Consider the following 72089-nt stretch of genomic DNA (forward strand, 5'->3'; position numbering starts at 1 on the left):
TTTGTGAAGGTGTTGACATCTACTTGGAATTTAGGAGTTGTTGGATATGAATAATTGGTGATGACTCAATGATGAATAATAAGTACCAAACCGATACTAAGAGGGGGGGTGAATCAGTACAGTCACAAAACTTTTCCTGAACCGATTTGACTACAAACACTGCAAATATCTGATAGACAGTAACACTGGTCTGAAATAGAGTGTGACCAGTAAAGCTAAGAATGACTGTGACAAGCATTAACTGGTCAATCACTTAGCTTTCCACTTAAATTAATACTACACTTCCATTTCACCCTTATGCATGAATAGGTAATCTATCATCAAAAATATAATAACAGCTAGCTCGACATGATTTACCTTCAGACACAAATCACTTAAATCATCACATGAAAAATACTAAACATGACACACAGAATTTTCACGTGGAAACCCAACTGGGAAAAACCACGGTGGGGATGAATACCCACAAGTTTCTTTTGAACTCTTTAGAAGTCCGCTCTGTTAGGAGCCTAGTCCGGTTAGAGACTGTTACAACAGGTTCTACTAGGAACCGATCTTGTTAGAGATCACCCAGTTAAAGGATGGCTAAATACCCGGTTAAGGGTTAAACCCTGTTAGAGGTTACCTTGTTAGAGGATTTCAAGAACTCAATGAGTTTGAGTCACCCTGTTAAAGGATTTACAGCAAGTTGGTTAAAGCTAATTGGTTAAGGTATTTTCCAACTTTTGAAGTGGTTAAAGATCAACAGGTATTACAATGATCTGATAATAGCTCCCAATGCCTAATGCAGATCTGCTTAAGTTCCTTCCTTCTGCACACACACTATGCAGGAATCAATCCTCTTATCTCATCTGGTCTAGCAAGAACCGCGTATCTTTGTACTTAGATACACACACACAATTTGCCAACAACTATAGTATGAAACACAACATCGACCTTATAGGAAACAGGTAGGTCGATAGCATAAACCCTAAACCCTAAACATTTAGGTTAAGTAATTTAGGCGGTTCAATCCTGGCCATTGAACACTTTCCATTTAAATACAATGGTCTTGAACAGATCTCAAGATATTCTCCATCATTTGTTCTTCACCATTTCATGGAGGTGATAACCCAGCACACGTTCTCCACCATTTATAGGGGCTTTGCACATTCCCGAGGTAGATAGGATCAATCTCCTTCATGCAAGATCCTTCACGCGTACAAGGTTGATGTGGCAACATGATCTAATATTGATTACAATGCTATCTCATCACACAATGTCATCGGTTGAATCACATAAGCTTGGAACACTTCAACTGGAAACCCTTAAGCTATGACTACCAACCGGTAGTCATACCATATTAAGCCTTACTAGAAAACATGCCATATGTCGGTTCACATTCCATCATACCGGTTCACTTGGACAAACATATCGCTTCACCTATTGCTCATATACCGGTTTATACCACTATACCAATTCTCTTTGCCAACTGCTTATCTTCAATATACCTATACACTCCTTTGCACATATACCAGTTCACCACATTATATCGGTTCACTTTTCAGCATATTGTCGGTTCACTCTCCTGTATATTGACATCAATGACAACATAATATCATCATGTCAACATACTCTGCACAAATGCCAACAATCTCTCGCTTTGGCATTGATGGCAATATACAAAGATATTACCTAGCATCACATCTGCTGCTATAGATATCTTCTCTACTTCACATGTTCTCCCCCTTTGACAACAATGCCAAAGTGGAGGCACAAGTTTTCCTACTCCACTATGTTGCTCCCCCTAAGGAGTAGCATCCCTCAACACATCAATCCTGAAAAATATTGGACACTGCAATACCCGACTGATGTGGAGCACATACTTTTAGTTCACCTCTTGAAGGGGCATCACCCCTAATTCACCTCTCAAATAGGTAAATATAGCCTTTGGTAGAGGCTTGGTGAATATGTTTGCTAACTGCTCCTTGCTAGAAACATGTTCCAACAACCACCTCCTTGTTCTGAACCTTCTCCCTCAAGAAATGATACTTGAGCTCAAAGTGCTTGGTTCTAGCATGCAAAACTATATTCTTGGAAATGTTAATTGCACTTGTATTGTCACAAAATATGCTTACCGATTTAGATACAAGAACGTTGAAGCCATTTAATACATGCTTCATCCAAATGGTCTGGGTGCAGTTCATAAAAGCTGCAACATACTCCACTTCTGTTGTAGACTGAGAGATACAACTCTGCTTTTTACTCATCCATGAGACCAGTCTACCACCAAGGAAGAATGCACCACCAGTTGTGCTCTTCTAGTGATCTACACTACCAGCCCAATCAGCATTTGTGAACACTTTCAGGTTGAAATCATTATTGTATGGATACCATAACCCATAGTCAATTGTTCCCTTTAGATATCTAAGAATCCGCTTGACTGCTACCAAGTGGGATTCTTTTGGGCTTTGCTGAAACTGAGCTGTAATACCCACTACATGTGCAATGTCCGATCTGCTATGCACTACATAATGCAACTTACTAATCATTGATCGGTAATTCTTCTCATTTACCAATGCTGAGTCATCCTCTTTTGATAATTTACAACCGGTCACCATTGGTGTACCAACCAGTTTACTGTCTTCCATGCCAAAGGTCTTCAACACCTCTTTGACATACTTGGACTGAGTAATAAAGATTCCTTCTTTCATTTGCTGAATCTGCAATCCAATGAAGAACTTAATTTCCCCTATGAGTGAAATCTCAAACTCTTTTTTCATCTCATCTGCAAAATCATGACTCATCTTTTCATCTCCTCCAAAGATGATATCATCAACAAATACTTCACAGATTAGAATCTGATCTCCTTCTGATTTCAAATAGATATTTCTATCTTCACTTGTTCTTTCAAATCCAGTCTTCACAAGATGGGAATGCAAGCATTCATACCATGCTCTAGGTGCTTTCTTTAGTCCATACAAGGCTTTATGTAGCCTATACACCATGTCACTGTCTTCTGATAGGGCAAACCCATCTGGTTGCTCTATGTACACCTCCTCTTCAATTATTTCATTTAGGAATGCAGATTTTACATCCATTTGGTATACCTTGAATCCTTTAAAAGTTGCATATGCAAGAAGTACACGCACTCATTCCAATCTTGCTACTGGAGCAAAGGTTTCTCCATAGTCTTCTCCTTCTTCTTGGGCGTATCCTTTACGCACTAGTCTGGCTTTGTTCCTTACCTTTGTGCCATCCTCATTCAGCTTGTTTCTGAAAAACCCATTTGGTTCCAATAACATTTTTATGCTTCAGTCTAGGTACCAAAGACCATGTACCATTCTTCTCTATCTGGTCAAGTTCCTCCTCCATTTCCTTGATCCATTCTTCATCTTTATGTGCCTCTTTGAATGATTTAGGCTCAAGTTTAGAGATCATACATGAGCTTTCTCTGACCTTTCTTCTTGTAAGAATTCCTGCATCTTTATCTCCTATGATCTACTTTGGATCATGATTGAGTTTGACATATCTAGGTATGTTCTTAAAAGATTCCTCTTTCTTTTCTTCTTCATCCTTATCTTCATCAGCATTAGCATCCACCGGTGTAGGAACACAATTACTGGTACTGGGCTGATTTGCAACCGGTTCCCAGAAGGTTACTACTGGTTCATCTCCTACTTGCTCACTGTCAGTTTCCTCAGGTTTCCTAGAGTTTTCATCAACCCTAACATTGATTCTTTCAACAATTCTCTGAGTCCTATTGTTGAAATGTTTGAGAGCTTTACTCTTGGTGGAATATCTTAGGAATATTCCTTCATCACATTTTGCATCGAACTTTCTCTGATGTTCACTCCTCTTGATATAACATTTGCTACCAAACATTCTAAAGTAGCTTACCACTGGTGTCTTATCAGTCCAGTACTCATAAGGAGTCTTATCCTTTCCCTTTTTGATGAGTACCTGGTTCATTATGTAGACTGCAGTGCTCACCGCTTCTCTCCAAAACGTGTGAGCAACTTTTCCTTGGATCAACATCGTTCTAGCCGCTTCAACCATAGTCTTATTGTTTCTCTCTGCTAAGCCATTCTACTGTGGAGTCCGGGGGATAGACAATTGCCTCTCGATGTCGTTCTCTTCACAGTATTTGTTGAATTCACCAGAAGTGAATTCCCCTCCTTGATCAGTTCTAAGGCATTTGATTCTTCTACCACTTTCGTTTTCCACCAGTGCTCTGAAATCTTTGAACTTTCCAAAAGCTTCAGACTTGTCCTTCAAGAATGTGACCCACATCATTCTTGAGCAATCATCTGTAAGAATCATAAATACCTATCTCCCTGCACACTCCTAGTTTTCATAGGACCACACAAATCAGTATGCACAAGATCAAGTAAGTTGTCAGTTGTGAAAGATTTACCTTTGAAGGTTGAGGAAGACATTTTCCCCAGTTGACATTCTCTGCACAAAGGATTTTCCGGTTTGCTCAGCATCGGCAGTCCTCTAACTGCCTTGATCTTATTGGCCTTCACAATGTTATCAAAGTTTACATGGCAGAGTCTCCTATACCATATCCAGCTATCATCAAACTTGGCCATAAGACATGTACTTATATTTGCATTTAGCTGAAATAAGTTACCTTTGGTCTACATACCGGTGGCCATCAAATCACCATTCTTTCCTTTGATTTTGCACACTCCATTTTTGAATTCCAGAGTGAGTCCACTATCATTCACTTGGGCAACACTCAATAGATTATGTTTGAGACCTCCCACCCAATACACATTGTTGACACTACTCTTTCCATTTAGAGATATGGGCCCTCTTCCTCTGACCATACATGGTGCATCATTACCAAAGCGAACCACACCACCATCATATTCTTCCAAAGATAAAAACTTGCTTCGGTCGCTAGTCATATGATGAGAACAACCACTGTCAATAATCCACTCATTTGAATTATTAAAGTGGGAGACAAGAGCCTTCTTGTCTAACACATCTTCCTTTACTGCAACAAACACAATATCTTCATTCTCTTCATCTTCTGATTCCTCATCTATGACACCTTCATCAACTGCAACAAAATAGTTTCTCCGATTTCCTCCTTTGAATTTCTTGAACCTTTCCAGTTTGTCCTTGTTGTCACCATTAGGACAGTTTATAGCAATATGTCCTATCCAGTTACAAGAAAAGAATTTCAAAGGGAGCTTACCTCTGTATTTATCGGTTCCTTTAGGAAGCTTCTTGGCAAGAAGAGCTTCAAATTCCATCAGAATCTCCTCATCATCCATTTCTCTACTCTATCTTGGTTCACCACTGGTGCTTGCTCTTTTCCTTTTCTAGATGGTACAACAGAAGCTCTAAAAGCTAATTCAGTCTTTTGAACACTACCATCAAAACTATTTAGCTCATAGGTTGTCAACTTTACAATGATGGAGTCTAGTGATACCTTAGTCTTGTCTATTGATCTCAACTCTTGAATAGCAGCAACCCTTATTGCATAGACTGGTAATAAGGATCTCAAAACTTTGCTTACCACAGTGGAATCTTCCATTTTACCACCTGCACTCTTGATATCTCCAACAATAGTTTTGATTCTTATTCCATACAGTTGAATGGTCTCACCTTCAACCATCTACATGTCTTCAAACTTCCCTCTAAGGCTTTCTTCCTTAGCTTGTTTTACATGCTCATCACCGCCATAGATATTCTCAAGAGTGTCCCATACTTCTTTGGGATTATCTTTATCCTGGACATCAATAAACTCAATGTCAAATAAGCTTCTGATTAGGGCTTCCATGACTTTCCCATTCTCCTATATTTCTCTCTTTTGATCATTGGTGAGAGTACCGGTATGAATAACAAAAACATTCTCAACATAGCTCTAGTGTTGAGCACCCATGCTTCTGATGTAAATCTTCATTTTGTCCTTCCATATTTTGAAGTTATCTCTATTGAACTTTGGACCTTCCCTCTTCATCATTACAATAGGATCTTTTCCTCAAGCAGTTAAGGTTACACCACAGAGGACCTAGAGGATGCTCTGATACCAATTGCCGAATCAAAGATGAACAATAAGTACCAAACCGGTACTGAGGGGGGGGGTAAATCAGTATAGTCACAAAACTTTTTCCGAACCAGTTTGACTACAAACATTGGAAATGTCTGATAGACAGTAACACTGGTCTGAAATATAGTGTGACCGATAAAGCTAAGAATGACTATGACAAGCATTAACGAGTCAATCACTTAGCTTTCCACTTAACTTAATATTACACTTCCATTTCACCCTTATGCATGAATAGGTAATCTATCATCAGAAATATAATAACAGCTAGCTTGGCATGATTTACCTTCACACACAAATCACTTAAATCATCACATGAAAAATACTAAACATGACACACAGATTTTTCATGTGGAAACCCAACTGGGAAAAACCACGGTGGGATGAATACCCACAAGCTACTTTTGAAATCTTTAGAAGTTTTCTCTGTTAGGAGCCTAATCCGGTTAAAGACTGTTACAACAGGTTCTGCTAAGAACCGATCTTGTTAGAGATCACCCAGTTAAGGGATGGCTAAATACCCAGTTAAGGGTTAAACCCTGTTAGAGGTTACCTTGTTAGAGGATTTCAAGAACTCAATGAGTTTGAGTCACCCTATTAAAGGATTTACAGCAAGCTGGTTAAAGCCACCCGGTTAAGGGATTTTCCAACTATTGAAGTGGTTAAAGATCAATAGATATTACAATGATCTGATAATAGCTCTGAATGCCTAATGTAGATCTGCTTAAGTTCCTTCCTTCTGCACACACACTATGTAGGAATCAATCCTCTTATCTCATCTGGTCTGGCAAGAATCACGTATCTCTACACTTAGATACACACACAAAATTTGCCAACAACCTCAGTATGAAACACAACATCGATTTTATAGGAAACAGGTAGGTAGGTAGCATAAACCCTAAACCCTAAACATTTAGGTTAAGTAATTTAGGTGGTTCAATCCTGGCCATTGAACACTTTCCATTTGAATACAACAGTCTTGAACAGATCTCAAGATATTCTCCAATATTTGTTCTTCACCGTTCCATGGAGGCTATAACCCATCACGCGTTCTCCATCATTTATAGGGGCTTTGCACATTCCTGAGGCAAATAGGATCAATCTCCTTCATGCAAGATCCTTCACGTGCACAAGGCTGATGTGGAAACATGATTTGATCTTGATTACAATGCTATCTCATCACACAATATCATCGGTTGAATCACACAGGCTTGGAACACTTCAATCGAAAACCCTTAAGCTAAGACTACCAACCGGTAGTCATACCATATTAGGCCTTACTAGAAAACATGCCATATGCCGGTTCACATTCCATCATACCGGTTCACTTGGACAAACATATCGCTTCACCTATTGCTGATATACCGGTTTATACCACTATACCGATTCTCTTTGCCAACTGCTTAGCTTCAATATACCTGTACAATCCTTTGCACATATACCGGTTCACCACATTATACCGGTTCACTTTTCAGCATATTGCCAGTTCACTCTCCTGTATATTGACATCAATGACAACATAATATCAGCATGTCAACATACTCTGCACAAATGCCACCAATTGGTCTGTGAATAAGCTCTTGATTCTAGTGAATGTGAACCTCTATGTGACTGGTGCTATGAAATTTTTATGGTACTAGAGTTTTTATAGAATATGATAAATGGTCATTCGAGCTAGATACCAAACTTGGGGAGAATATGTTGAAGGCAAATGGATTTTTCTACTAAGATAGAGTTGTACCATTCCCATTAGGTTGATAACCTAAAATGGAAACCTGATGGGGGGTAATGTTGAAAACATGCAAGGGAGTCAAAGGCTAAAAGCCTAAGAAAAACATCCAAAGTAGGTTTCAAGTAGAAAAAGTCATTGCAAACCAAATGTGACTCATACAACTAGCTTATGAAAAGAACAAAGAAGAACAAGAACAACTAACTTAGATATATTAGATAAAGTCATTTCATCTCTCTGATTGGGTTCTCCCTTCCTTTTCCAGAAAATTGGCTTTAAAGTCTCTTGTATTTGGGTTATCTAATTCCCTATCAGCACCAGAGTTTCTCCCTTTGATCCCATTTTTAATAGGTTTACCAGTACTCAGTGGTTCATATAGTCCTCTTAAGAGTTGGACCATCTCAACCATGGTGCGCCTCATATTAGCTTAAAACCAGTGCCCCTCATATTAGCTTGAAACCTATACCCCCTATTGGTAGCTAATGGGGATAGAGTATCATTCATTATACATATCAATGAGGTGTGCTTTATGTCTAGATAAGGAGAACTAGTCACAATACGGAATAATCAATTTTTTTTTTTTAACAAAATAAATTGACCTCGGAATTCTGATGGGAACTAAACTTTGCACCGACGGTCGAACCGTCAGACCAACATCATTCTCATTGGTGCAAAGTTTCTGGTATCCGTCGGACGTCTGACGCCAACTAAAGAAACATCCAACAAGGATTTTGTATCTCTGATGGCACTTCCTTGTCGGATGGTCATTGATGCATAGTAGTGGGGGCGCATCGGCATTCCGACATCCATTCGATGACATTTTTGGCTAGAGGAGCGATCATGGCCACCATCAAAAGAGTTCACGGTGTCATCGAAATGTCAACCTTCAATGGTATCATCAGGAAGTCTGACGATGAGTTTTCAACAGCTTTATTTGTCGGTAGTACGATGAAAAGAGGTTGGAATTCCAACGATAGGCCATCAGAAATTAGCACCGAATGCACTAGTGATTGGGTCTATTAGTGAAAAATCATGACTTCTTAGGAAGTCATGTAACAACATATTTTAATATGATTCATTTCCTTTGAAGCAAGAAAATATTAATGTAGCAAGAGATTGATAATATATATACAGTGATACAACAAGGATTTGAAATACAATAGTTCATGAAAAATGCTATACGTAATAAAAAGTCAAATATATACTACGATTCATAATTACAATTGAGCAAGGCGTATTCAGAGTGCGTAAATATTAAACTGTAGAGGTTGCATTACAATCAGAGGTTAGATATATATCTACATATATTTGTAGATCTATGCAGATCTATAGTTACACTTAGAAGTCGGTGGCAATCAGATTAACATCAACAATTACATATACTGATAGTAGATCAATATATATGCATAGCATATTGTGAGGGCATATCATAAAAGACTAAATACATTAGCAGACTAGAGGTAACCAATAGCATATAATATATATCCTATATATTGGATCAAATACAACCAATTAGACAGTCAATATACTCAAGTTGACTGGATAATATAATCTCAGATTGCCATTCAAAAGTTAGGAGACCAATATTCATTGGTGATTGTGATCAAAACATAAATCAAATTTTAAATTTACCTGCCTATGATAATCTGATCAAAACTCAACATAGTATCAGAGAAGGCCTAAGAAAAGATCAGATCATATTTATAGAGGTGGGGTTATCTTCTACTATTGTCTTCAAGTTCGACTACTTCTATCAACATCAAGATGGTGAATGGAATTAGAGTTGAAGACATACTTGAGGGAGCATCAAACTTTGTATCTTGGAAGTTTAGAATTATGCTTGCCTTGGGGGAAAATCAATTAGACAAATTCGTGAAGAAATCCATACTAGAACCAACCAAAGAGGATGAGAAGCTTGAATGGAAGAGAAAGAACCATAAAGCAATGAAAATGTTGGTTGACTCGGTGAAATATCACATTGTGCCAATCATCTCCAAGATGACGAAGGCATGTGACATGTTCAAAATATTAGAGGAGATGTATGAGATCAACAACACGAGTTGAGCTCTCGCATTGAAGTAACAACTTCACCACATCAAGATGACGAAAGGAGAATCCATCATGTCTTTCTTAATGAGGATTACCAAATTCAGAGATCAACTCTCTACCATTGGACACACCATAAATAGCAAAGAATTAACCATGTTGGCTCTTAATGGTCTTCCTTCATCATGTGAGTCATTTATTCAAGGGACAAGTGCAAGATCAAAACTCCCTAAGTTTGATCGATTGAAGACAAATTGCATTCAAGAAAAGTTAAGATTGGATACAAGAGGTATTGGCCAAATCTCCACAAATGAACATATTCATGTTCTTGTTGCGCACTCCTCAAAGAAGAAGGGTAAGAAAGTACACTCCAAAAGAAAGAAAGAAAGATGAGGAATCAAATGGTGCTCCTACACATAAAAGAAGGAAGGACATTTTAGAAATCCAATTCTTTAGATGTGACAAATATGGTCGCTATGCAATGAAATGCCCAACCACGACTATGCCTCAAGTTTCCACTGCGGATATTGGTGAGACTATTCCACAAAAGGATTCAGATGGATTCATATTCTGATTTGAAAGAGATAAGTTTTCTTTTTGGTTGAATAATGTTCATGAATTTAATATGTATTTTTTTTTTTAATTCATGCAACTGCATTATGCATGTTATTAGTGAAACAACTTTGTCAGTAGATGTTCACTTACGACAAGCTACATTTGGATATCTTGTGTTTTAAATTTCTTCAATTTATTATGAGAAATTCGTCACTTACATTTAAGACATCTTTATAATCATAGTTTCTTTTTAGGATATAGAGTTTTTAAGTTCTATTTGTGATGAAGAGATTGAAATTCAGGAGGAATATGCAAAGGACTTTAGTGGAGATTATGAGATTTTGCATTTCATTTTTTTATAAAACAAATATCTACCTACAGAGGTGCAACAGTTCACTTGTGAAATCCATAGAGGCACTTGTGCTGGTAATGATAACATATAGGGTTACAAAGCCAAGTTGATACAAGAGGGCTCTCTCAATAAGTTACAAAGGCAACTAAGCACACAAGCATACTAGGAGGTCAAAAGTCATAATAGGAGCAATTTTATTGTATTTGAGTCATTCATAATGTATTAAGGTTATTTGAGTCCATTGAATCATAATATGTAAGGATAAATGAGCCATTTTGTCCAAATATATCATATTTAGTCCATCTTGAAGTGTTAAAAGTGTCCATGTAAGGGTTAGAGTCATTTATGTCAAAAATGCAAAAATTGTAAAAATTGCAAAGTTACAACATTGCCAAAAAGTGCAACAAAAGTGTAAGATTGAAATCCATTGGTCATGAGGTGATTAGAATATTTAGGAAGGAGTTGGGAATGGTTTATAAAACCATGTTTGGTCAAAATCAAGATGGTAGAGTAGTTTGGAGGGGATTTCACAAAGATTATCCATCAAACCTTCAAACTGTCATAAGGTTTTAAGGAATTTGTGGCTGTCATAGATCCATGGAGGATCACATTTGGTGTAATTTTTATATGTAGATGTTTTTGAATGATATAGTTATTAAATATCTTTCAGATAAATGCTTTCTTATGCATTTTTGTTGAGTATTTGGCAAGATATGTTTGTTTTACAAAAATTGTCAAAACCCTACCAAGGGTTACCTATTTTGGAAAAATCCGCATAAATTTTGATTTAATCATTGGATCTGGCTATAAATTTGAGAGAAGTGTTTTAACTTAGCAATCTAAAGGTAGAACAAGGAGATTTTATTTATGATAAATATTTAAAAAGTTATTGATGATTGTTTGCTAAAGTTCATGGTGAAAAGCATATTGGTGAAGGCAACAGTAGTCTAGTTGCATCATTTGGTGTGGTCACATGAGGAATAATAATGAAGAAAAGCTATATGTTTTGAAAATTTCTTTCAATCCTCTTTCCAGTGTTTTTTATCTGACTTAATTTGGTTAATGATTGAATAATTTATTATTATTTGGGTGAAAGCAGTTTTTAAAGGATGAGACCCTGAACTAGGGTATTCCATGGCAACAAATAATTTATTCTCTCATGTTATGGTGAATGTTATGATCTAAAATATTGAATGAAGGTCTGTAGGGATGGAATATAACCTTTGAAAGTGGTTTGGAGCTGAGAAGAGTGGTTGATCTTTTTATATGCCTCTTGATTCAAGTTTAAGGTCTTGTATTAGTTTTGGGTCAGTAATACCCTTGAATGAAGGTTTTATGGTTTGTGATAGATGCTCTGCATCAAATTGGTATCAAATCGTAGCAAAAGATCTAGGTTGAGAGATATTTTGTTGTTTTGTGTTACGGATTATTTTTGGTTGCAGGTACTTGTCCATCTAGCTGCAAGAGGAAGTTGGTGTTGTGTGTGGGAAGGCAAGGAAGGTCTGTCAAGGGCCAAAGGGATGGTCCATTGGTTTCCAAAAGACTAGGGAGAGAGGCAAAGAGGAGAACTCCTAGGTGAGGCATATAGGTTGTTGGTGAGGTGATGCAACATGGAGAGGTGGACTTATGGTTGGTAAAAGCACTTGGATGGTAGCTACTACAAACTCCATTGGTAGGAGTCACAAAGCGATTGTTTGAGAAGGAAGTAGCAGCATAAAGAGGTAATGATGAAGACAAAGGTGAAAATTTCACTCAAAATTTTTCTCGCAGGTCATTGTACCCACATTTTCAAGGGACTTGGAAAATTTTCAAGGTTGGGAGTATGGTGCAGAGGCACCTAAGCACACAAGCATACTAGGAGATCAAAAGTCATAATGTCAGCAATTTTATTGTATTTGAGTCATTCATAATGTATTAAGGTTATTTGAGTCCATTGAATCATAATATGTAAGGATAAATGAGAATTTTGGTCCAGAGATATCATATTTGGTACATCTTCAAGTGTTAAAAGTGTCTATATAAGGGTTAGAGTCATTTATGTCAAAAATGCAAAAATTGTAAAAATTGCAAAGTTGCAACATTGCCAAAAAGTGCAACAAAAGTGTAAGAATGAAATCCATTGGTCATGAGGTGGTTAGATTAGTTAGGAAGGAGTTGGAAATGTTTTATAAAACCATGTTTGGTCGAAATCAAGGGGGTAGAGCAGTTTGAAGGGGATTTGACAAAGATTATCTATCAAACCCTCAAACTATCATAAGGTTTTAAGGAATCTGTGGCTGTCATAGATCCATGGAGGATCACATTTGGTGTAAGTTTTATATGTAGATATTTTTGAATGATATATTTATGAAATATCTTTCAGATGAATCCTTTTTTATGCATTTTTGTTGAGTATTTGGCAAGATATGTTTGTTTTTACAAAAATTGTCAAAACTCTACCAAGGGTTACCCATTTTGGAAAAATCCTCATAACTTTTTATTTAACTGTTGGATCTAGCTATAAATTTGAGAGAAGTTTTCTAACTCAGTAATCTAAAGTTTGAACAGAGAGATTTTCTTTATGACCAATATTTAAAAAGTTATTGATGACTGGTTTCTAGAGTTCATGGTGAAAAGTATATTGGTGAAGGCAGCAGCAGGCCGGTTGCAGCATTTGGTGTGGTCAAATGAGGAATAAACATGAAGAAAGGCTATATGTGTTGGAAAGTTCTCAGAATCCTCTTTCCATTTTTTTTTTGTTTGACTTAATTTGGTTAATAATTGAATAATTTGTGATTATTTTGGTGAAAATAGTTTTTAAAGCATGAAACCCTGAATTAGGGTATTCCATGTCAATAAATAATTTTTCTCTCATGTTATGGTGAATGTTATAATCTGAAATATTGAATGAAGGTATGTAGGGATGGAATATAACCTTTGAAAGTGGTTTGGAATTGAGAAGAGTGGTTGATATTCTTATATGCCTCTTGATTCAGTTTAAGGTCTTGTATTAGTTTTGGGTCAGTAATACCCTTGAATGAAGGTTTTATGGTTTGTGATAGATGCTCTGCATCAAATTGGTATTAGAGCCCAGCAAAAGATTTGGGTTCTGAAAGATCTTATTTTTTTGTGTTACGGGTGAGTTTTGGTTGTAGGTGCTTGTCCATCTAGCTGCAAGAGGAATTTGGTGTTCTGTGTGGGCAAGCAAGGAAGGTATGTCAAGGGCCAAAGGGATGGTCCATTGGTTGCCAAAAGACTAGGGAGAGAGGCAAAGAGGAGAACTCCTAGGTGAGGCATGGAGGTTGTTGTTGAGGTGATGAAGCATGGAGAAGTGGACTTATGATTGGTAAAAGCACTTGGATGGTAGCTACTACAAACTCCATTGGTAGGAGTCACAAAGTGATTGTTTGAGAAGGAAGTAGCAGCATAAAGAGGCATAAAGAGGTAAAGATGAAGACAAAGGTGAAAATTTCACTCAAAATTTTTCTTGCAGGTCATTGTACCCATGTTTCCAGGGGGCTTGGAAAACTTTCAAGGTTGGGCGTATGGTGCAGAGGTACCTAAGCACATAAGCATACCAGGAGGTCAAAAGTCATAATATGAGCAGTTTTATTGTATTTGAGTCATTCATAATGTATTAAGATTATTTGACTCCATTGAATCATAATATTTAAGGCTAAATGAGCCATTTTGTCCATAGATATTATATTTGGTACATCTTGAAGTGTTAAAAGTGTCCATCAAAAATTGTAAAAATTGCAAAGTTGCAACATTGCCAAAAAGTGCAATAAAAGTGTAAGAATGAAATCTATTGGTCATGAGGTGGTTAGATTAGTTAGGAAAGAGTTGTAAATGGTTTATAAAATCATGTTTGGTCGAAATCAAGGGGGTAGCACAGTTTGAAGTGGATTTGACAAAGATTATCCATCAAACCCTCAAACTGTCATAAGGTTTTAAGGAATTTGTGGCTGCCATAGATCCATGGAGGATCACATTTGGTGTAATTTTTATATGTAGATTTTGTTGAATGATATAGTTATGAGATATATTTCAGATGAATCCTTTCTTATGCATTTTTGTTGAGTATTTGGCAAGATATGTTTGTTTTTACAAAAATTGTCAAAACTCTTCTAAGGGTTACCCATTTTGGAAAAATCCTCATAACTTTTTATTTAACAGTTGGATCTGACTATAAATTTGAGAGAAGTTTTTTAACTCAGTTTTCTAATGTCTGAACAGAGATATTTTCTTTATGATCAAATATTTAAAAGTTATTGATGACTTGTTTTTTACAGTTCATGGTGAAAAGCAGATTGGTGAAGGCAATAATAGTCATGTTGCAGCATTTGGTGTGGTCACATGAGGAATAATAATGAAGAAAGGATATATGTGTTGGAAAGGTCTCTGAATCTTGTTTCCAGATTTTTTTGTTTGACTTAATTTGGTTAGGAATTGAATAATTTGTGATTATTTTGGTGAAAATAGTTTTTAAAGGATGAAACCCTGAATTAGGGTATTCCATGGCAATAAATAATTTGTACTCTCATGTTATGGTGAATGTTATGATCTGAAATATTGAATGAAGGTCTGTAGGGATGGAATATAACCTTTGAAAGTGGTTTGGAGTTGAGAAGATTGGTTGATCTTTTTATATGCCTCTTGATTCAAATTTAAGGTCTTGTATTAGTTTTGGGTCAATAATACCCTTGAATGAAGGTTTTATGGTTTGTGATAGATGCTCTACATCAAATTGGTATTAGAGCCAAGCAAAAGATCTGGTTTGAGAAAGAAGTCTTTTTGTGTTACAGATGAGTTTTGGTTGCAGGTGCTTGTCCATCTAGCTGCAAGAGGAAGTTGGTGTTGTGTGTGGGCAGGAAAGGAAGGTTTGTTAAGGGTCAAAGGGATGGTCCATTGGTTGCCAAAAGACTAGGGAGAGAGGCAAAGATGAGAACTCCTAGGTGAGGAAAAGAGGTTGTTGGTGAGGTGATGCAGTATGGAGAGGTGGACTTATGGTTCGTAAAAGAACTTGGATGGTAGCTACTACAAACTTCATTTGTAGGAGTCACAAAGTGATTGTTTGAGAAGGAAGTAGCAGCATAAAGATGCATAAAGAGGTAAAGATGAAGACAAAGGTGAAAATTTCACTCAAAATTTTTCTTGCAGATCATTGTACCCACGTTTCCAAGGGACTTGGAAAATTTTCAAGGTTGGGAGTATGGTGCAGAGGCACCTAAGCACACAAGCATACCAGGAGGTCAAAAGTCATAATATGAGCAATTTTATTGTATTTGAGTCATTCATAATGTATTAAGGTTATTTGAGTCCATTGAATCATAATATGTAAGGCTAAATGGGTCATTTTGTCCAAAGATATCATATTTGGTACATCTTGAAGTGTTAAAAGTGTCCATGTAAGGGTTAGAGTCATTTATGTCAAAAATGCAAAAATTGTAAAAATTGCAAAGTTGCAACATTGCCAAAAAGTGCAACAAAAGTGTAAGAATGAAATCCATTGGTCATGAGGTGGTTAGATTAGTTAGGAAGGAGTTGGAAATTTTTTATAAAACCATGTTTGGTCTAAATCAAGGGGGTAGAGCAATTTGAAGGGGATTTGACAAAGATTATCCATCAAACCCTCAAACTGTCATAAGGTTTTAAAGAAGCTGTGGTTGTCATAGATCCATGGAGGATCACATTTGGTGTAATTTTTATATGTAGATGTTTTTGAATGATATAGTTATGAAATATCTTTCAGGTGAATTCTTTGTTATGCATTTTTGTTGAGTATTTGGCAAGATATGTTTGTTTTTATAGAAATTGTCAAAATTCTGTCAAGGGTTATCCATTTTGGAAAAATCCTCATAACGTTTTATTTAACCGTTGGATCAGGATATAAATTTGAGATAATTTTTTTAACTCAGTAATCTAAAGTCTGAATGGAGAGATTTTGTTTATGATCAATATTTAAAAAGTTATTGATGACTGGTTTCTACAGTTCATAGTGAAAAGCAGATTGGTGAAGGCAGCAACAATCCAGTTGTAGCATTTGGTGTGGTCACATGAGGAATAATAATGAAGAAAGTCTATATATGTTGGAAAGGTCTCTGAATTCTCTTTCCAGTGTTTTTTGTTTGATGTAATTTGGTTAAGAATTGAATAATTTGTGATTATTTTGGTGAAAACAAATTTTAAAGGATGAAACCCTGAATTAGGGTATTCCATGGCAATAAATAATTTGTTCTCTCATGTTATGGTGAATGTTATGATCTGAAATCTTGAATGGAGGTCTGTACGGATGGAATATAACCTTTGAAAGTGGTTTGGAGTTGAGAAGAGTGGTTGATCTTTTTATATGCCTCTTGATTCAATTTTAAGGTCTTGTATTAGTTTCAGGTCAGTAATACCCTTGAATGAAGGTTTTATGGTTTGTGATAGATGCTCTACATCAGAGAGGGAGCATACTGAAAGGGGATTTTATTCTAAATCTCAGGATGATCGTATTCATGTCTAGGGCTTGATCTTATGATAGTAGATCCATGGTGGTTTTGGACATAGCACTTCCAACCATATGAGGATCATACCACATGATGAGAGTCTCCTAAAGAAAGATATCTTCCATGATTGGGACCATGTGAGTAGGGGATGCTTCTATGACAAAGGGAGAAGCTAAGAGGGTGTGCTTCAATTTATATTCCTAGATAGAAGAATACTTTGTGAGCTTGGAATATACCAAGAGTGATGCAAAATCCAACCTTTTATTACATGAGAGATCAAAACATGTGGAGATAAAGTATCACTATGTTAGAGACATGATGGAAAAGTATGCTATTCAGTTAAGATACATTAGTACTGATGAGAAAATAGAAGACATTCTCACCAAGCCTCTCTTCGGTATAAAGTTTGTATACTTTTGAGGTAAGCTTGGTATGGTGGAGAATGAAGCCCTAGCTAAGATTGAGTCTTGGCATCATTGATTTGGTTATATGTCATACTAATGTATTCTTATATTTGAGAAAAGATATTTAAAGCGTAAACTCTTTATTAATGCATTTCTCTTTTAGAGAGGCTTGAGGTGTAAGACCTTTTGTCACCCTCTGATATGGTTCATGGTGAATGTTATCTGTGTGACTGCATGACAAACATCACGTGAGAGAGTCCATGATGATTTTCTTGTACTTGTGTGTTTATCCTTTGGATGAGCCATGGTGAATGTCATTGTGAGGTGACGATCTCACAATGATGAACACTTGTACATATCACCATTATTGTAAGGTGACAATCTCACAATAATGCTTGTATATGTAGACACCTAGAATTGTCCTGTCTAAGTAAATAAATATTTTTATTTATTTAATTATTTTATCCTAATTCTTCTATTAATTAAATAAATATTTATTTATTTAATTAATTCATTAATCCTCTTCTAAGCCTTTCCTCATTTAAATAAATAATTTTATTTATTTAAATTGTTCTTCCCCTAAATTAAATAAATATTTTATTTATTTAATTGATCCCACTTCCTCTATTAATTAAATGAATTTTTATTTATTTAATTCATTCATTAGCCTTTTCTACCCATGACACATGTCATTCGTCTCTTAATTCCCACACTACCTACCCTCTCATTATTTTCTTATTTCCTCTACCTACCCTTTAATCATAGCCGACCATCTATCTTTTACACCTCTTAATCTCATCCCTCCATTTCTTACAGTGTCTTCTATATAATAGGATGCTTCCTTCATTATCAACCCTAAGCATTCTAAGCATTCTAATTTTCTTATGCAATCAAGTCTTTTTGCGATCAAGTTATCAACCACGTTTTTGGTCTTTGTTGAACTCTTATGCACAAATAAAATCTGAGAGTAAATATATCAAGCAAGATCAATGTAGATAGGAAGAATGAAGATTCAAACCCTAGTGGACATGTGATGGTATAATGTTTTTGATTTTGTTGATTTGCATTGTCTTAGGTAATCTTCATATGTTATGGTGGATCTTTGTTGTTGTTAGGCTAAGATTTTGTGGTTGAATTCATTTAGTCTTTCAATATTGTTGTTTCCATTATTCACTTTTCACCATACACAATATATATTATTATGGTGGATATCACATGAAGTGATATCTATGGATATGCCATAATGATTGATATCTCATGAGGTGATATCTATGGATATGTCATAATGGTGGATATCATGTAAAGTGATATCTATAGATAAGCCATAATGGTGGATATTACTTGAGGAGATCTCTATGGTTGATATCACGTGAGGTGATATTCGTGTATAAACCATAATGGTGGATGTCACGTGAGGTGATGGATATGCCATAATGGTTGATATCACGTGAGGTGATATATATGGATAATGTAATGCCCTGCCAGGAAACCCTAAAGGAAACAGATATGAACACTCGAAAAGAATGCAAAATATTATTTTTTAATTAATTAGAATACATTAACGTAAAGGATAAATATTGCAATGGAAGTAGCACATGCAGAAGACTTACACAAACTCCTAAAGGGTTTCCCAACATCAATTACTTAATTAAACTAATATTTTCTTAAGGTCAATTAATCCATTTAAGATATACATTTAACCATTAAGAACTTAGCTATACAAATCAATGATTATTTATACTTCGAATGAGATAATAATAACTTTACTATACTTCATTCAAGATAACACATTCAATTACATTACAACAATGAATTAATTAAATATAGAATTCCTAACATCTAACTTACACCATAGCACATTTATTTTACATTGCAACGATAACTTAGTATTACAATTGCACTTATACATCAAGTCACATATAAATTACATAATGATTACATCAAATTACAACTGCCACGAAGACATACTTATAACATATGATATAACCGTCCACATAAGGGTCCAAGAGATACAACAATGATCCGAGGAAACAAAAAGGATCCAACTGGAAAAATGGAATGAAATGAATCCAAGAGAAACATCTAGAGCACTTGCGAAGCTAATCTATTTTAAGAATGCATGAAAAAATTACCCAATGAAAAGTGGCACTACCACCCAACCATGTGGCCCAAAAGGGAACCACCCCTCCATGCTAGGAGATAGTACTAAGGCCCTCAAGCAAGCCACAACAAATCATCACATGGTCTAACATGAACATCAAGTACTCATCCAAAGCATACACACACAAATAAGACTCCCACAAGAGTGCTCCAAGTAAAGCCAACACATGACTACACAGTAGTGAACATAAGGGAATACTATCATCGCATAGCTGGTATGGGTTATCCTGGTAGGCCTCCATAGGCCCTGACCCCCATCCTGGGTTATCCTGGTAGGATCTCCCGAACTCCCGGCCTCCATCCATGACTCATGTGGACCCAACAAACCTTTCGTGAGGACAAGGTAGTTGGTTTGCCATTCCAGGCCTTCCCACTGCATCCTGAGTTTGTACTAGCACTCAACCATGAGTAGGGCACAATTAATCTTGATTACTATTTGAAACCTGAACCTAGTTAATTAATTAAGTTATCACTTATTACACAACTTCCAAGGGGTTATCCTGGCAACCACTTTGGGCCCCAGGCCCCACTTAGAAACCACTCTTCCTTATGACACTACACAACCTCCAAAGAACCCCAAGGCAAAACACAAAAGTCGACTAACATAAGGAGTTCAAAAACAACACTGAAGAACAATTTGATTTAACAAACCTTCTACCAAGGTTAAACCACTAGAGGTGTGAAACGAACAACTAGTCTAACCACAAGACAAGACCAAAACCCAGAATAAAGCAATTACAACCATACTTAACACTTAACCACTTAATTGCACAATCAACTTGCATTCAACAATATACCAACATAGACACGAAAATATTATTTCAAATCAACACCATAATCCACTAGCCAGAGTACTTACTCAACAGGAAACACTTGCACTCTAAACACATCCATGTTAAGGAATCATAACGATTACTCAAAATAGAATTAAAAACTAACATTCTCTAATTGTAGCTCTTTCAATAACTGACTCTTTCACTTAAAAAATCCAAAAAATAGAAAATAACAAATAAAAAGGGTCCAAGTAAACATACACCCAAATAAACTCGCCCAATACTTGATTTCAAACCATACACCTAAAAAAAATAACAGCAACTCGTAGCCTAAAATAACCATCATATAAAAACAAATATATAATCATTTCAATTTAAGCCAATTTGGCTATAACAAATACCATTTGAATTTGAATTGCAAGTTAATGAAAATAATATTTAAAATACAATTGAACACTAAATTGAATATTTAAATCAAAATAATCATTTTCAATTAAAAATCATATCTACTAAACTTAATTGTTAGCTAATCATATAGCTTTTATTTTCACAAAACAATTTATGATTGTATCCAATCAATCTTTGACAATTAATTTCTCAAAGCTGATTCCAAACATACATACTATATATACACACACAAATAAATATATATACACATATCAAAATATATATATATGTGTGTGTGTGTGTGTGTAAATACATATGTACTTCTTTTTTTATTCTTTTCGAAATCTAAAAAAAAATCCTTTTAACAAATGGAAACCTACTTATTCCCAAATTCCATTAAAAATCATATACAAATGTACACACACACACACACACACACACACACACACACACACACACACACACATATATATATATATGTATGTATTAATATATATACATATGTATATATACACACACACACACATATACACATGTACACACACACACACACACACACACACACACACACACACACACACACACACACACACACACACACATATATCGAAATAACCAAAACCAAATTACCAAACCACTACTGAAAAAAAATGTTTAACAACCGATTTCTTTTAAACCACGAAATGCAAATACATTGGAGTAGGCGGAAGTGTGGGGAGGGTTTATTCCCCCACTACCACCCCCCCCCCAAACCATAGATGTGGTGGGAGGCTTTCGTGGGGTTTGGGCTCCACAACCCCCCCATTTTATTATATATATTTTTAAAAAACCAATCTCCCCTCCAAAATAAAAACAAAATTTCAAATGAACTTTCAGAATGGAGTTTTCTCAGCAGCAAAATAAATAAAATACCAATCCTCTGCCCAATAACTAGGTATGAGTTTTTAGTAACCCAATAAAAGGGTAAAGCATAAACAGTCTGAAACAAAGATTTAGATACTAAAACTGTCCAATTCTTTTCTTTCCAAAAAAAAAATTGGGGAAATCTCATACCCCAAGAATCCAATTTTGCCTCAACAGAAATGAACAAATAATTGCACAATAACAGACAATTTAAAAATAGAAGAACAAGCAAAGGAATTTAGGCAGCCAACTTGCAAAGCTTTCTTGGAGGAGAATTTGAGAAGAGTCATCCCAATCCTCCCCAAAATACCAGGGTTCACACCAAACCCCCATAACCAACAAAGAGGAGAAATTTTCTCCAGCATGAGAAGAAGAATCCCCTTTTCCAAAAAAAATCCCAATTATAAAGCCCTTTTTCTCCAAAATCTCATTTAGGGCATAAATTCACTTTTAAATAAATAATAGAAAATCTAATTTCATTTTAAAACATTTGCATGATTATTTTAAATAAACAATTCTATTATTCTTTTATTTTTTCTTTTCAACACAAAAGTCAATAAATAATTTAATAACTAATAAATAAAAATCAACTTTCTTTGTCTTTTGTTTTTTTTAAAAACAATTACTCAAGCCATAATATAGTTTTTCACTAATAATTCAACATTCACTGTAACTAGAAATTAAGAATAATCGATTATCTAATTAACCACAAAAATGATCTTAATTTAATTTATCCTTAATTCCATTCCAAAAAAACACAACACACATTAATTACTCATTAACTTCTCAAGAAGAGAATAATTAAATACACAAAACGCATAACATGCAACACTCAACTTAAACCAAAATAAAGACATTACCCACATACCAAAGTCGGAAAAGTGGCCTACCTGGCGAACCGACAGGGTAGACAAAAGACTGACGACGCTCATAATCAAGCAAGGCTAGAGATGACATTAGGGCCTTAGAACTACCTCCTCCACTTCTATCGGGTTAATTAGGTACACTCCGACTTGTGGAGCCAGGTGGATTCGATACCTTGTACTTGCAATTTCCTGCATACTGAACCATGCATACATATATATACACAAATACGGTAAACACACCGGTGAAGGAGAATCATGACTTTCTGTGTCTCACTGAAATGAGTGACGAAAAATCATCTCCTCACACCCCATACACTTCCACACAACACAATGACATATACATAAAGTAACTTGCACTTGAAGCAAATGTGTTAGTCCATCATTAGTAACACATAAATAAACTTAACATTTCATCATTTATAAAATACAATGCAGAAGTAGAGTTTACAACTACTCATCAATAAGCAATAATGCATAATCAAATTCACCAATCACATTCCAAAGCATAATACTAGAATAAAGCATCAAATTCACAATAAATCAACCATCCACATAAGCCATTGAAAAGTCAACCTTGGTCAACGAGGTCAAAAAGGGTTTGAACAGGGTAGGGGTACTACAGATAAGCCATAATGATTGATATCATGTGAAGTAATATATATGAAGGAGCCATGATGGTTGACATCACAGTAAGGTGATATCTTTCCTTTCTGCATATGGATGTAGCCATTGTGGTCAATCAACATGATGAGGTGATGTAACTTATAGAAATTAAGAAGGATTCCTCCCTGGCTAAGAGGGAGTGTTGATGATAGAATAGCTATAGTTAGACTCCATTAGGGCTGACAGAGACAACGTAATTGTCTATTTGGCCTATCGGTCTTAGACAATTACGTATGTCGGCTATTAATGAAAATGGTATTAAATGTTTATGTGTGTCATTTAATAAATATAGTTAATGATTACCTTCAACGTACATATCCAACTATCAACTTACATTCATAATCGATGTTTGGTTATGATCTATTATTATCATATTGGTTAATGATTGAATTGTTATCATTGTGGTTAATAATCAACTTAGTTAAATCGATTATACATAACTGATTATATATGAATCTGTTTTGATTCCAATAGTCATCAGGTCTATTAGTGAAGAGTCATGACTTCTTAGGAAGTCATTTAACATCGTATTTTAATATGATTCATTTCCTTTTAAGCGAGAAAATATTAACGTAGCAAGAGATCGATAATATATATACAATGATACAACAAGGATTTGAAATGCAGTAGTTCATGAAGAATGCTATACCTAATAAGAAGTCAAATATATACTGCAGTTCATAATTACAATTGAGCAAGGCGTATTCATGAGTGCGTAAATATTAAACTATAGAGGTTGCATTACAATCAAAGGTTGGATATATATCTACATATATTTGTGGATCTATGCAGATTGATAGTTACACTTAACAGTCGATGGCAATCAGATCAACATCAGCAATTACATATATTGATTGCATATCAATATATATATATATATATATATACGAGAGCATATCATAAAAGACTGAATACATTAGCAGATTGAAGGGAACCAATAGCATATCATATATATCCTATATATTGGATCAAATACAACCAATTAGACAGTCAATATGCTCAAGTTGACTGGATAATATAATCTCAAATTGCCATTCATAAGTTAGGAGACCAATATTCATTGGTGATTGTGATCAAAACATAAATCAAATCTGCCCATGATAATCTGATCGAAACTCAACAAGAAATTCATGATGGACGAAGTAATACTTACACTTTTAAAAAAGATGGAAAGAATCACACACTCATAACTTTAAACGATGAGAATGTAATTGAGGAGGTGAGTCAAGGTGTTGATGGTCAATGGTAAAGAATTCTTAAACCAAATCAAAGTTGAGAAGGTAAGTTTTACACTAATTGGTAATCCAATAGTAGTCATTATGAACATAGAGTTAATTAATTTACCTATACAAATTCAATATTTGTTACATAAGTTTGTTGATATTGTTGTGGAAAACTTACCTAATGAGTTACTTCTAATTAGAAGCATTAGCTATCATATAGATCTCATTATAGGGGCCAATTACCAAACAAGGCAACTTATAGGATGATTCTAAAGGAAAATGAAGAAATTAAAAATCAGGTACAAGAACTATTGAAGAAAGGAATAGGAAGAGAAATTTTGAGTCATTGTGTTGTTCCAACTGTGTTGAATCTAAAGAAGTTGGAGAATGTGTATAGATTCTAGAGCCATTAAAAAAATCACAATCAATTATAGATTTTTGTTACCTCAAGTTGATGATTTGATGAATTGAAGTGGTGCAAGATATTTTTATACTTTGATAGATTTAAAAAGTGGATATCATCATATAAGAATTAGAGAGGGCAAAGAATGGAAAACAACATTTAAGACAAATGATGGGCTTTATGAATGGATGGTAATTCCATTTGGATTGGCAAATGCCCCAAGCATTTTCATGAGGCTTATGAATGAAGTGCTTAAGGATTTCATAGGTAAATTTTTTATTGTTTACTTAGACGATATTCTACTTTATAGTCATTTAGAGGAGGAACACCTTAGACATCTCAAATTGGTTTTGAATAATCTATAAAAAGAGAAGTTACTAATCAATCTTAAGAAGTGTACTTTCTAAAGATAGAATTGATCTACTTGTGGTTTTTTATATCACAAGGTTTGAAGATGGATAAGGAGAAGGTCAAAGCCACAATAGAGTGGCCTACTCCAAAGAATGTCTTTAAGGAAAGAAGCTTTCAGAATTTAACTAGCTTCAATAGAATGTGTATAAGAAATTTTACTGAGATTTGTGCTCCAATTGTGGAAAAAATTAAGAGAAATAAGTAGCTATTCTAATAGACTAAGACTAAAGAAACTTTCAGTTACTTAAGAAAAAGTTTATTGAACCTATATTCTAGCCTTGCCTAATTTTGGTAAACTTTCTCAAGTGGAATGTGATGCTAGTGGGATTTCTATAGGTGTTTCCTTAAGACAATAATGTAAGACAATTGCCAACTATAGTCAGAAGCTTAATGACGCTAAAAAGAAGTATTCTTCATATGACAAAGAATTTTATAGTATTGTCCAAGCTTTGAAGAAGTGGAGGCATTATTTAATGCCTACAGAATTTATATTATATATCGATAACCATGCCTTACAATTTATTAATAGTCAAGCTAAAATGGATCAAAGGCATGAAAATGTATTGAGCTTTTGCAAAATTTTACCTTTGTTGTAAGCATACAAGTGGACAATCTAACAAAGTTGCAAATGCATTAAGAAAGATAAATCTTATTATGTAGAATACAAACTAAATATGTTAGGATTTGATATCTTGAAAGACATGTACAATGAGTATTCAAACCCCAAAGAGGCTTATGCAGCATGTGAAGATCCTATAAGAAAAGATAGGAGTCCATGGGTGGACTACATGCTTCAAGAAGGATTATTATAAAGCTATACATTCCTAAATGTTTCATGAGAGAGAAATTATTGGAGGAGAAACATAGTGGTAGTTTGGCAAGACATTTTGGGCAAAATAAGATACTTGCTTGATTGAGTGCATACTATTTTTGGCCAAAAATGCAAGTTGATGTGAAGAGGTTTGTTAAAAGATGTAAAATATGCTGATGTGCTAAGGGAAAAAGCCAAAACACATGATTATATCAACCTTTGCCTATTCCTAATAGACCATGGGATTCAATCAATATGAATTTTGTACTAGAACTATCAAAGACTTAGAAAGTTAATGATTCCATATTTGTTGTAGTTGATAGATTCTTCAAAATGACACATTTTATAGCACGTGCTAAAACAAGTGATGCAACTACCATTGCCAATTTGTTTTTCAAGGAACTAATAAGATTGCATGGACTTCGTAAAAGTATTGTTTCTAACATAGATATTTGTTGGCTATTTTTGGAGAACTCTTTGGTAGAAGTTAGGAACAAATCTCAATTTTAGTTCAACTTACCACCCTTAGAAAAATGGGAAAACTTGAGGTGGTCAATAGAAGCCAACAACATATTAAGAGGACTAGTAAGTGGACATGCCAAATATAGGATCAAGTACTTGCTCAAGTAGAATTCCCGAACAGTGATTCACCAAACAAAAGCACAGGTTTTAGTCCATTTTAGATTGTGTATGACTTGCATCCAATAGGTGTTTATGAGTTGAGAAAATTTGGTAAGAAAGAGATGAGGAGTGTTAATAGAGGAGAATTTGCAATGACAACTATGCAAGATTTGCATGAGAAAGTCAAAACAACTTCATGAAAATGGAGGAAAGTACAAGAAAAGAGAAGATTAGAAGAAAGGGGTGAATTTTGAAATTGGAGATTTGGAGATTTGGTTCTTATACAGTTAAGAAAGATTTTCCAAGAAGGAATACAACAAGCTGAAATTGAAAAAGGTTGGGCCTTCTAAAATCTTGAAGAAATTTTCCTCAAATAAAATGCCTATGAAATAGAGCTTATGACATTGGAATTTCTCCTATATTCAATGTTTCAAATTTGTATCCTTTCAAGGGGAAGAAGATTTAATAAATGCACCTGAACATGATGATGACCGGATTGTAAATTGGGAACATCAACTACCTAAAACAAAACCAAAAGAGATTGAAAATCCTAAACAAAAAGGTAGTGAAGAAGACCGGAAACAAATAGTATCTTCAATACTTGGTCAAGTGGAAATATCATTTGCTTGAAGAGGCTACATGGATGACAACTTCAAGTATAGCAAAGCATGGTAGCAACATTGGAAAACTCATGAATAGGAGCCCATGAACAAGCCTTTTGTTTCTTGGTAGTTTGATGCAGGTGCATCAATTATATGTATATTTTATTTTTTTATGGTCATAGGTCCTAGATATTTCTAGATGCATGCACATCGGTGGTATTTCCTTTTATAACCTATTGATAATCTCATAATGAGCCAACAAATAAACTAAAACTATTTGGTTTTAGCCTAAGTCTAGGAGGTTAGTGGAAAAGCCTTGTATTCAGCATTTGAATAAGAGAGAGTCACCTGGGTATAAATAAAATATAAGTTTATGGGAAAGAAAAAACTCTCATTTCTTTTAGCCCAAATTTGCACCAATTTTTGCTATGTTGATTTGGATTTGCGTCAGTTTAATCTCTTGCACCATATTGTTTTCTAGGTTACTATGGTTTTAGAGATCCCTAAAGATAAAAAATTTAAGTTGATCAGTAAAAGTTCAACCATTGTCTACAAAAAAAAAAGTTATGAATGCTTGCGTTTGGCTCCATGATTTGAGGAAGCCTAATGAGAAGTTTGTCAAAGAATATATGAAGTTCCAAAAAGAGTACATAAAAATGCATACATGTGATATTCTTGGATAATCCACACATAGTGATCATCCTTCAAAGCTTGAAATTATAAACCAAAACAATAATAAAATGGATGATAATAGTGAAAGTCCATGTCTTCCTATTGGTGCCCTTGAGTTTGATATGTATATAGAGAGCAACAACATCATATGCTACTACTTTGTGTTTTGTTGATAGTTTGTTGTTGGTTCTCTGAGGTTATCCTATAGGTAGCTATCTGGACTCTATTATAAACGGTTGCATGGCCCCTTCAAAGCCTATTTTAGATCTATAATTAAAAAACATGATATGCTACTACAATCAATCACTTTCTTTATATATTTTGTCAATGTTGATTAACAAACTATTATTGTTATCATGTTTTGCTACTAATCATGTTGTATTGGTTAGACTTTTGTTTATAAATCTTGATTTTGTATATGTGATTTTAATATATGATATCTCTCAAATTACAATACATTTTTGTTGAAGACTATTGATATGGTTTGTTTGGCATGCCTTTTATTATCACCTACATTTTTAAATAATCTATCTCTCAATTTTGAAAAGAAAGATAATTTATTTATTCTTTTTTCCATATATAAATAATCATAATAAATTTATAAGAAATGATTTACATACCTGTATCATATATTAAATTTCATAAATATAGACGTCATAAACTCAAAATATATTTGACATTTGGAATTCGCTATCAAATTTAGGTGCAGTTTTTTTCTCAAAAGCATATTTAGAGTTTGCCGAATTATTCTTACAGGTTTAATAAATCAGGGTGACTTTTGAATATTTTAAATGAAAGCATAAGTGGTCCATGGATGAGAGTACTGCAATAGATTAAAAAAAATGGAGGAAATATTGATAACAATCAATCACTGCACTAAAATCTCCATACATGGTGGAATCGATTGGCACCTCTGATTACCTTCAACTTTTAGCTTAGAATAAACTTATTAAGATAACAGAATCTCCCAGCATTGGGAATAAAATTTACATCAGTGATTGAGTGAGTAGAACAATACAAGTACAACAATACAGATAATGAATTACTTACCTTCAAACCATAGTGGGCATTACTTTAAATCAGCAGAATGTTATCTAAGCCCACTGCAAATGCAATGAAGATGAAGATTGAGTATAACAAGACATACTTCTCACATAAAAAGAGGTAAAAGAATTTGTCTCAACTTAAATCTGTAAACAAGTTAATCCCTTTTTTCTCTATTTTGAAGGATGGTGCTTAGCTAACATGTGAAGATGTTTCCTTGTTTTATAAATATCTGTGCACCTGTAAAGGACTGACTCTGTTTGTATGCGCCAACTTACCAAAAACAACGTGGTATAAAAATGTACAAGATGAAGAATGCTGAATGCCCCTAAAACTGACTTCAGGCTGGCCAATGGCAAAGGTTTGATCAAAGTTTGAAGCTACTCCAATAATGAACAATGTAGTATCTCCATTTCAACTACTTCCACAATAGTACTTTCTCTCCAACACAATTAAGCTTTATCATCATCTCTGTCAGACTGGCTATACATTTTAAATCCAAATTACTGAACGAAACAAGCAATTACTGCTTTAAAAACAGAAAGAAAAAATGCAAGGAGGGATTGAATAGTTACCTTCTCAGCTTGAACTCAGCTTCAGTAGCATAGGGAGGGAAGCAGAACTCAGCTTCACCATCTTCTCCTCAACTTATTTTTGTAGCATTATCAAGATTCTCACCTCAAAGTTCAACAACTTAGGAATTATCATTGAAGCCTATAACCCTAACTCATAACCCAGAAGAACCCAGATACTTGAATTCAAGAGAGTACTAAAGGGTTTCTCAGAGTTTATTTCTACAGTACATTTATTTTGTAATTCTGAGTCATTGATAATCAGGGGATCAGTCCCTACTAAGCCAACCGAGTTGAGTTGGGTTGTGGAGAAATTCTCCAGATAGATCAGAATGCACAAGTGTCATCAAAACTAGGTGATCCTATGCCCAACTCGTAATATCTAATGCACAACAATCATCAAAACTAGGTCATCCTATGCCCAACACATAATATCTACTGCACATATTGCTACTGAACAACCTGAAACAAAAATGGACTTGTTACTTGCCTGAATTATTGGATTTTGAGGCGAGAATCTCCATGATGCTCCAACTACAAAAAATCTGTCACCCACCAACCTTTGCATGCAGCTCCTTGAAGAGAAGCAAAAGAGGCGCACATCATTACAGGAGAAAATCACAGAGATAGCCTGCTCAGAAAATACAATACACCTGGGCAGGTTTTATTTGGGGTCGAGGATTACAAGGATCGACCAAGATCACAAAATAATGAGCACTAACCATATCTCATGAAAGGACGTTTGCTATCAGATAATGTCAGCTCTGGTTTTGCCATCTAGGCCAGAAGGATCGATTGATTCTCAGTAAAACATAACTAAAGAACAAACTGCAAAGGTTGAGATCAATGAGTGAAAATATTGGGTTTTTACTGTGGAGATTCAAGTTGAAATCTTGAAAATAACAACATAAAATAGAATAATAAACAGTTACTCTTAAAGAGCAAAGTATTTGTAAATCACCAGAAAATACTTTAAAAAAAAGGAAACTGTAGTTTGGTAAACCTAGGAATTGCAAAGAATCAAGAACCAGGGGGAAAACCTGCAAATAAAAACCAGAAGCACTGACAGACTTGACATTGATGACTGCGATTACGCAGAAGCGCAGAATATCAAACTCTTTTTCACTTTTCTGATGACCAGAAAACAATATGACATACTAGGGCTTAGCAAAGCTATTACACACATTCCAAAAGATTCGAACCCCTCACCTAAATGCCGATACAAAGCCAGATTCGGTTACCGTAAACCGCTCTTACAGAGAAAGGCTGAGGATCCCCGTTTAACAAACAAACATTTTTCTCGCCGATTCAATGAGTAAACGAATCAAAATGCAAATCAAGACCAGAAAACGAGACTCTGAAACAATTGAGCCAGAAAGATTGGAGTGAGAGAAAAAATAAAGAAAAAGGGAAAATGATTGTGAGGAAAGGGAGTCGAACCGGAGACGTGGTGGGTATTGCGAGCAGGGCCCTAGTGTTAAATAGGCGGAGCGTGACGTGGATGACAGGTCATCATTGTGGGTCCCACTGCAACGAATAAGAAAATCCCCTCCGTCAAGTTAGCAGGTGGGTCCCACTGAGACCCCTTCTACTTTCTTCTTTCTTCTTTTTCCTTTTTTTCACGCTAAGGGAATCTGCGAGTTTTGATTTGACGTTGACCCCTCTTTATGCACATGAAAAAGATTTTATAATGAAATTTCTTTTTAGATAGCTATCACGCCTTGTTAATTTGTTTAAATTATATTTACTGTCATAATGATGAAACATGCAAAATTCAACGCGAATAAAAGCTCTCCTTTCTTAAAAGCCATTGGTTTTGGTCTTTTGGCTTTCATAAGGTCTGGGGACCAAAATGGACTCTGACAAGACTATTTTTTTATTTTATTAATTAATTTGAAAACTAGTCTATAGTTATATTTTGATTTTTTATTTAATTAATAAATATAAAGGACAGTCTTGTCCAGGTATACACAATACCTTTGTTTTATAGGTACGTGTGAAATGGTTTCATAATTTTTTTGTTTTTAAAGGGTGTTGTTATCATATTTATAGAATTGTTTAGTTGTTTAATAAGAGACTATTGAGTGTTAGAATGAATATTTTTATGAGGGATATGTATTTTTCTTATGGTGTCAAGGCTTTATATTCATCAAGACTTGATTCAATGGATTTATTCCCCAGTTCATTCAACTTTACTATCAAAGGGCCCATTGAATGTTCCATAAATTTATATTCACTTTCATTCAACTTTACTATCAGGTCAAGGGCCCATAAATTTACACATAATCTGTGTACATTTCTTGTTTTATGTTTTCTTCTAAATTGATTCAAATTTTACAATTATATGTAACCATCAAAATTTACAATCACTTTCATTCAACTTTACTATCACGGTCCATAAATTTACACATAATTTGTGTACATTTCTTGTTTTATGTTTTCTTCTAAATTGATTCAAAATTTACACTTACATGTAACCATCAAATTTAATTTTAAATGCACGAAACTTTAAGCCATTTTTGTTGTTGCATTAATGCTTATGCTTTGCCCCCACAAGCTCTATAAGATTAACAAACTAGTGAAAATTCAAATTTAACAATCATTAATTCAATGACCTTTAATTTTGAAAAAAAAAAAATCTGAAATCACATAATTAAAGATTTTATTTAATATAAAGAAGAAAATAAGTTTATTTATTTTAAATATAATAGTTAGAATTTTAATTTTTTATAAATATTTTATAATTAAAAATATTATTTACAATTAACAATTATAATTATTAACGCATTCACACACATATAGATACAAATGAATGGTTAGATGATATCAAATTTAAAATAAAATTACAAGTTGAACTCTTTTCATTTTAAAAATCATGTTTTGTGAATAAATAAGAACAACTTTCAATATATTTTAAAAATTTTTTTAAAAAAATTATTGTAGTTTACAAAAAATTTAAATAAGTTATTATCGAATTTAATATTACAATGTTGTTAGTTCCTACCCTGGAATTATAAGCAAGGCAATCTTTAAAATAATTATTAAAATTCAGATCAATCAAAAACATTTAAATTGTTTTAAAAAATTACTTCAAAGTTTGTAATATTTTAACGATACAATGCTATCAATTTTTACAAATAGTAAGAAAACATAAAAAAAAATCCACTTTCATTTGACAAAATATAATGTTATTTGCATTTCCAATATAAACACTATGAAACTTTTGATAGGCTCAAATATCTTAGCTCAAATTTAGTTTGGGAATTTGTAAACTGAAAAAATGTTTTAAAAAGTAATATTCACTTTTGACAAACAAATATTTATTTTGGACTTTCCTACTTTAATTATCAATTTTTTAAAGTTTAATATTTTTTTTTCATTTTAAACATAAATCATAAATATTATTTTATAAATAAATTCTTTAAAATATAACATTTATAAAATTACAATAAAAATATAATACCATGGGATAGCATGTTTGGTTAAGGGCTTTGGGTTTGTCCCATATAAATCCTGATGTTGACTCACGTTGCTAGGAAATTAACCACTATAAAAATTATAATAAAATATATTTAAAAAAATTATTTAATATTAATAATAAAATTCAACCAACAAAACTACTACCAACCACACACATAAGCTTGCAAGATATTAGCTTTCAAAATTAATTCAAATGATTTCATATATTTTCATACCATCTTAATATTATTATTTTATGATATGTATATAATCTATCATATCATATGTACATACACATATCTAGAAACTATCTAGTAATTTTGATCTAATATTAATATTTTGTTTTTTTCCACTTCATATTTAAGAAAGATTGAGTGATTGTCACTTTTGAACTTTCTATGACAAATAAATTACCAAAATTATAACAAGTGGCATGTAATGACCCACCATAATTAATTCAACAAAATTGAGTATTCTTTTTTTGTGTGTGTTTAATTTAATCATTATGTTTTATTCAATTGCATACTCTGGGCATCCATCCATTAGGATTAGGCATTCATCCATCCGGGATGAGCATCTAACCATATGGGTTAGGCAATTGTCCATACAGGACATAAGATTTCATCTATCCAATACGGGATAGGAGATGCTCTAGCCAGAGACTTAGACTCATCGGGACCATTCGGGTCCTAAGCCACTCACTAATTACTACACTCTTTTAACAGAAGTGCACCGAGGTTGCCATCCTTAGGAGTAATTAATAACATAATACAAGCTTGAATTTCACCTCGGAATTTGGCTTAAAGCCTCGGGAAGTCAAGCGAATCCATACGGGATTCCTTCCGAGTATGTATTGAATTACTTTTTTCCAATTTAATTATCTTATCTTTCAAAATAGGGTTCTTACTCAACCTTTCTATACCAAGCCTAGACCCCACCCACGAACGCCTGAGTACGAGGGACAACTTCATCCCAAGACTGCCTACATAACCGCTTTGGCACGGGATCAAGGCATAAAGTATGTAGTTCTATTTTCTATTCTATGGTTTGATGTAAACTAATTTGTGGGTACGCAACCATTTCTAGGGTCAATGTCCCAGACAGTTTCTCTGTGGTTGCTACCCATGGTGGTAGCACTTTAAACAAAGGCTCAAGATGGCCTATTGTTTGTGGCCTAACAACTACATCCTAACACATATCATGAGCATCACCCTTGACCAAATTGTCAATCACCAAAATTCCTTCAAGATAAATCAATTTCATTCAACCAACCCTAACAGGGTTTACTATGGTTTAACTCAACGGATGAAAAATCATTTAAGGATTATCTTATTAAATTATCGATCCAAGGGGGACTACCCGCCCCTCGGATTTTAACTTCCAAGTGTCCCTTATTACTCCCCGATGATTTATAGGGATGATGCCACAGATGTCGTTGATGCAACTTTATTAGGCGTTAAGTGCAGTAGTTCAACACGACGACATTACCCGTAAGCGTGACCCAGAGGCACTGTATATACCGAACACTGCTAGGTTTTGGTTTTCCAACTTCCTTTGTTTAGTTTTCTTAACTAAGAGCTTATGAAAACATCATGCTTGAAATATAATTATGAAATGAATGTACATAACTTAAACATTGCGAACTTTGATGACACTTAAATACTATTTGATAAAGAGAAATACCATTCTTCTACAACTAAACAAATTAATACATGTATTGGCATGATAATGGTAATTGTGAACTTACGTACAATTGCATGAAGATAATGAATGCGAATTAATATAAAAGTAATGCAAAAATAGTGTCATTTGCATACAAAATGAAGAAGTGTTTACTCCTATCATGAGAATAATTAATTATAGAGTTACTAGCAATTAGTTTATACTTTTGGCGATTTTGCATCAATCATATTAATAAGCCTAAAATTACCGCCCAAGGAATCAATTAAATCCTCAATGGATTGAGAGATCCCATTCTTTCACAATAATCTGCTATACAATAATCCCTATTAATTATTAAATTTTTCCTAAGTTTACTTTACAAATTTTAACATTTATTAACAATTATTAACAATTAAACTAAAATTTATTAATAATTATTAACAATTAACTAAAACTTTATTATCAATTATTAACAATTAAAAATCTTAACTACAAATGAATTCCATTAAAAAAAATAAAAAAATTTAAAATATAAAAAAAATATATTATAGTCTACCCGCGCGAATAAAGTACTGTTTGCTCATAGTAATTAAGGGGTCAAGTGGGAGGGGGACCCCACGGTCCCCTCCACTACCCTACGGCCACTACCGCAGTAGTGACCGCAGGCTAGTGGAGGGTACCGTAATGGTACCACTCCCCCTGCGGAGTTATTAACTCCGCCTGCGAGCTGTTACCCCATGCAACCATTCGCAGTACATTTCTTCATACTACGTTGCAACGTCATTTTCCTTTGTATTATTTTCTCATGCGATAGTTTAATCAACTTAGGTATATATATATATATATATATATATATATATGGTTTCTAGTTTAATTTAATTAGACACAGAGAGTAGATTTTAAACAATAAGGATAAAATATTAAAGTAAACAATAAGGGTTCATTCACAGGAGTGAATAACCCAGAGAGTTATTCACAGAGATAAAACAATCTAGGGAGATTAAATCGTTCCCAGCAGTGTACAGATGATTGAAAGATAGATGATTATACTGAGAAATGCAAGCTCATACAGGTGAATTTATAATCTATTTTTTTAAAATCTAAAATTTACAGAGACAGACTTATATTTCACTTCCTCGAAGAGATTTACAAAGAAGTTAACTTATTCCTACAGGAAAATTTGATTCATTCATAGCAAGAAAAAAAAGAACAAGATTTTATTCCTTGAATTTAATTCACAGTGTGTATATAAAATAAGATTAATCCAATTTACAGCAAGGAGTTGAAAACAAGATTTAAATTCTTCAAAACTAATTCACAACAAGATTTTATTAACTTAATCCAAATTACAACAAGGAGTTGAAAACAAGATTTTAAATCTTCAAAACTAATTCACAACAAGATTTTATTAAATTAATCCAAATTACAGCAAGGAGTTGAAAACAAGATTTTAAATCTTCAAAACTAATTCACAACAAGATTTTATTAAATTAATCCAAATTAGAGCAAGGAGTTGAAAACAAGATTTTATTCTTCAAAACTATTTTCAACAATACATTGAACCAAGATTGATCTAATCTAATTCACAGCAAAAATAAGATGCATGATTCAAAATAAAATAAAACTAAATAAGAAGAAAAACCTAGATACTTGTAATTGATGTAGAATCCCCTAGGAATCCTTCAATTAGCTTCCCTTGATCCTTCGAGCTTGGGAAAATTTCTCCAAAGCAACCTTACCTATTCTCCAAAATGAAATATGACTACCAAAACAATTTTTTTGAGAAAAGAATTTCTTCAAGGAATGACCAACTCCCCTTTTTGAAAACTTGCATATCATTTATAAGAAAAATCCATCTATTCCACTATCTTGAAAATTTAATTAAATAAATTAAAAAAAAGAGAGATTCTTTCCCAATTTTGGACTTCATGCAAATTGATTAGACTTAGTGGAGGAGTTACATGCAAGGTGGTGGAGAATCCTCTAGAAGCTTCTTATTCTTCCTACAACATGTGCCATAAGTGGATGTGGAAAACCAAATAAATAAATAAGAAAAATGTATATTTTCCGCGTGTGTGTGTGTGTGTGTGTGTTATTATTTTATCCTTTGATAATATTCATCCAATCATTTAAATAGTTTATCAAAAAAATATAATAGAGTTTGTAATTTAAACCCAAAGGTGATAAGGGAGGGTTGTGACATCCTCCCCCCCTTAATTTGTGCATCATCCTGATGCACTTATTGAATGCATCAAAAAGAGTCTATAGTTCATGATTAAAACAAAAAAGGAAACAATCGTTGCATCTCCTTAGTATCTTCCCACATGGCATTCTTTTCATCATACTGGTCCCATTGCACTTTGCACTGATCAACCTCTCTGTTGCGCAACTAGCACTGGTGCCTCTCCAATATTCTGAATGGCTCTATCATTATTCCTCCCATTTCCTGGACTTGTAAAGCATCCCAATTCAAAAAGTGTTTCTCATCAGGTACATACTTTTTAAGAAGAGATACATGGAAGACATCATGGATTCGGCTCAACTGGGGAGGTAAGGCCAACCGGTATGCAACTGGATTAATCCTTCCCAATATTTCAAAAGGTCCAACATAACGAGGTGCAAGCTTAGTCTTCTTCCCAAATCTTATGGAACTCTTGTGTGGCCTAACCCTTAGGAAGACTTTCTCTCCTACCTCAAACTCCCTTGGTGTTCTGTTTTTGTCTACATAACTTTTCTGCCTATCTGAGGCTTCCTTCAATCTTTGCCTAATTTCCTTAGTTTTCCTCTCCATCTCTTTCAACATATCTAGTCCAATAATCACTCTATCTTCAAGACTATCCCAACTCAAAGGTGTTCGACATGGTCTACCATACAATGCTTCGAAGGGTGTCATTCCCAAAGATGTTTGATATGTATTATTGTAAGCAAATTCTACTAGAGGTAGATATTCTTCCCATTTCCTCTGTTGGTCCATGCAATACATGTGAAGTAGGTATTCCATAATTTGATTTGTCCTTTCTGTTTGACCATCGGTTTCAAGATGGTATGTCGTGCTAAAATTTAGTTGAGTTCCTAGAGCTGTTTGAAGAGTGGTCCAAAACCTTGAAGTGAATCTAGCATCTCTATCTGATATGATTTTCTTTGGTATTCCATGCAACCTAAATATTTCCTTAACAAAGCGCCTAGCCAAAGTAGGTGCATCATCCATCAGATTCCCTGGTATAAAGTGTGCCACCTTAGTGAGTTTGTCAATTACCACCATTATTGCATCATGCCTAGAAGGTGACATGGGCAACCCTTGCACAAAATCCATGCTAATAACTTGCCACTTGTGTTGAGGTACATCGTGCAATTGTAACAATCCAGCTAGATGTCTATGTTCTGCCTTTACTCTTTGACACTCCAAACAATTAGCCACATACTTGACAATGTCATTCTTCATCCCTTGCCAAAAGTATAACTTCTTTAGATCTGCATAAAGTTTGTTAACTCCTAGGTGTCCCAAATAAGGGGCATTGTGAGCCTCTGACAAGGCTACTTCCCTTAAGTTTCCTGAATTAGGAATATAGATTCTATTATTGTATCTAAGCAACCCATCTTCATCTAATGTATACCCTTCAATCTTAGGATCGGTTGGATCGTATTCTAAAGTCAATTTGATTTTCTCATACCATGGGTCATGTCCTTGTTCATCCATTACTTGCCTTTTGAAAGAAGTTTTGAATGTTGCTATAGTCATCAAGTGTCTCCTCCTACTTAAGGCATCTGCCACCCTATTTTCCTTCCCCTTAATATATTCAATTTCAAAATCATATTCACTTAGAAACTCTAACCACCTTCTTTGTCTGGTATTTAAGTGGGGTTGGGTAAAAATGTACTTTAGTCCTTGGTTATCTGACTTTAACTCAAAGGGCTTCCCTAGTAAGAAGTGCCTCCATTTTTGTAGGGCATGCATAATTGCTGCCAACTCTAAGTCATGGGGTGCATAATTGACTTCATGAGTCTTTAGCTTTCTGGATTCGTAAGATACTACCCCTTCATCTTGGACAAGTACTCCTCCTAACCCTTCAATAGAAGCATCAGTTACGACTGTGAAGTGTCCATTCAGATCTGGTACCTTTAGGATGGGTGCTGAAGTTAGTTTCCCCTTCAAAATTTGGAATGCCTTATCACTTTGTTTTGTCCACGCAAAATTTTTACCCTTCCTTTGCAATGAGGTGATGGGGTTTGCTATCTTAGAGAATCCTTCCACAAACCTCCTATAGTAACCTACTAGCCCCATAAAGCTTCTTACCTCGGAAACATTTTTAGGGATTGGCCATTCTACTATTACCTTTATTTTATCTGGATCAACTGCTATTCCTTCCTTTGATATTATATGCCCAAGGTAGTGAATCTTTTCCTCAAAGAAGGCGCATTTTGACAATTTCCCATATAACTTATGTTCTCTCAACCTTTGCAAAACAATTTGTAGGTGTACTAAATGTTCCTCTTCATTCCTAGAGTAAATCAATATGTCATCCAGAAATACCAAAACAAATTTATCCAATTGGTCATGGAGTACACTATTCATTAGGTTCATAAATGTAGCTGGGGCATTGGTTACACCAAAAGGAACTACTGTGAATTCATAATGCCCATATCTAGTCCTGAAAGTTGTTTTTGGAATGTCTTCCTCCTTAATTTTGAGTTGATGGTACCCTGACCGGAGGTCTATCTTTAAGAAAATTGTTGCTCCTTTCATTTGGTCAAAAAGATCCTCTATGCGAGTTAAGGGATACCTATTCTTTATTGTGACCTTGTTCAACATCCTATAGTCGATGCATAGCCTTAAGGTTCCATCCTTCTTCTTAACAAATAAGACTGACGCTCCCCATGGTGATACACTTGGCCTTATTAATCTCTTAGCTAAGAGTTCCTCTAATTGCATTTTGAGCTCTTGTAATTCAGTTGTGTTCATTCGGTAAGGTGCCCTTGATACTGGTTCAGCTCCTGGGAGTACTTCAATAGAAAAGTCAAACTTCCTTTTAGGGGATAAGCTGGGTAATTCTTCTGGAAAAACATCCTTGAATTCTTTTAAGAAGGGGGTATTTTCAAAGGTGGGTGTATTTTCCTCTTTTCCTTCATCAATTTCAACCATATAGATTAAGCCTCCTCTTCTCCTTTCCTTCTTTAATTGCATGGCTGAGATGGTTTCTATATTAATGGGTTTAAACTTTCCTTCGATTTTGACCCTTTCCTCCCCATCATGAAAACATTCAACAACTTTGTTATAGCAATCTACATTAGCTTGATGGTTTGTTAACCAATTCATTCCAATAATTATATCATATAATCCTAAGGGTGCCACATAGAGATCTACCCTAGTTTCAAACTCAGGAAATTGTACCCTTGCCCTCAGCAAACACTTAGTTACTTCCCTAGTTGCCTTATCCCCATATGGAACCATCCATGATGACTCCATTTGATTAACTTTTAATGCATATTTGCTTACTAATTCAGGTGAGATGAAACATTCAGATGATCTAGTGTCAATTAGAATCGATATTGGTTGTTCAAATAGCGTACCTGTAGTTTCCACGGGAACATTCTGGTATCTTCCTCTTTGGTTTCTAATTGCTGCATGAATCCTTTGCTGGGGTCCTTGTTGGGGTTGATTGGCCTTAATCTGACCTTGCATCCTGGGACACTCTCTAGCAATATGGTTTCCCCCACACATGAAGCATCCACCTGGAGGACCCCTCCTACCTTGATTTCTAGGGGGATCATACCTTGTTTCATTGACCCTGGGTGGATAAGTTACCCTATTATACTGGTCATTCCTGTTATAGTTGCCTCTGTTATTATTGCCCCTATTATTATTATTATTTCCATTTCTCTGATATTGATTAGGAGGTGGCCTTCTTTTAGAAGAATTATTCCTTTGACCCTTGTTGAAATTAGTGTTCCCATTGAATTCCTGCTTCCTTTTAAATGAGTGGTTCCCATTATAGTTCCGCCTTGCTAACGTTTGAATCTTCGTCTCTTGCCTTAGGGACTTTTCAAGTACTTCATTCATGTTTTTGGGTCCATGCATGTCAACCTCTGCCCCTATGTTGGTATTTAGCCCCAAAATGAACTTCCTTGCTTTGCCTTCTTCATCTTTCTGGTACATAGGTACATATTTAAGCAACTTGGCAAACTTATCCCAATATTGTTGAATGGATAGGGGCCCTTGATGTAGATTATGGAATTCTGTCACCTTCTCATCAAAGAACAATTGAGGGAGCCACCTATCTCGGAAGTGGTGAGCAAATTGATCCCATGTGATCGTATCCCTGCTATACCCATTTTGTTCCTTGGTGTTGGTCCACCAACTAGCTGCCTCCCCTGTGAGTTGATAGGAACCCCATAAAGCCTTGGTTATTTCGCTAAAATCTCTTAGCTCAAAATACTTTTCCATTTCATTTAGCCAATTCTCAGCCCCATCACCAATTTGCCTCCCATCGAACTTAGGGGCTGAGAATTGGCTAAATGAAATGGAAAAGTATCAAGGGAAGCTAATTGAAGGATTCCTAGGGGATTCTACATCAATTACAAGTATCCAGGTTTTTCTTCTTATTTAGTTTTATTTTATTTTGAATCATGCATCTTATTTTTGCTGTGAATTAGATTAGATCAATCTTGGTTCAATCTTATTTCTGCTTGAGTGAATCCTCTTGACTAGTTTCCTAATTGGCAACGTATGTTCTATCATAGAATTGTCAATCCTAGCCCTATTTGTTATCCTAGTCTTCCCTAGAGGACTTTCTTGAGTGTATCCTCTCAGTAGCTTATCCAATCGATAGTGTATGTTCATCACAGAACTGCCGATTTGACCTAGAAGACAAATTCACATTTTTGGACACAAACGCGTTTTCCTGACATAAACGTGCATTTATTACATTACCTAGTATGCATTAATGACAACAATAAATGCATCAAAGTACAAGGAGTTTTTGTGGTACTCACCGACTCTCCTACCTCTGCTGGCCTCTGGAATCGGCGAACGCAGTCGAATCTATGAATGAAGGCCATCGCTGCTGACTGCTGCTGCTCTATTTTCACTCTGCACTCTGCTATCATGGATGTGTAGATGACAATGAGGATGTATTTTCCCCCGTGGTCTATCTTATAGACTACCCCTAGCCTTCGTTTCCCGAGTCAGTCTTCTTTATCCCGTGACTTTGTCACCTTATCCGGTCAGTCCATTCTAGCCTTTCTTTCTTATCGAGAGATTGTCTGCGATCTTTCCAGACATTTTCATCCAATCTCTCGAGGGGGCATATCATTCCCATCTTGGGGCAACTTTGTATCAGTTCATATTATCTTCTTTGAAACAACGCGACAAGCCGCATTGTCTCAAAGAGGGGCAAAATGTAGACACCTAAAATTGTCATGTCTAATTAAATAAATATTTTATTTATTTAATTATCTAAGCTTAATTCTTCTATTAATTAAATAAATTCTTATTTATTGAATTAATTCATTTATCCTCTTCTAGCCTTATTTCTCATTTAAATAAATACATTTATTTATTTAAATTATCCTTTTCCTAAATTAAATAAATATTTTTATTTATTTAATTGATCCCACTTCTTCTATTAATTAAATAGCTCTTTATTTATTTAATTAATTCATTAACCTTTTCTACCCATGACACATGTCATTCATCTCTTAATTCATACACTACCTACCCCTTTCATTATTTTATTATTTCTTTTACCTACCCTCTAATCATAGCCGACCTCATTTTACACCTTTCAATCTTATCCCTCCATTTCATATAGTGTCTTCTATATAAGGAGATGCTTCCTTCATTATCAACCCTAATCAATCATTCTAACTACTTGATCAATTGACTACTTGGCATATGCGATCCTACTTGCAACCACATTCCGTTCTTTGTTGAGCTCTTGTGCACATAAAATCTGAGAGCAAATACATCAAACAAGATCAATGGAGATAGGAATAATGGAGATCCAAACCCTATTGGACATGTGATGGTATAATATTTGTGATTTCATTTGATTTGCATTGTCTTAGGTAATCTTCATATGTTATGGTGGATCTTTGTTGTTGTTAGGCTAGGGTTTTGTGGTTGAATTCATTTAGCCTTTCAATATTGTTATTATTGTTATCCATTTTCACCATATACATTTTGGCACGCCTGGTGGGACATGGATTTTTCTTAGATATATATTTTTTGCAGATTTTTCTAACCCTATATTGCTGTTTTGTAAAACAATTTGGAGAATAATCTTGTGCAGCTAGGGTTTTGGACACAAAATCAAGATTTTGGAGAGATTCGATCATATCCCACAAACGGCTAGGAAATTTTGCACCAAATTTTTTTTGCAGGTTGAAGAAAGTATCAGGAGCTCTCAATCCAAAATTCAAAATTTTTGGAGCACATTTTCATTTTCTATGAATTTTTTATGAGTTTTCATAAAAAGTTAATTTTGAGAGCAAATGAGAGAATTTTTTAGTTTTTCTTACATTTTTGGAAATATCTCATAATTATACATAGGATTTGTTCTTGATGATTTTAATTTTGATGCAAAATATTTCCCTAAAAATCAGATCTTTAAAAATTAGGGTTTTTCCTTATTTTGATCAGATCTCACAAACGGCTTCGAATTTTGACATCAAATTTGTTTTGTAGGTCAGGAAAAGTATTAGAAGAATTCAATATAAATTTCAGAGTTTTTGGATCATTTTGTCAATTTATATGAATTTTTTATGATTTTTCATAAAAAATTAATTTTGAGAGTAAATTAGTGAATTTTTTGGATTTTCTTACATTGTTGGAAATATCTCAGAATTATATACAGGATCTGTTCTTTTTGATTCTAAATTTGATGCAAAATAATTCTTCAAAAATCAGATCTTTGAAAATTAGGGTTTTGCATTATTTTACTCATATCTCACAAACTGCTTGGATTTGTTGCAAAAAAAATTTTGAGCAGGTTTGGAAGACCATCAGGACTCTCCAGTGAAAATTTCAGACTTTTTGGATTGATTTTGCATTTTATATGAATTTTTTATGATTTTTCATAAAAATTAATTTTTGGAGAAAATTAGCAAATATTTTGGATTTTCTTACATTTCTGGAAATCTCTTGAAATTTTACATGTGGCCTTTTTTTATGATGAATCAGATCTTTGAATTGGTCAACAAAATGCATTGTTGAAGGCCCCTATTTCACAAAGTCTTTTGGATCTAAAATTTACCTAATTTGTGTGCTTGCAGGAAGGGGTGATCATTTGAAACAATCCAAACTACTAATAAATCTTTGTTGCAGGTCCTTGGCAAGGGTTTTTGGATTTTTATTGTGTGCCTTGTTTTCATAGACTAGCAAACACTTCAATTGGTGCACTAAAATTGAATCATTGTCTTTTGTGTCTTGAGCAATAGGCTCTTTTTGTTTAATCTTTAGAGGGTCTGTCTTCCCGTGTGGTCATTAGGACTACTAGTGAGAAGAGAATGACCCAAGTGGTAGCGAGGAAAACCCACCTCTTTCGAACCACTATAAACAACTGTATTCATGGTGAAAACTATGGATAACGTGTGCTGATTAGTTCATATCGACACTATGTCTCCCCATAAACCCGTTTGATCAAATTTATTTGATCAGTTGTAGGGCGTAACCCCTACCGGCTGGGAGCCTTCTGTATTTACAAAGCTGAAAGTGCCACATATATGGCCACACGAGCGGATGCCCTTACTAGCACCTTTTTGTTTTAGAAGCCAAAATCCTTCTAGTTGTTGAGGCAGGAGGTCGGACCTCTGGTAGCGGCCCACACACATACGGTTCTTAGTAGAGATACAAAGTTCGCCATGGGGAGTTTTCATGGGGACTGATGCTTGGCTGACCCGAGAAGTGAATGCCGAGGGTGGAGCTAGTGAGGTCAAGCATCTAAGTATCCGCTCTAAATAGCGTAGCCTCAGGGGTAAAACCCCATGTGGGATCAACAACTATTGTCTTGGCCAGCCATAAGAATTGTGCTTGACTTATTTTAAACATTCAAACATTCAAGACCAAACAACAAAACATTGTGTCTTTTGTGTCTTCAAGTGTATGCAAAACATTTTTACATCAAACAACACACTTTTCTTGGAGTCATTTTGAGTCTAAACACTTGCAAACATTGAGTTCTCATCAACATTGTGTCCTCTTGTCATGAAAAATAGTCAAACATTCATATTTGGTCACAACCAACAACTTCACAAATTGGAAAAATTTTACAGTCCAGCAAACAAGAGCAATCAGTTTCGGAATTCTTGAGCTTCCTAGGTTGTTTCTCCAGGTTTTCATCTAGCATTCAACTTGTCTTTGGGTCTCACAAAATCCATCATTGCTTTACACCTTACATTACATTCACATTTGTCTAAACTTGAGTCAAAAGGTCACTTGCTTGTCCTCATCATACTTTGTCAACACACTACATACAGCAACATTTTGCTAAGTGGTCCCTCATCAAGGTCTATCACCTTTGGGTCTCATTTGGTCTTACTTAGAGTTAAGGTCAACTTACCTCATCAAGAGAAACTATCCTCTCTTTGGAAGCCACACTTACTCTACTACATACATACTTGGTCTTACACTTTGGACATTGCAAGTACACTTCAGATTCATTTACATTCCATCCAACTCTTAGTCTTCCATACTCTTTCCATTTTCATCTAGTCTCACACATCTTGGTCAATACCTAGTTCATGGTTGAAACCCGCCTTCAAAAATCTAGGAGAGAAACTAAAGAGGCTCAAGAGTCCGCAAACATGAGTTCTTATGAGTATGACAATGATATCTTTTTCAATTCTGATCATACTACATTACCTGACATGGATGCCTATAGAAACATTCCAAATGTTGAGAACATGGACACTACAAACAACAATGATACACACAATGATGATATGGACAACTTTTTAGTACATTCAACAGATGTGGAAGAATCCATTATGGATCCCCATTTCAATCGATTGGTTGAGGAAATAATGAGGAGGGATAGACAATACTTCTTACAAATGATGGCACAAAGTGGAGCCAAGATACCTCATGATTTTGACATGTCTCAAATAATGGAAAATCGACCTTTGCAACAACCTCACTCCAACATGGATCAAAGGAGGCCTAATAGTGGAGGCAATAGAAGACCACATCTTGTGCCCGAATCACCATCATCTTTGTTTCAAAAACTAGAGGTCCCACATACACATGGTCAAGCATATGATACTCAACTTCACAGACCATTATGGAAGTCTTATGCAGAAAGATATGCTCAATCACATACCAATGCTAAGGATCAACCACCAAAGCAATTGGATATTCAAAGGCATGCTCAAAATTTGGACACAAGGAAACCCCGTGTCAAATTTGGGGGTAACACATTAGAACATGACATGCCTGTGGAGTATGGTATACATGGACAAAATAGATATGGCGTTCCTCAACATGAATCTATACCAAGTGGTCCATATATGCAGCATCACTATAGACCTCCTCCATATGAACATGTGTATGATCAATATCATCCATATATGCAACATGCTCCTCCTCCAATTGGTGCCTCAAGCATGGGGTATGGTCCAAGAAGTCGATCTCCACCTAAGAGCAATTTGGAGCAACAAATCAGGGACTTACAAAAGAAAATGGAGGACATAAATACACCGAAACCAACATACACAATGAGAGACATATGTCCTTATCCATTTGACAAGAGCATTCCAATGCCTCCATTTCCTACACACTTTGTGACACCTAAATTTGATAAGTATAGAGGAAAAGGGGATCTTAATGCACACATAAGATAGTTTTTCATAGCTTGCATTGAGGTAGCTTCAGAAGAGACATATTTGATGAGATTATTCCCACAAAGCTTAGGTGATCAAGCTATGGAATGGTTCTCCCAACTCCCACCTGGTATTAAGTCATGGGGTGATCTAGCAGAGGCATTTAACCAACATTTCTCCTACAACATAGAGACAGACATATCAGTTACTACTTTGTACAACACCAAGCAAAAAGAGGGAGAATCTTTTGCATCATTCTTACAAAGATGGAGAAATCTAGCTAGCAGATGCTCTTGTGAAATTCCACAAAAACAAATGGTAGAAATGTTCACCCAAAATGTTAACAAAGATATTGGCTATGATCTAAGGAAAGCTTGTTTGTCCACCTTCAAGGACGTCATTGAAAAAGGCTTAGCAATAGAGAAGGTTCTAATTGAACAAGGAGTCATTAAGATATTCAAGGAAAACAAAGATGACTTTAAAAGAAAAGACAAGCCAAGATTTTGGAATAAAAACAAGAACACAGTCAATGATGGTGTTGTTGATGCCAACACAATGCGACCCAAATTCATTTTTTTTGGATCAAGTTCTACAAACAATCAAGTGAATACTCAAACAACTTCCAGATCACGAAGGAAGTACACCCCATTGGGAGAACCACTTGAGTCAGTCTTCAAGAAGCTAGTGGCAAACACGGTAATCACAATTCCAGATTTTCCTCCATATGAACCAAAGGTTAAACCAAATTGGTGGAATGATGATGAATATTGTGAATTTCATAAGAGCAAGGGTCATAAGACAGGAAATTGTCATTGACTGAAGAACATCATACAAGATCTCATTGATAGAGGTGACATTGAGATTGAAGGACACTCATCCAATCAAGAACATGAAATGTTTAAGGAACCATTCCCAAAACATGACAAGGGAAAAGCTAAAGCCACAGATGAGTAAACCAACTATACCAGAGCATCCTATAACTATGATTCAACCATCAATCACATCTCGATGGACAATTATGTCTCTACCATTATCATCAAGGACAAAACCTCTAAGAATTCTACCCAGAGACCCAAGATTGTTCTGAAAGGCGTTGGATCTTCTTCTGAACCTACCTCTAGATGTCATGTTACAACCCGCCAAGGTAAATTCACTTTGCAAGGTGCTCCAGCTAAAAACACCGCTTCCTCATCAACCAAACTTGAGTATGACCTTGTAGAACAGTTAGGGAAGACACCCACGCTCATCTCCATACTTGAACTCTTGCGCATATCCCCTGCACATAAAGCCATTCTTGATAAAATCTTGAGAGAAACTGTTGTTCCTACTGACCTGAACGTGGACCAGTTTCAAGCCATGGTGGGATACCTTTCCATTCCACACTCTCTTACATTCCCAAAAGCCGATGACACCTCCGTAAGTCAGCCACATAATGCACCTTTACACATTGAATCCTTCGTACACAAACATCGAATAAAATGAGTTTTGATAGATGGAGGAGCAGGTCTAAACATTTGTACATTGAGTACTATTAAACAATTGGGATATTCTGATAAAGTTATGAATTCTACAAACAAAATCACCATCAAGGCATATGATGATGAAGAGCATTCATCCAAAGGTACAGTCACCTTACCTCTTAGAGTTGGGCCAGTTACAAAGGATGTAGTTTGTCAAGTACTTGATCTTGATCTCACATACAACATATTGCTAGGACGTCCTTGGATTCATGAAATGAGCACAGTACCATCTACATATCATCAATGTATCAAGTTTCCACACATTGGAGTTGAAGTGACCATCAAAGCGGATCCAAATCCATTCATATATTGCAACAATCTGCAACCTCGATTAGAAATAACAATCCTAGTCAATCGTGAAGCTATTCCTTCATCGGCATATGTGGATCTTGAATCCTTAAAAGCTTCTACATCCAAACAAGTAGAGCTAAAAGAAAAGTTCAAGATTAAAGACCTAGGATGTGGTGAGTATATATGTCATGTTGACCAACTCCCATTATCTCCTAAGGTATTCAGTCAACAGGAACAGTCTACAAACAAGTTGCAATGCCAAGGAATTGGGTATGAACCACTTAGTGTTGTAGCTACTAGGTCTCAATGCAAATATCCTCTAGTGGTGCAAGCAACTTTTGATATCAATAGTCCTAAGAGTGGTTCCAATGAAGAATCTATTAAGCATATCGCCAGCCCTCTTGATAACTCACATAGCTTTACCATATCATCCACTCATTCCATTTCCACTCCACTCCTAGACTTGGATCAACAAGAATTACAAAAGCCCTTACTAATTGGGGATCATATATCAATATTTGAAAAGAAAAATCTAAAAGTCAAAAATAAAGAAAATTCCTTTAGTCCAGATCAAAATCAAAAGCTATTGGACTCTGCAAAAATCAAAGTCAAGGATAAAAATCCTATGAAAGAAAAAGAACAAGAGATGATCTCCCCTAATACCAAAATAACTGGGGGCAAAAGTTCTACAATTTTAAGTCAAAAAGAATACTTGTTGATCCTAAGTCTCCATCATGCTATCCTACTTTCACTTATTTTCATAGTCATAAGCCTTCATCACTCATTCACTTGTTCCACACATCTATTCCCTTCTGGCGATACATCATGGACCTTTAATGGAGCTTCCTCAAGGGACTTTGTTATTAGGGATGCCCAAACTTCTTCAGGTGACACGCATATGAGCCTGTGTAGTCCACACACTAGAAATTCTACCTTAGTTCCTTCAGCAAGGAAGATAGTCACTCAAGATACACATCATTCAATCAAGGAACAATGCAGCTACAATCATAAATTCAAGCCTCGCACATTTGAGGTAGGTGACTTAGTTCTCAGAGAAAATCCCAAAAATCAGCAAGACAGAGAGAAGAAGGGAAAGTTCAAACAAAATTGGCTTGGTCCTTACATCATTACAGCAGCATATGGATCTGGTGCATATCAGCTCTCAACTACAGAGGGTGAACCTTTGGAGGATCCTATCAACAGCATGCACCTTCGCAGGTTTTACACATAGCTCTTCAAAGTATCCTAATTCAAAAATACAAAAAAATTCAAAAATTTCAAAAATACAAAAAAAAATTATAAAACAAAAAAAATCGTTACTTGGTGAAAACCTGGCAAACAGGCGCCTTGTGACACAAAAAACATTGAAAAATAAAAAACAGTAAAGAGAAATAATTTTGTCCAACGGTGAAAACCACTTCGGTGGTGCCCTGGGCAAGTACCATGGTGAAAACTGGGTCACCAGCGCCATGCGTAGAGACATTGCTCCTCCCTCCTTCAGGATTCACTTTCATCTTTTCACTTTGCACACACTCACGACCAATGCATCCATAATAAACTTACCAATTCCCATCATGGCTTGTTATTGATCTACCTAAGATTGGTTAGCCATTCATAATAAACCTCCCTTTTCACTCCCTTTCCATCCATAATAAATCAGATCCTATCTGTGGCTAAGGCAAATCCTACGTCTAGTGATGGGTGTGGAACTGAGAACATCACATGTTTCAAGGAGTATAGTTTCTTCTAGCTTCCTTCAGTCTATTCGCGCACAATCCGCAATAAAGCAACATTTGCATCACAAATCCGCAATAAAGTTTCATCTTCTCCGCAATAAAGTATCAGTTTCATGGATTCAGTCAATTTCAGATGAGACACAGTAGCAACAATGGGCTTCAACAAATCAAATCTTTCAACAGACTCAGACAACATATGGTTCAGTGCTATTTATCCTTTTTGTGAAAGTAAACATTGTGACCACAATCAAATAAGACTTATACAAGTGACAAGAGAAACTAAACTTGAGGACTACAATGGATGTTGGTGTCGAGTCTTGGTTTTCTTTTGATTTTATCTTTTGGTGACATGTCTTTTAGCTTTTCCAGGATGTCTCTGACTAGAGATTCTATCTCTAGGATGTCTTTGACTAGAAAGGCGAGGATGGGGTATCGTCACCTATTTTCTTTTGCTGTTTGTGGATTGTCTCTTAGTAATGCTATGACTTGTCCAAGGATATGAGGACATTGTGAGTCTAGTATGAACTAGGGCATTCCTTGTTTGTGACTGTCTTATCTCCATGCAAACAGGTACAATGACTTTCTGAGTCGAACATATGCCTCGATTGTCATAACCTACTTGCCATAATAAAGCTCAATGATGATAACGCACAAGAAGCTCTTTCACTTTCATATCTTCTGTCTTCCATCCCCCTTTCTTGATTGACTTCCATCATCCTTCTCGAGTCTGCGTAGCCTGCTATCACATGACTGAGTATAATGACACACCAAAAACATTTGCATTTCATGTAGTTGCACCTGCATTACCACATATAAGCATTTCATACATACATATAGATATCACAACTGCATCACATCCTGCACACAACACCTATTAGCACAATTTACATTTGCATTATCATATTCATCTACATTACATACATTCACATTTGCATCATGCATACACATATAAAACATAAAAGAACAAAAAAAAATATATTGCATTGCATCATATACATATTTGCATCCATATCATAAGCATCACATAAGAACATCTCATCACATAGGTACGCATGCATATAGCTACTGCAAAGATGAATCATCTCATATATATATATATAAAGTGTCATGATACAATGATGTCAAAATTATATGGCTACAATCACCCGCAGGTGTCTACATCATCATGCAAAAATGGTACAATACTGATACATAGGGAGCCCTCTACGGCTATGATGAACTCCCTCCCTCAAAGCTAGCTGGCCTCGATGGAGTCTGAGCCCTAGAAGGACCCGCCCCAAGATCATCTCTCCTGTCCCCTCTATCTCCTGAGCCTAGTTGTCTCATCCTCCTCCTCCCCGATCCCGCAGCCAACCCTCGTGTCGCTCTATCTAGATAGAGGAACCCACTGATAACTTCTGCCAACATTGTTGGTAGTGCTAATCTTGTCCATGTCATGGTATCCCATGCCACATGTCCCACCCTCATCTCCAGTCTCAGATCCTAGAACACTCATCTAAGGGCATCCTTGTCTCCGTCTCGATCATATGGAATTAGCTCCCCATCAATCGGTATCCGCATAATCCTGTATACATCCTCCAGGGTGACTGTCATCTCACCCATCGACAAATGAAATGTGCATGTCTCAGAGTGCCATCTCTCAGCCAGCGCAGTCAGCAATCTCATGTTTGCCTGAAACTTAGGCACATATAGAATATGTCTCAATCCCATAGCCTTAATTGTAGCTTGGTCCTCGGCTATCAACTCAGGTCGCAACCTTTGAGTCGACGCGAATCTCTCCCATGACTCCAGCATAGGCAAATACTCTTGTAGTCAAGAAAATCAATCATCTTAGTCCTAGTGACACTCACTGTTCATCACAAAGTGTTTCTTTTATCCTAGTAGTACTCCCTGTTCATCACAAAGTACTACGTGTGTGACACTCACTGTTCATCACAAAGTGTTGCTCACATTTGCACTCACTGTTCATCACAAAGTGCTGCTCATATTTTAGTACTTCCTGTTCATCACAAAGTACTATATCTTGGTACTCACTGTTCATCACAAAGTGCCTTGATCTATCCTATCCTAGAGCCTCTGCTTGAGTGAATCCTCTTGACTAGTTTCCTAATTGGCAATGTATGTTCTATCATAGAATTGTCAATCCTAGCCCTATTTGTTATCCTAGTCTTCCCTAGAGGACCTGCTTGAGTGTATCCTCTCAGCAGCTTATCCAATCAATAGTGTATGTTCATCACAGAACTACCGATTTGACCTAGAAGACAAATTCACATTTTTGGACACAAACACATTTTCCTGACATAAACGCGCATTTATTACATTACCTAGTATGCATTAATGACAACAATAAATGCGTCAAAGTACAGGGAGTTTTTGTGGTACTCACCGGCTCTCCTACCTCTGCTGGCCTCTGGAATCGGCGAACGCGGTCGAATCTATGAATGAAGGCCATCGCTGGTGACTGCTGCTGCTCTATTTTCGCTCTGCACTCTGCTCTCGTGGATGTGTAGATGACAATGAGGATGTATTTTCCCCCATGGTCTATCTTATAGACTACCCCTAGCCTTCGTTTCCCGAGTCAGTCTTCTTTATCCCGTGACTTTTTCACTTTATCCGGTCAGTCCATTCTAGCCTTTCTTTCTTATCGAGAGATTGTCTGTGATCTTTCCAAACATTTTCATCCAATCTCTCGAGGGGGCATATCATTCCCATCTTGGGGCAACTTTGTATCAGTTCATATTATCTTCTTTGAAACAACACGACAAGCCGCATTGTCTCAAAGAGGGGCAAAATGTAGACACCTAAAATTGTCATGTCTAATTAAATAAATATTTTATCTATTTAATTATCTAAGCTTAATTCTTCTATTAATTAAATAAATTCTTATTTATTTAATTAATTCATTTATCCTCTTCTAGCCTTATTTCTCATTTAAATAAATACATTTATTTATTTAAATTATCCTTTTCCTAAATTAAATAAATATTTTTATTTATTTAATTGATCCCACTTCTTCTATTAATTAAATAAATCTTTATTTATTTAATTAATTCATTAACCTTTTCTACCCATGACACATGTCATTCATCTCTTAATTCATACACTACCTACCCCTTTCATTATTTTATTATTTCTATTACCTACCCTCTAATCATAGCCGACCTCCTTTTACACCTCTCAATCTTATTCCTCCATTTCATATAGTGTCTTCTATATAAGGAGATGCTTCCTTCATTATCAACCCTAATCAATCATTCTAACTACTTGATCAATTGACTGCTTGGCATATGCGATCCTACTTGCAACCACATTCCATTCTTTGTTGAGCTCTTATGCACATAAAATCTGAGAGCAAATACATCAAACAAGATCAATGGAGATAGGAAGAATGGAGATCAAAACCCTATTGGACATGTGATGGTATAATATTTGTGATTTTATTTGATTTGCATTGTCTTAGGTAATCTTCATATGTTATGGTGGATCTTTGTTGTTGTTAGGCTAGGGTTTTGTGGTTGAATTCATTTAGCCTTTCAATATTTTTATTATTGTTATCCATTTTCACCATATACAATATGTAATATATAATATGTATAATATGATAATGTATATACAATATGTATATACATATAATATATAATATATAATATATATATATGTATATAATAATATATAATATATTAAGTATATATATACACATATAAGTGTATTGTCTTCCCCTCTCAAACACATACAAGGTTCCTATCTCTCTCTCTCTCTCCCCCCTTCTCCCTTCCTCCATACCCCATCCCTCTCTCTCTCTCCCTCCCTCTCTCCCCTTCTCCCTTCCTCCATACCCCATCCCTCCCTCTCTCCCCTTATCCCTTCCTCCATACCCCATCCCTCTCTCTCTGTCACTCTCTCGCCTTCTCCCTTCCTCCATACCCCATCCCTCTTTCTCTTCTTCTCTCCCTCCCTCCCTCCATACACCATTGCAATTGTGTCTACACTTCTATAGAAGTAAGTGAATTTATTTCTTGTCTGCAACTTCCTCTTTTATTTTTATCATGTATGCTCTCCTAAGAAAATTGACTGATGGATTTGCGTGTGTATATTGAATAGGAGGAATAGTGGTGCAGGAGCACCTAGGCCTCATTTTCAACACAGGTTTGAGAGTAAGTTTGATTTTCATTAGCTTTGAGTGGGAATGGATGTTTAAGTTGTTTTTGTGTTGCTTTAAGTTGTTTGGATGAGTTTTGAACTCATTGTGAGGTTTTGTTTTCCTGTTTTCATCTTTTGCTCAAAATTGCCAGTTTTGGAGTTGCCTAGCAAAATGTTCTAAAAAGTGAGTTTTTGATGTGATTTTGTTTTGAAAAGGTCTAGGCATGTTTTGTGGTTGGTTTTTAGGTGTGAGAAGTGTTCTTAGGTGTTTTGTGGGTTTTGAGTTCAACCTTACACCTTCTAGGCATAAAAGTTGTCATTTTAGGCATCCAAAATGTCAAATTTAGTGTGCTTGGGCATGTACCTGTCTATACAGGAGGTTAACCAACCTAGAATGGTATTTATTCTCATGTTGGAACTATTGTAAGGGTTGTTCAATTAGAGTTTTTAATCATTATGAAAGTTTGCACTCATTTTACCTTGTTTTTCCCTAGTTTCTAACTTGGTGTGAGCAGCAGTCCGTACACCTGTTGTACTTTTCTGTACTATTTTACATTTTCAGTTTCTACTATGTTTTCTTAGACTTCTCCCCTTGGTGGCATTAAATTTGATTAAGTTTTGAAGTTGTAACAAAATTGGTTTGATTTCACAGTTTCACTGCCTAGTCTAGGAATTTGGGCAAGAATGCTTGACCAACTTGGTTTCTTGGAGTCCTAAAGTGTTTATGACTTCTCAAGAACCAGTTGGTCAATTTTTAAATTATGTAAATAGGTGTTTTGGTATCAAGAATTTAGGTACAAGGTGTTTTGTGGCCATGGAGCCCTAGGCAAGTATGCCATTTGGCTAGGGTCTTGCTTAAGTTTGATGCTTTGCTCTCCCATAGCAATTGCATTCTTTTGGTGAACAGTCCTATGTGATGTCCAAGTGATATGTGGAAACAACGAGACTTCCTAAGCCTAGAAAAGGAAGGTTATATGTTTCAATTTTATGAATTGTAAACCAAAATAGTGAGTCACTGTTTGGTAGTAGTTTTCTTTCCTAGTTTACTCTCCACCATTCATTGGTGTGTGAAAACCTCTGTCTATACTTTGTTTGTTTGAAAACAAGTACAAGGGAGGAGTAAGCCCTGCCCATGGGTAATGTAAATGCCAAGATCAAACAATGATCTCCTTAGGCAAAATGAAAAACGCCCAGCAGGCTGTCATAGTCAAGTATGACTGATTTTTGCATGTTTGTTGAAGTTGTATATGGATTTCTCATCTCCAAATTGCAGGTATGAAGGAATTCATGTATGAAGAAGGCAGAGAATAGCTAATAAAGCACAAACAAACCTTCAAATAAGAGTTTTAACATTGCAAAGTGCAGGTCCAAAATGGGAAAACAGTGAAAAGAGAAAAGTGCAGTCCTATTTAGTTTGACAGTGAACTATTTGCTATTTGTAATTGCCTAATGCCTTTTGTGTAGGGAAAATTGGATTCCTTCTTGTCTCTAATGTTGGCTATGTTCATATGCTTCAGTTGTAATTGGAATTTTGCAAAATTGTGCTTGGAGAAGGAAAAAAGTGAAAAGTTGTCAAATGTTGCATTTCCCTTTTGTGCATTTTATGAAAATCTTGCTCTTCACTTTGTTAGGGTTAAACCTTCTTGTTTATGGCTTGGTTAGTCAACAACAAGTTTGAATTAGGTGTCCTTGAGTCATTTGGAGGTTCCCAAGTTTGAAATTTGGTTTTTGCCAACAAGCCCTACCAAAACCCTCCTTTTATGCCCATTTTTGGGATAGTCGCAGAGAAGGCTTTAGGGACCCCTAAACTTGATAAATATTCAAGAACCACCAAAAGGGTATCCAAATATGTGATGATTTCAGTCTGGAAGTCCTTCGCTTGAGCAGGGTGAGCACAAAACCCCGAAAGGAGGGCTAATTGCTTGTAGCCTTTTTAGGCCTTAAAATTGAGTTTTGGTCAAATCAGGTACACAAATGGAGAATGGAAAGCACAAAAGACATCAATGCTAGTTGAAACAAGTTGTCCTTAGATGAATTTGACACCTTTGTGGGGTAGACTCCAAAAACTTAGTTTTAGCACTTGAGGAGGACTTCTACATCTCAAAACGTAGAAGACAAAAGACACCATTGGGAACAAAACTTAGTAACAATGTGTAAACCAGCAAAAGGAGACCTTGTGCAATTAGGGAGTAGGTTAGGGATAGAGGAATGAAAGCTAAGAGGATGAATAAGGAGTCATTTTACAAAGCCAGAGTGGTTATGGGGTTGAATCCCTTGAGCAACCAAGAAGTCTTGTCTTAGGGAGGTGGATCAAGAGGAAGTTTCAGGTTGTCTATGAACCTTTGCACTCTGATTACAACAACAACATCTTGAAATTAGTAAGGATCTATTCTTAGTGAACTAACAAGTCACTTGAGCATTCCAGTTGCACTACCTCCCTATCATAGTGGTATCAGAGCCTAGCTATACTTCGGAAGAAGTAGCAGTTTGACAACCATGGTGACAAATGCAGAACTAGCAAAGAAAGTGGAAGACCAGGAAGAAGAAAATAGGTTACTCAAATTGAAGCTAGACCTCTTAGTACAGAAGTTGGGTGAAGTAGAAGTGAAGGCAGATGAAGCCAACAATAAGATAGAGGGAACAGAAGGTAAGGGTAAGCTATTAGCTATAGAGGATGAGACCCCTATACTAGACCCTGTGATAGAGAATGAACCCTTTTTGAAAGCCTTGAAGGCTATGAGTGGGAGAACACTAGAAGGAGTCCCACTGTTCAGTGGTAAAATGGACCTAGAAGTGGTCATGGAGTGGATTGAGGGCTTGAGAACCATTTTGAGTGTGATGGTGTGACAGAGGCCCAGAAAGTGAAGGTGGCTAAGTCCAGGTTGAGAGGAACTGCCTTAACATGGTGGAAGTTCCTTCAGGATGAATGTGAGAAAGAGGGCAAAAGGCCCATAGCAACTTGGAAGGGAATGTTGTCCAAGATCAGAGAGGCTTACATTCCAGAGGACTATGAAATACAACTCCATAGGAGAAGACAAAACCTTAGGCAAAAAGAGTTAGATGTCAGCACCTACACCGAGGAGTTTTAGAAGCTATGCCTTAGGTCAAAGATCTAAGAGGATGAGAATGTCAAGGTTGCTAGGTATCTCAATGGTTTGAGATGGAACATACAGGAAGAGTTAAGTTTGTTGTGCCCTACAACAGTCTAGAAGTGCTATCAACTTGCACTCAAGGTAGAGGAAAGGAGTAGGAAGAAACAAGAGCAACATAACTGAGGTAGAGGAAGAGGAAGAGATGGTCGAGGCCATCGAGGTAGTTTTGGGGGAAGACACATAGACCAAAGGTCCCAAGGGGAATCTAAGCTTATAGAGCAAAGCAAGGATTCTCAGAGAAAACCTAATTTTAGGGGAAGGGGATCAAGAAACCCAGGAAGGGGTAGGTCTAGTGGCCCAGGTAGAGGGTCTTATTTCTCCATAACGAAATGCTACAATTGTCAGAAATTGGGTCATCCTGCTAATAGGTGTCCTGAAAAGCCTAGTTCTTCCCATGGAGGTGAAAGAAAAGTGAACTATGTTCAGGAGGAAGGGAGTAGTACAAGAACTCCAACAATGCACCTAGCACCCGAAGATGGTGAAAGTCTAATGATGAGGAGAGTATTGATGCAAGAACCTCATAAGTGTGAAGTGTCTCAGAGAAGAGCATTGTTCAGGATCAAGTGCAAAATCTTGGGCAAGGTATGTAAGGTGATTATTGATTTAGGCTCCACAGATAATATTATCTCAGAGGAGGCAGTTGGCAAATTGAACCTACCTAGAATGAAGCACAGTGAACCCTACAAGGTAACCTGGTTAAATAAGGGGCAACATGTCCTAGTGAATGAACAAGCATGGGTAGACTTCAATATAGGTGAATACAAGGATAGGATACTCTGTGACATCCTTCCCATGGATGCTTGCCATCTACTATTGGGTAGACCTTGGCAATTTGATAGAAGGGCACACCATGATGGTGAAAAAAACACATATTCCTTTCAAAAGAATGGCATTGTCTACAAAATTCAGTCCCTTAATGAAGAGACAGAGAATAGTAAACCACAGCCACCTAAAGTACTATTAGTCAATGAGAAAGAGTTTGTCCAAACCATGAAAGAGGGAGATGGGATTGGTTATGCACTTGTAGTGAAGCCTAAGGAGGATAAGAAAGCAAAACAAGTTGAGATCCCACAAGAAATGCAACAACTTCTTGATGACTTTAAGAGCATCATCAGTGATGGACAACCAACAACATTACCTCCTCCTAGAGCCATTAGTCATCAAATTGACTTTATACTAGGAGCTTCTTTGCCAAACAAAGCAACATACAAGATGACTCCTGAACAAAACAAAGAGGTAGCTAGATAGATTCAAGAGTTATTGGATCAAGGATTAATCAGAAAGAGTATAAGTCCTTGTGCAGTGCCCACTGTGTTAGCACCTAAGAAAGGGGGCACATGGAGATTGTGTACAGATTCCAGAGCTATCAACAAGATCATAATAAGATACAGATTCCCCATTCCCAAGATAGAAGATCTGATGGATTGTTTAGGGGGTGCGAGGTATTTCTCCAAAATAGACTTAAAAAGTGGTTACCATCAGATAAGAATAAAAGAGGGTGATGAGTGGAAAACTACTTTTAAAACAAATGAGGGTCTTTATGAATGGTTGGTTATGCCTTTTGGACTCTCTAATGCTCCCAGTACCTTTATGAGGTTAATGAATGAAGTATTGCAGGATTTTCTCAGTAATTTTGTGGTAGTCTACTTAGATGATATTCTCATTTTTAGTAAGACTAAAGAGGAGCATTTGAAACACTTAGCTATTGTTTTGCAAAGATTATTTGATGAGTAGTTAACCATAAATCTTGAAAAATGTGATTTTATGCAGCAAGAGCTAGTCTATCTTGGTTTTGTTGTGTCCAGTGGAGATCTTAAGATGGATCAATCTAAACTTGCAGCCATAACAAGTTGGCCAACCCCACAATCAGCCAGTAAGGTTAGGAGTTTTCATGGTCTAGCCCAGTTCTACCAAAAGTTTATCAAAGGATTTAGTGAGATTTGTGCACCCATGTTAGATACAATAAAGGGTGGTCATAAGGTTAAGTTTCAATGGACCGAAGCAGCCAATAAGGGGTTTGAGTTACTCAAAACTAGAGTTGCTACACAGTCAGTGTTAATCCTTCCTAGCTTTGATAAGCTCTTTACAATAGAATGTGATGCCAGTCATCTTGCAGTAGGTGCAGTCTTGAGTCAGGATAACAGACTAGTTGCTTTCTTTAGTGAAAAATTGAATGATGCAAAGAAAAAGTATTCATATTATGATTTAGAGTTATATGCATTGGTGCAGGCACTCAAGAAGTGGAGGCATTACTTGCTTCCTAAGGAATTTGTTGTTTATACAGACAACCAGGCAGTCAGTTTCTTGAATTCTCAGGATAAACTCAACCATAGACATGTGAAATGGGTAGAGTACCTACAAGCATATACATTTACTCTTAGGCACAAGAAAGGCCAATGTAACAAAGTAGTTGATGCTTTGAGTAGGCGATTGTTAACTATCCAGGAGATCCAAGTAAAGAGTATTGGGATTGATTGCTTTCAAGATTTATACCCTAATGATGATGATTTTTCTACTGCTTATAAAGTTTGTCTTGCTTTTGAGAATCATTTTCATAGTGAGTATGTTGACTATACATTGCAGAATGGTTTGTTATTTAGGGGAGGACAACTATGTGTTCCTAAAGGCTCCATGAGAGACAATCTCATTCAAGAGAAACACAATGGGTGTTTGAGTGGCCATTTTGGTCTCAACAAGACCTTAGAGTTGGTTAAACATTTTTATTACTGGCCTAAGATTCAGAGAGATGTCTAGAGGTATGTTGAATAGTGCATGGTATGTCAGAAGGCCAAAGGTAATAGCACTAATGCTAGTTTATATCAGCCACTTCCCATTCCTTCTAGGCCATGAGAGTGCATCAGTATGGATTTTGTTGTAGGTCTACCACGGACAAAAATAGGGTATGATAGTATCTTTGTGGTTGTTGATAGATTTAGTAAAATGGCTCACTTTATACCTTGCAAAAATACTAATGATGCTAGTCATATTGCTTTTCTTTTCTTTAAAGAAGTTGTCAGAATACATGGTTTTCCATCTAGCATTGTATCAGATAGAGATGTTAAGTTTTTGGGTCATTTTTGGAAGACTTTGTGGAAGAAATTGGGTACTAACTTATCTTTTGGCTCAGCTTACCATCCACAGACAGATGGCCAAATAGAGGTGGTGAATAGAACATTGGGTAATCTACTCAGATGTCTCACCAAGGAGTATGGACAAAGTTGGGATCAGCTCATCCCACAGGCAGAGTTTGCCTACAATGACAGTGTAAACAAATCCACTGGTAAGAGTCCATTTCAGGTTGTTTATGGTATGCATCCAAGAGGTGTTTTTGAGTTACATGATGTGACTAATTTGCAACATGTTAGTGGGATAGCAGAAGACATGGCACAATCTCTCAAAGAGATACATGAACAGGTTAAGCAGTCTTTGCAGGATACCACAACAAGAGTCAAGGCAAGGGTGGATGCTTCAAAGAGGGATGTCCAATTCATAGTTGGAGATTTTATGATGGTACATCTCACCAAGTCTAGATTGCAAAAGGGAGTTCCTACCAAGTTACAAATGAGAAGAATTGGACCTTGCAGGATTTTGGCTAAGTATGGTCCAAATGCTTATAAAATTGATTTACCTGCTGATGTTTCTTTATCTCCTATCTTTAATGTTGTAGATTTTATACCTTTCAAGGGGAAGCCTCTAGCAAAGAATCAAAGAGTTTCAGACCTTTCAAATTCCCTTTCTGATCTACCTCTCCCTTCTTCTTCTTCTCCCATTCCTGAATAGGTACTTGAATCCAAAATCATCAAGAAGACTCGAAGGCATGACTACTTTGAACATTTGGTCAAGTGGAAAGATCAACCAGCCTCCAAAGCCACTTGGATACCTGAAAGTGACTTCCCCAAGGCTGGTATTCCTCTCTCTTTTCTGCCCATAGGAGTCACATGACTTCTTTGTCACCGGGGGAGTATGTTGTAGGAGCACCTAGGCCTCATTTTCAACACATGTTTGAGAGTAAGTTTTATTTTCATTAGCTTTGAGTGGGAATGGTTTTTTAAGTTGTTTTTGTGTTGCTTTAAGTTGTTTGGATGAGTTTTGAACTCATTGTGAGGTTTTGTTTTCCTGTTTTCATCTTTTGCTCAAAATTGCCAGTTTTGGAGTTGCTTGGCAAAATGTTGTAAAAAGTGAGTTTTTAATGTGATTTTGTTTTGAAAAGGTCTAGGCATGTTTTGTGTTTGGTTTTTAGGTGTGAGAAGTGATCTTAGGTGTTTTGTGGGTTTTGAGTTCAACCTTACACCTTCTAGGCATAAAAGTTGTCATTTTAGGCATCCAAAATGTCAAATTTAGTGTGCTTGGGCATGTACCTATCTGTACAGGAGGTTAACCAACCTGGAATGGTATTTATTCTCATGTTGGAACTATTGTAACGGTTGTTCAATTGGATTTTTTAATCATTATGAAAGTTTGCACTCATTTTACCTTGTTTTTCCCTAGTTTCTAACTTGGTGTGAGCAACAATCTGTACACCTGCTGTACTTTTCCATACTGTTCATGCATTTTCAGTTTCTACTATGTTTTCTTAGACTTCTCCCTTTGGTGGCATTAAATTTGATTAAGTTTTGAAGTTGTAACAAAATTGGTTTGATTTCACAGTTTCAATGCCCAGACTAGGAATTTGGGCAAGAATGCTTGACCAACTTGGTTTCTTGGAGTCCCAAAGTGTTCATAGCTTCTCAAGAACCAGTTGGTCAATTTGTAAATTATGTAAATATATGTTTTGGTATCAAGAGTGCAGGTACAAGGTGTTTTGTGGCCATGGAGCCCTAGGCAAGTATGCCATTTGGCTAGGGTCTTGCTTAAGTTTGATGCTTTTTTCTCCCATAGCAATTGCATTCTTTTGGTGAATAGTCCTATGTGATGTCCAAGTGATATGTGCAAGCAAAGAGACTTCCTAAGCCTAGAAAAGGAAGGTTATATGTTTCAGTTTTATGAATTGTAAACCAAAATAGTGAGTCACTATTTGGTAGTAGTTTTCTTTCCTAGTTTGCTCTCCACCATTCATTGGTGTGTGAAAACTTCTGTCTATACTTTGTTTGTTTGAAAAAAAGTACAAGGGAGGAGTAAGCCCTGTCCATGGGTAATGTAAATTCCAAGATCAAACAATGATCTCCTTAGGCAAAATGAAAAATGCCCAGCAGGCTGTCACAGTCAAGTATGACTGATTTTTGCATGTTTGTTGAAGTTGTATATGGATTTCTCCTCTCCAAATTGCAGGTATGAAGGACTTCATGTATGAAGAAGGTAGAGCATAGCTAATAAAGCACAAACAAACCTTCAAATAAGAGTTTTAACATTGCAAAGTACAGGTCCAAAATGGGAAAACAGTTAAAAGAGAAAAGTGCAGTCCTATTTAGTTTGACAGTGAACTATTTGCTATTTGTAATTGCCTAATGCCTTTTGTGTAGGGAAAATTGGATTCCTTCTTGTCTCTAATGTTGGCTATGTTCATATGCTTCAGTTGTAATTGGAATTGTAGACACCCAAAATTATCCAGTCTAATTAAATAAATATTTTATTTATTTAATTATCTAAGCTTAATTCTTCTATTAATTAAATAAATCTTTATTTATTTAATTAATTCATTTATCCTCTTCTAGCCTTATTTCTCATTTAAATAAATACATTTATTTATTTAAATTGTCTTTTTCCTAAATTAAATAAATATCTTATTTATTTAATTGATCCCACTTCTTCTATTAGTTAAATAAATCTTTGTTTATTTAGTTAAGTCATTAACCTTTTCTACCCATGACACATGTCATTCATCTCTTAATTCATACACTACCTACCCCTCTCATTATTTTATTATTTCTTTTACCTACCCTCTAATCATAGCGACCTCCTTTTACACCTCTCAATCTTATCCCTCCATTTCATATAGTGTCTTCTATATAAGGAGATGCTTCCTTCATTATCAAACCACCCCCCGTTGACTACTTGACTACACTACGCTTTTCATATTACCTAGAGGACCTGCTTGAGTGTATCCTCTTAGCAGCTTATCCAATCGATAGCATATGTTCATCACAAAATTGTCGATTTGACCTAGAAGACACAAATTCACATTTTTGGACACAAACGCTCTTTCCTGACATAAACGCACATTTATTACATTACCTAGCATGCATTAGTGACAACAATAAATGCATCAAAGTACAAGGAGGTTTTGTGGTACTTACTAGCTCTCCTGTCTCTGCTGGCCTCTAGAATCAGTGAACGCGGTCGAATCTGTGAACCAAAGTCATCGCTGCTAACTGTTGCTGCTCTTTTCTCTCTCTGCACTCTAATCTCTTGGATGTGTGGATGACAATGAGGATGTTTTCCCCTCGTGGTCTATCTTATAGACTACCCTAGCCCTAGTCTCCTGTGTTAGTCTTCGTTATCCCGTGACTTTGTCACTTTATCTGGTCAGTCCATTCTAGCCTTTCTTTCTTATTGAGAGATTGTCTGTGGTCTTTTCACACATTTTCATCCAATCTCTTGAGGGGGCATATCATTCCCATCTTGGGGCAACTCTGTATCAGTTCATCTTATCTTCTTTGAAACAATGCGACAAGCCGCATTGTCTCAAAGAGGGGCAAAATGTAGACACCCAAATTTGTCCAGTCTAATTAAATAAATATTTTATTTATTTAATTATCCAAGCTTAATTCTTCTATTAATTAAATAAATGTTTATTTATTTAATTAATTCATTTATCCTCTTCTAGCCTTATTTCTCATTTAAATAAAATACATTTATTTATTTAAATTATCCTTTACCTAAATTAAATAAATATCTTATTTATTTAATTGATCCCACTTCTTCTATTAATTAAATAAATCTTTATTTATTTAATTAAGTCATTTACCTTTTCTACCCATGACACATGTCATTCATCTCTTAATTCATACACTACCTACCCCTCTCATTATTTTATTATTCCTTTTACCTACCCTCTAATCATAACCGACCTCCTTTTACACCTCTCAATCTTATCCCTCCATTTCATATAGTGTCTTCTATATAAGGAGATGCTTCCTTCATTATCAAACCCCCCTCGTTGACTACTTGACTACACTACGTTTTTCATATGCGATCCTACTTGCAACCACATTTCCGTTCTTTGTTGAGCTCTTGTGCACACATAAAATCTAAGGGCAAATATATCAAGCAAGATCAATGGAGATAGGAAGAATGGAGATCCAAACCCTATTGGACATGTGATGGTATAATCTTTGTGATTTCATTTGATTTGCATTGTCTTAGGTAATCTTCATATGTTATGGTGGATCTTTGTTGTTGTTAGGGTACGGTTTTGTGGTTGAATTCATTTAGCCTTTCATTATCATTATTATTGCTATCCATTTTCACCATATACAAGAATTTTGCAAAATTGTGCTTGTAGAAGGCAAAAAGTGAAAAGTTGTCAAATGTTGCATTTCCCTTTTGTGCATTTTATGAAAATCTTGCTCTTCCCTTTGTGAGGGTTAAACCTTCTTTTTTATGGCCTAGTTAGTCAACAGCAAGGTAGAATTAGGTGTCCTTGAGTCATTCGGAGGTTCCCAAGTTTGAAATTTGGTTTTTGCCAACAAGCCCTACCAAAACCCTCCTTTTATGCCCATTTTTGGGATAGTCACGGAGAAGGCTTTAGGGACCCCTAAACTTGATAAATCTTCAAGAACCCCCAAAAGGGTATCCAAATATGTGATGCTTTCAGTCTGGAAGTCCATCGCTTGAGCAGGGTGAGCACAAAACCCCAAAAGGAGGGCTAATTGCTTGTAGCCTTTTTAGGCCTTAAAATTGAGTTTTGGTCAAATCAGGTACACAAATGGAGAATGGAAAGCACAAAAGACATCAATGCCATTTGAAACAAGTTGTCCTTAGATGAATTTGACACCTTTGTGGGGTAGATTCCAAAAACTTTTTTTTAGCACTTGAGGAGGACTTCTACATCTCAAAACGTAGAAGACAAAAGACACCATTGGGAGCAAAACTTAGTAACAATGTGTAAACCATCAAAAGGAGACCTTATGTAGTCAAGGAGCAAGTTAGGGATAGAGGAATGAAAGCTAAGAGGATGAATAAGGAGTCAGTTTACAAAGCCAGAGTGGTTATGGGGTTGAAGCCCTTGAGCAACCAAGAAGTCTTGTCTTAGGGAGGTGGACCAAGAGGAAGTTTCAGGTTGTCTATGAACCTTTGCACTCTGATTATAGCAACAAAACCTTGAAATTAGTAAGGATCTATTCTTAGTGAACTAACAAGTCACTTGAGCATTCCACTTGCACTACCTCCCTATCAAATAGGGTTTGAAATTGAACCACAGGTGCATTACCGTGACAAACAAGAAAACCTGCAACAATATTCTTCTTGAATGTGTTTTTAATGAGCTGAGCAGACATGGAAAATACTGTCAATAAAGCAACATGATGAGTCAGAGTACCTGCAATATGTTTTTCAGAAAGAAACAACCTGTAGGAAGAGAAAGAGGGAGATTAAAATAGATGATGTCCTGGAGAATGATAGTGGTGGGTATGTGAGAGTTCCCATGTTGTTACACAACGACTGTCACCTAAAGAAATTAAATTTTGTTGTATGCATAGCAGTGGTTGTATATGATGATCATCACTTGTCAAATGACTTGGAATAGTACATACCCATGAAAGAAATCAAGTGTGTAATTCCTATAGTCACAATCGAGATCAGTCCTATAACCTTAGAAATTTAATACCATCATATGTTTTATAACTTAGGCAATACTCTTAGGGTGAGGTCAAGCTCTTGTTGGTATTTTGGTATGGTTTTGTCATTGATGTCAAAACCTACTAAAACTCTAGCACTTTGGAGATCCAACAAACATTCACCGGCAAGCAAGTGACTTTTGCACAGTCATCGGTATATGGTACACCAGCAAGATATAATGATCACCGACACTTGGAATGACATGGAAAACACTTCGTAATGTCGAAGACATCATTTGGACATCTTGTCTTGGAGAATTGGTTACTGGTATATTCATATTTGCATATTTGCTGTTATTGACAAATAGGTCTAGGTTACACCGACAAGTTTATCTTTTCCAGATCAGCACGACACACTATGGAGATGATTAATTATTGTTGTAAATGCATTAAGCCGACATGTTGAATCGGTTATTGCATCAGATATTGTATTATTTGTAAAATGTTTTTATTGTAATATCTTGTAGAGCCGACCTACTAAAATTGGTCTTAGGTTATGGTATAAATGTAAGATCTTATTTGTAAGATCGGATATGGAATGTGAAAAGGAATTGTAAGAAGGTATATGTGAGATTAAGCAGAGCTATACACGCAGACATCATTTGAAGGTGAAGCTAGGTTTTTGTGAAAGCAAATCAGAACTACACCGGTACTGAATCCAACATATGAAGATGCTATTTTGAGCAATACATTCTTATTGGATTTAACCATCCAATTGTAGTCAGTGTGACTCCCATTTGTGATTGAGCAGTGAGCTCTAGGCGCTTGGCCTTTCTGCATGTGCAGACCCCATTTATGTACACTTACTATTTGCAGTAGTATCATCTGATTGTGGGTAAGGTTTCCCACCATGGTTTTTCCCCTTACAAGGTTTCCACGTACAAATATTGGTGTTATGTGTTGTGGATGACTTTATCCTTTTGTTTCATGCATTAATCCTTACCGGTATTGCAATTAACTATTGAAATTGTCTACCGGTATATTAGACTGGTTTAGTGGTATTAAGCATTAAGTTGGTTAAGTTGTTTTTGGTTTGAATTTTTTAGACAACTAATTCACCCCCCCCCTCTCAGTTGTCTCTATGACCTAACAATTGGTATCAGAACCTAGTCCTCTTTTTGCAGAAGTTTAACAACTTGAGGAGATCCAATGTCTACTAACTATTTCAGGTTGGATAGTCCTAAACTTGACGTAACCAACTATGGCATATGGAAGATCAGAATGGAGACACATCTAAATTGCATTGGAAAGGACATTTGGGATGTTACAAAGAATGGCTATACTGCTCCAACTTAGAGTCAACCCAATCCACCTAACTTGACTAAAGATGAAGAAAATGATTGCAAAGCAAGAGAAGCACTTTTGAGCGCATTATCAGATCAACAAATCATGGGATTATCAGATAGGTCTACTACTAAAGCTATTTGGGATCATTTGGAAACACTGAATGAAGGAGATTCCATAGTTAAGATTGCAAAACTTGAAAGCTTTTGGGTCAGGTATGAACATATGAAAATGGAAGAAGATGAAAGGATTTATGCTTTTATGGAAAGAGTAAATGACTTTGTTTTGGGTATTAAATGTTGTGGAGGTACTTTAAGTGAAGATGAAATTGTTTCAAAAGTTTTAAGGGGATTTCCACCAGCATATAAAATGAAAGTCACTGCTATAACTGAGTTAAGAACAATGCCTAATACATCAATAACTAGGGATACATTGATTGGAAAACTTTCAGCTTTTGAAATTGAAGAATTTGGTCCTGTTGCTACTATAAAGATAGATTTAGATTTTAAAGCATCAACATCATCTGCATCATCATTTGACAAATCTGATTGGAAAGCCTTTTATGCAAGAGAACTTGAAGAAAGAAGGAAAGAAAATGAAGAACTTGAAGCACTATTTGCAAGAAAAATGCCTAAAGGTCCATTTGGAAGTAAGTATGAAGGTAAAGCACCCTTTAAATGTTTTAACTACAATAAGATTGGTCATATGGCTTCAAGATGCCCTGATAGACATGCCAGACTAAGAGAAGAAGCTAGAAGAACATACAAGCCTAACCCTGAATATCAGAGATACAGATTTAAGAAGAATAAAGACAAATCTTGTTACATTGCGGATGAAGGTGTGACTGATGATTCTAATGAGGATCGGATAGACAATGGATGGGTTTTTGTTGCTATAACAAAAGATCAACCGACACCTACTGCTCAACTGGTAGAACAGGCATTAGCAGCTAAAGTTGAAGTAAAGGATGAATGGATCATTGATAAGAGTAAATTCCTAACTTTTCAAGAATACAATGGAGGCTTAGTAAGATTTGGAGATGATAAAGCTTGTTTGATCAAAGGTAAGGGTACAATATCTCTTGATGGTATGCATAATACTGACAATGTTTACTATGTTGAAGTCTTAAAGAATAATCTTTTGAGTTTTGGTCAATTAGTTGAGAAAGGATTTCAGTTACAATTCAAAAATGGAAAATGCAAAATCATGAATAGAACTGGTTTAGAAATTGCAACCGACAATCAGACTAGAGGTAATATCTTTCATTTGAATAACAGTGAAAATACATGCTTAATTGCACATATTGATGAAAGTTGGCTATGGCATAAGAGACTCTGTCATGTAAACTTTGATTGCATGGTGAAAATCAATATTATTAAAGCAGTTAGAGATTTACCTAAAATTGTTAAACCTCACAATACAGTATGTAAGGAATGTCAATTTGGAAAACAAGTTAGAGGTACTTTCAAAAGTATACCAGAAAAATCCAATAATGCTCTTGATTTAATTTATACTGACTTGTGTGGTCCAGCTAGAACTAAAAGCTTACAAGGTGATAGGTATTTCATGCTAATCATTGATGACTATTCTAGAATGTGTTGGGTTACTTTTCTCAGAGAAAAATCAGAAGCACTTGGAAAGTTCAAACTATTCAAAGCAATGGTAGAAAATGAAACCGGTAAGAAAATCAAATGTCTAAGATTAGATCAAGGAGGATAATTTACATCTAAGGAATTTAATACATTCTATGAAGTAAATGGAATCAGAAGACAACTATCAGCACCTCAGACACCATAGCAGAATGGAGTTGTTGAAAGGAAAAATAGAACTATCTTGGATGCAACAAGAAGTATGTTATTAGAAGCAAACCTACCACATGTATATTGGGGAGAGGTAGTCAGCACGTCGGTCTATACATTCAACAAAGTTCACATCAAAGGTAAAACTGGTAAGACCCCTCATGAACTATGGTTTGGTATTACTCCTACTCTTAAATATTTCAGAATTTTTGGAAGCAAATGTTATATCAGAAGAGATGAGTATATTGGCAAATTTGATCCTAGAAGTGATGAAAGAATATTTCTTGGTTATTCATCTAAGAGCAAGGCATATAGATGTTTTAACAAAAGATTGTAGAAAATTGTTGAAAGTACAAATGTGAAAATTGATGAACAATTCAGAGGAACTTCAAAGTATATAGAGTCTGAACCGGCAACAAAAATTTTGACAAATGAACCTACACTAAATCCACCAGTACAAAATGAAGATTTAGTTACCCTGGTATCATCTGAAAATTCCACTATAACTGAGGAACAACAACAAACAAAGACACCTTGGTATGTAAGACTGAATCATTCTGAAGATCAAATAATTGGAAACAAGTATAAAGGAGTTATGACAAGAGGAAGATTGGCAAATGAAGAGGTATGTCTTATTTCTCAAATTGAACCATCATCTATTAATGAGGCATGTGAAGATAAATATTGGATTAAAGCTATGGAAGAAGAATTGGAACAAACTGAGAAAAACAACACTTAGACATTAGTTCCCCGGCCTAAAGATAAAAATGTAATTGGAACCAAATGGGTATTCAGAAACAGACTTAATGAAGATGGTAAGGTTGTCAGAAATAAAGCAAGACTAGTGTGTAAGGGATACTCTCAAAAAGAAGGAATTGATTACAATGAAACCTTCGCACCGGTAGCTAGAATTGAGGTAGTTAGATTATTTTTTGCTTTTGCAGCATATAAGAACTACAAAGTATATCAAATGGATATTAAATGTGCATTTTTGAATGGAGATCTTGAAGAAGAAGTTTACATTGAACAACCTGATGGATTTTCTTTGATAGATAACAAAGATATTGTTTGCTAGTTAAGAAAAGCTTTGTATGGATTGAAGCAAGCTCCAAGAGCTTGGTATGCAAGATTGGATAAGTATCTTTTGAAGATTGGTTTTTCTAAAGGTAATGCAGATAGTAATTTATATTATAAAGTGACTAATGATGACATCTTGGTTATAGAAGTTTTTGTTAATGATATAATCTTTGGAGGAGAAGATGGATTATGTAAAGACTTTTCTATTGAGATACAACAAGAATTTGAAATGTCTATGAGTGGAGAAATAAAATTCTTTTTAGGATTGCAGATTTCATAGACTGATAAAGGTATATTCTTGAGTCAATCCAAGTACTTAAAAGAGTTATTAAAGAAATTTGGGATGGAGAACTCTAAACCGGTAATCACACCTATGAAAATTATCTCTAAGGGATGAATCTACACCTGTTAATCCGACTAGGTACAAATCTATGATAGGAGGTTTACTGTATTTAACACTACCAGACCTGATATTATGAATGTAGTATGTATTGTTTCAATATTTCAGAGTAATCCTAGAGAAAATCATGAATCAGTAGTAAAAAGGATTTTTAGGTACTTACAAGGCACTTCAGAGCTTGGATTGTGGTATCTTAGAGATGAAAAATTTGAATTATATGCATATACAGATGCAAATTGGGAAGGAGATTTGGATGATAGAAAAAGTACCACCGACAGAGCATTTTTTCTTAGAAACAGATTGATTTCTTGGTTGAGTAAGAAACAAAGTTGTACATCTCTATCAATAGCAAAATCAGAATATGTTGCAGCAACAACTAACTGTACACAGGTATTATGGCTTAAGCAAATGTTGAAAGACATAAAGGTAAAATGCAAGGAACCTATTACTATATATTGTGATAACACTGGAGTAATTGATATATCTAAGAATCCGGTATTACATTCTAAAACCAAACATGTTTCTATCAAACTGATTTTCCTAAGGGAACATGTTGAAGCAAAGGAGATAAAACTGGTTTATGTGAATACTAAAGAGAAGATTGTAGATATTTTCACTAAACCTTTGCCAAAGGAGACTTTTAAATATTTCCCAGATCAGCTTGGAGTCATACCCCCACTGGTAGAGACTTAGACAGTTGATGATGATCATCAACCGACATAATTAATAGAGAAATCTTTTATTTCCGGCTTTGATGAGGAAGCTACTTCTTAGGGGGAGTAGTTGGTATATTGAATTGGTTGGTATTTTGTATATGACCTTGGTTTTGTTGTATTTTTGGCATTTGATGTCAAAGGGGGAGTGATATCTATGGAAAAACACATTATCTTTGGGGAGAGATTGGTATGAAAAATATGTTACTCTCAGGGGGAGAGATTATCACTTTGGGAGAGTTTACTTATACTTTGGTAATTGCTGGTACTTTGGTATTTGACATTTATGTTTTGGCACTTTGATGGTTTTTCCATCTTGTGTTGCCATCAATGCCAAAGGGGGAGATTGTTGGTATTTTGGTATGGTTTTGTCATTGATGTCAACACCTACTAAAACTCTAGCACTTTGGAGATCCAACAAACATTCACCGACAAGCAAGTGACTTTTGCACAGTCATTGGTATATGGTACGTCAGTAGGATATAATGATCACTAACACTTGGAATGGCATGGAAAACACTTGGTAATGTTGAAGACATCATTTGGACATCTTGT

The 72089-nt window shown here is 35.6% G+C and overlaps 1 long non-coding RNA gene across 3 annotated transcripts; it reads right to left on the minus strand.

The window, feature by feature from the left end:
• Window positions 1-28910: 28910 nt before the first annotated feature.
• On the minus strand, window positions 28911-31148 carry LOC131067140 (uncharacterized). Of its 3 annotated transcripts, XR_009111783.1 has the most exons (3): window positions 29717-31148; window positions 29420-29624; window positions 28911-29200 (listed from the first exon to the last, which is right to left on the minus strand). It is a non-coding gene; the product is annotated as an uncharacterized LOC131067140 (long non-coding RNA). The 3 variants fall into 3 exon arrangements; XR_009111782.1 differs by having other exon boundaries at window positions 28911-29620; XR_009111781.1 differs by having other exon boundaries at window positions 28911-29624.
• Window positions 31149-72089: the final 40941 nt, after the last annotated feature.

This window comes from Cryptomeria japonica, chromosome 11, assembly GCF_030272615.1.
Source record: "Cryptomeria japonica chromosome 11, Sugi_1.0, whole genome shotgun sequence".
Classification (NCBI taxonomy): Eukaryota; Viridiplantae; Streptophyta; class Pinopsida; order Cupressales; family Cupressaceae; genus Cryptomeria; species Cryptomeria japonica.